The sequence below is a fragment of the Primulina tabacum genome, chromosome 12 (genome assembly GCF_025594145.1).
Source record: "Primulina tabacum isolate GXHZ01 chromosome 12, ASM2559414v2, whole genome shotgun sequence".
NCBI classification, from domain to species: domain Eukaryota; kingdom Viridiplantae; phylum Streptophyta; class Magnoliopsida; order Lamiales; family Gesneriaceae; genus Primulina; species Primulina tabacum.
The window spans coordinates 4,202,099-4,274,187 of record NC_134561.1 but is presented as its reverse complement, the minus strand read 5'-3'; the positions used below and the strand labels follow the sequence as shown (position 1 = coordinate 4,274,187).

General features: G+C 36.2%; 4 protein-coding genes across 4 annotated transcripts in view; 3 read left to right on the top strand and 1 right to left on the bottom strand.

Annotated features, from left to right (window-relative positions):
- Positions 1–33,692: 33,692 nt before the first annotated feature.
- Positions 33,693–36,166, top strand: LOC142520911 (ribonuclease 3-like protein 3). Its single transcript, XM_075624067.1, has 3 exons — positions 33,693–34,268; positions 35,363–35,509; positions 35,745–36,166. The coding sequence occupies exons 1-3, from the start codon at positions 33,873–33,875 to the stop codon at positions 36,012–36,014; spliced, it is 813 nt and encodes a 270-aa protein (XP_075480182.1). The 5' UTR covers positions 33,693–33,872; the 3' UTR covers positions 36,015–36,166.
- A 3,144-nt stretch (positions 36,167–39,310) lies between these two features.
- Positions 39,311–39,943, top strand: LOC142520158 (ribonuclease 3-like protein 3). Its single transcript, XM_075623157.1, has 2 exons — positions 39,311–39,436; positions 39,674–39,943. The coding sequence occupies exons 1-2, from the start codon at positions 39,311–39,313 to the stop codon at positions 39,941–39,943; spliced, it is 396 nt and encodes a 131-aa protein (XP_075479272.1).
- Positions 39,944–53,828: 13,885 nt separating this feature from the next.
- Positions 53,829–59,750, top strand: LOC142520630 (beta-galactosidase 3-like). The gene is made up of 19 exons (XM_075623687.1): positions 53,829–54,158; positions 55,036–55,131; positions 55,228–55,340; positions 55,450–55,516; positions 55,718–55,810; positions 56,042–56,185; positions 56,292–56,380; positions 56,465–56,570; positions 56,653–56,740; positions 56,826–56,944; positions 57,201–57,365; positions 57,450–57,628; positions 57,794–57,903; positions 58,096–58,205; positions 58,370–58,480; positions 58,576–58,689; positions 58,783–58,985; positions 59,066–59,402; positions 59,524–59,750. The coding sequence occupies exons 1-19, from the start codon at positions 53,982–53,984 to the stop codon at positions 59,644–59,646; spliced, it is 2,544 nt and encodes an 847-aa protein (XP_075479802.1). The 5' UTR covers positions 53,829–53,981; the 3' UTR covers positions 59,647–59,750.
- Positions 59,751–68,871: 9,121 nt separating this feature from the next.
- The window catches only part of LOC142520901 (protein WALLS ARE THIN 1-like), a 3,750-nt gene continuing 532 nt past the window's right edge, over positions 68,872–72,089 (bottom strand). Inside the window, exons 3-6 of the mRNA XM_075624059.1 lie at positions 71,957–72,073; positions 71,368–71,779; positions 69,600–69,751; positions 68,872–69,285 (exon numbers count right to left, since the gene is read on the bottom strand). Coding sequence (XP_075480174.1) covers positions 69,102–69,285; positions 69,600–69,751; positions 71,368–71,779; positions 71,957–72,073 — 865 coding nt within the window. The 3' untranslated portion in view covers positions 68,872–69,101. The remainder of the gene's footprint in view (positions 69,286–69,599; positions 69,752–71,367; positions 71,780–71,956; positions 72,074–72,089) is intronic.

The following is a 72,089-nucleotide window of genomic DNA, read 5'->3' as shown; positions in this document are numbered from 1 at the left end:
TTTATTGGATATGCATATAATAGTAGTGCATATAGTTTTTTGGTGCATAAGTCAACAATTCCTGATATAAGTGAAGGAACAATTATGGAATCAAGGAATGCAATATTCTTTGAAAACAACTTTCCTTGTAAGGAAAGAAAAGAAGGTTCCATTAAACGATCTTATGAATCTACTATTGATTCTAAAGAAATCAATGAAGAACCAAGACGTGGTAAGAGAGCTAGAGTTGAAAAGTCCTTTGGTCCTGACTTTATGACTTACATGTTAGATGATGAACCAAGAACTATTCAAGAAACTCTATCCAATCCAGAAGCACCTTTCTGGAAAGAAGCGATAAATGATGAAATAGATTCCATCATGCATAATCATACATGGGAGTTGACTGATCTCCCTCCAGGTTGTAAGCCTTTAGGATGCAAGTGGATTCTTAAAAGGAAATACAAAGAAGATTGATCTATAGATAAATACAAAGCCCGTTTGGTGGCTAAGGGGTTCAAACAAAAGGAAGGATATGACTTCTTTGACACATACTCTCCAGTTACTAGGATTACATCCATTCGTGTTCTCATAGCTATCGCTGTATTCCATAACCTTGAGATTCACCAAATGGATGTGAAGACAGCCTTCTTGAATGGAGAATTAAAAGAAGAAATATACATGGAACAACCCGAGGGGTTTGTCGTACCCGGACAAGAAAAGAAGGTGTGTAAACTTGTCAAGTCTCTATACGGACTCAAACAAGCACCTAAGCAATGGCATGAAAAATTTGACACTACAATGAAGTCAAATGGTTTCAAAATCAACGAATGTGATAAATGCATTTATATTAAAGGTAGTGCAAATGCTTATGTCATTGTATGCCTTTATGTAGACGACATGTTAATTATGGGAAGTAATCATGAGTTGATTATAAATACGAAGAATATGTTGAAAAGGTCTTTTGATATGAAAGACTTGGGGTTGTGTGATATTATATTAGGGATTAAAATATCTAAAATACCTGATGGAATTATGTTATCACAAACCCATTATATTGAAAAGGTACTTGAAAAATTTAGTACCTTAAACAGTCGTCCTGCTAGAACACCTATGGATTTAGGTGTTCCCTTAGCAAAGAATCGAGGAGATCCTATTTCACAACTTGAATATGCAAGGATAATTGGTAGTCTAATGTTCTTGACTAACTGTACTCGACCGGATCTTGCATATTCAGTGAACAAGTTAAGTAGGTTCACAAGTAATCCAAGTAAGGAACATTGGAAAGCCTTAACAAGAGTGCTTGGATATTTAAAATATACATTGAACTATGGTTTGATATATACAAAATATCCTACCGTCGTGGAAGGTTATTGTGATGCCAATTGGATATCTGACACAAAAGACTCCAAATCCACTAGTGGATATGTATTCACAATAGGTGGAGGAGCGGTGTCATGGAAATCTTCTAAGAAAACATGTATAGCTCGATCCACTACGGAATCCGAGTTCATTGCCTTAGACAAAGCTGGGGAAGAAGCCGAATGGCTAAGAAACTTCCTAGAAGATATTCCTTGTTGGAATAAGCCAGTGCCTTCAATTAACATTCATTGTGATAGTCAATCGGCAATAGGAAGAGCACATAGCAGTATGTACAATGGTAAGTCTCGACATATTCGTCGGAGACATAATACCATAAGACAATTGATCTCAAATGGGGTTATTTATGTTCAATATGTGAAATCAAAGGAAAACCTAGCGGATCCGTTTACTAAAGGTATAAATAGAGATCAAATGTACAAACTGTTGAGAGGAATGGGCTTAAAACCCATAAAATAAAATATTTATAGCGGTAACCCAATCTTGTGAAGTGGAGATCCCACGACCTTGGTTCAATGGGACAACTAAGTTATGAATATTAGTTTGAGTACTTGGAATAAATAAAGGCTCATTCCTACAAAATCCAAGTAGAAAAGACCTGCAACATGTGGTGAGGTTAAGTTTTCTTTTAATGATTCCTATACCTAAGGGTAGGGTATGTCAGGGTACTCTAGTTAGAAGATCACCTATATACGTGAGAAGTAATGGCCGCTTCAATGAAAAACACTTATGAATCTAAGATATGGTCCAGGGCCGAAATGGACACAACGTGAGAACAAGAATATGTTAGAATTATTATTGTGTAAATACGATTGACTTGGTTTACATAAAAGGTTGACTAGTTCAAGACATCATGTCACTACTCAATGAGTAAATTCTATAGTATATTACTAAGGAAGGTTCAAAGACAAAAACTACCTATCCTAATGCAATAATAATTCACAAGAGCTTTCAAGTAAATCTGCATACATGCATTAAGTTCATTTATGTGGGGGATTGTTGGATAAATGAATAATGAAGAGTTATTGAATAGAAAAGGGAGTGAGAGTTGTCCCACATGGAGAAAATAGCCAAATGAAGTCTTCCTTATAAACTCCAAGTTTGAATAGGGGTTTGGGCCCCAAGGGGTACCAGACGTTTTTAGAAGGGGGAAGACGCTAATAGGCTGTGTCTCGGTGAAACACACGCGCGCGCTCGTCTTGTCTCGGGTTGGGGCGGTGCGGTCTTTGACAAGTATTAATCTTTTTGGATCAAATTTATTTGGTAAATAAATTTTTTCAGTCACTAGAGCCGCAAATTGATGCACTTGGACAGAGGTACGCGCGCGGGTGCGCCACATCCCGTGCGGATGCGCGCTTGTTGCTGGCTTTCGAAGCCATCGGCCAGAACAGGGCGCGCGGCCGCGCGCGCCTTACTGTGCACGCAGTGCACTGAGACAGTGCCTTGCGCGCGGCCGCGCGTGTTGTCGCGCGCGCAGCGCTGGTTCAGAAAAACATGCGCGTCCCTTGGCAATCTTGCATCTTTCTTTGCTGCTTTTGCCCCAAACAATGTATCCATTGACTAAAGGTGTGACTCTTCAACACATCCGGTCTGGAAAGACGTGACTCTTCATCGCATCCGATGATCATTTTAAATAGTCCCCTCATCCATCATTCAAGGGTTGGAAAATTTCATGCCGTATTGCTGCATTTGTTTTCTCATTTCCAGACTTGAAAGTTCAAACATATTGTTGTTCGCTGCGTTCAAGAGTTTGTAGTGCTGCATTCTCTTGATTGAAGTCGTTGTATCTTGGAGACGATTGCTTGCAACGTATAGCACTTTGATACGGGCAATTTCGTCTTGCGGACAAAGGAAATTCCTTGCCTCGACTTGCTCTTTTTGCTGCTATTTTGTTCGTGATTCAAGACCCGAATTTCAGAACAGAAGAGGAACTTGATATAACAAAACTTGTGTGAGACGGTCTCGTGGGTCGTATTTTGTGAGATGAATATCTTATTTGGGTCATCCATGAAAAAGTATTACTTTTTATGGTAAGAATATTACTTTTTATTGTGAATATCGGTAAGATAGAGCCATCTCACGTACATATAAAGATTCGTGAGACCGTCTTACAAGAGACCTATTCATTAATGTTTACATATACCCATCTCAAATTTTTTTCCCATTGAACAGAAATAATAATAAATATTTAAATAAAATTAAAAAATATGCAAAAAAATTAATAACAAGTTCTATAAACTTGAAAACTATCCATCTACCGTGCTCGTTTATGTAAGCACCGCTGATATGATACTTACATGTTTGATTTGATGAAACATATATCTCAATATTGCATATTCAATATTTGAGTGTCACCTTAACACATGACCGTCTCCAAAAAATTTTAGGCCTTAGGCTAGTGGCGGAACCACATATATGGCCACCCGGTCTAAAATTTAATATTATATATATTAAATTAAAAAAATTTCCAGAGTTTAAAATTATGGCCAGATTGATTAATAAACATGGCTCGACATTGTCTTACATAATTTTTAGCGTAAGATCTTATGTATATTTTTTCTTGTAACTAAAAATAATGACATAAACAATTGCATTGGAAGAGAACAAATATCTAAAACTAAAAAAGAACTCAAAAAAATCCCTATGTCTAATTTCACGAGCCAGAGATGAATATAAGTATGATAAAAACATAATAAGAATCATCAAACTAAAAAAGCATAAATAATCGATTTTTGTCACAAATAAAATTATAATTTAAATATTAATATACGCAAGAAATAATTATGATGAAAATGAATAAAAATCAGTTCAAGAGCCGAACAAGAAAATTACAAAGTTCTAGAATCCCGGACAGGGGCGGAGGTACGACCTCTTGTACTCGGGCTTTAGCTCGGGTGGTCCAATTTTTTTAAAAAAATTTATATGTAAATTTTTGTATAATTTTGAATATATTTGATATTAGTTCGGGTATATCAATTTAAAATATTAAATGATGTTATAGTTTAAAATTTTAGCCTGGGTAACGCCAGATTCTTAGCTCCGCCACTAATCCCGGAGACAAAAACCGAATCAACTAAAATTAAAAACACGAACCGCGACACACAAAAATACAAGAAATATCACATTCAATTAAAAAAACAAAAAACAAAAAGAAGAAGCAAGCATGGTAGCTAACCCAATATGAAAAAGAAATTGGAAAGGGAGAAGTTGTGCCTTCCAGATAAAAATTATTTGTTTACTAATTTTTAGGCATGAAATTCGACCGATTGAATTTTTATATTCACCTTAAATTAAATTAATTATAACACACAAATGTTTAAAAAAGTCAAATGTTAGAACAAGATCAACTTTGGGGAGTTAATTTTTTTAAAAAAAGTCAAATGTTAAAAAAAATACATACGCCTATATATATATATATATATGTATATATATCAACTTTGGGAAGTTAAATTTTTTTTTATCGACCGTATAATTTCGAGTTGGAGAAAATTAAGTTTCTTGTGATACGATCTCACGGATCTTTATCTGTGAGACGGGTCAACTCTATTGATATTTACAATAAAAAGTAATATTTTTAACATAAAAGTAATATTTTTTCATGGATAACTCAAATAAGAGATCCTTCTCACAAATACGACCCGTGAGACCGTCTCACACAAGTTTTTGCCAACATTATAATCACCAACCCCCTCCTCCAATCTTTCATAAATCCATCTTCTTCACTCCCCAAAAAAACTTGAATTTTTCAAGAAAAATAAAATAAAATCTCTCCATCTATATACCCATTTTCTTCTGTTTTCAGACGACTATGGTAGAAGAGAAAGTTGAAGTATCTGTCCCTTTCCAAGAACTTGTCTTGGAAAAGAACAAAAACCCAGAAGAGGAAGAGGAAGAGGAAAAGGAAGAGGAAGATTTGATCAAAGAGATGAGAAAGATCCTCGGGGGATTTTTAAATATGAAAATATATCAAATAAATTATCTATATCTAAATCTATCTTAGTAAGTCTCTTATGAGACAGTCTCACAAATTTTTATCCATAAGACAGTCAACAAATAAGAGATATGTCTTACAAAATTGATTTGTGTGATCGTCTAAAAATCAATAAATATAACATGAAAACGAGGATGAAGTTATTAAATAAAATTACTCTAGATTTTTCTTATAATATTAACTTGATTTGTATTTAACATTCATTGTATGATATTTTGATCTAAATTTGTGTATTTTTTTTCTTGAATGCTAAAATTTTTCCTTATGAAATTAATTTAGATTGAAGAATTTAGTAACGATATGAAGGATTATCCTTTGCATTCATTTGAACTCATTGATGCCACAAAGGTTCTCGGAGATATTGTTGAATCCTTGATTGGTGCTATATATATCGACTCCAACTCCTCAATACACAAAACATGGGAGGCATATTTCTTGAAATTATATTTATATTTAATATATTGTGATTGAATAGAATTTTTCAAACCTGAAAATATATGTTGTATTGATACATGACCATGAATACTACATAGGAGTATTTATTGCTAATATAGTGTATATTAAAATATTAGAGTAGATACCCTGCAAGCCAACGGTTGGCTAGGAAATTTATTGACTCAAGTAAAATAAATAATCTTTATTTTAATTTAATTCAATTTTTTATGGTATTGTTTTACTTTGTCTGTATACCCATGCAATCAGCATAGATAAAGTCCTTGATTATAATTTAATACAAATGAATCGTAACTCGATGTTGAAACTCACTTGTAAACAATGTATAATCTAAATTCGTTCCTAGTCGATTCAGCCGCCTAAAACATGGATAAAGGTCGCTTGAGCTCGAGACTAGCATCTGTGATGTTGTGTACTGTGTTTCTTAGTAAGGGCATAGAGATGTCCAAACATGCAGATGGTTAGTCATATGATGATTATACCGAACAACCCTCCCTCGGACTTTCCAAGTGGTTATCATTCATCTAGAGGATAAGTCCGTGGTTATGATTGTACACCATTAGTCCTTACGACCCGGGACAACACTGAGGCTCTATATGCTAGGGCTGTGCTTTGACTCGTTTACCGACTCCAGGAGAGTCATCAGGTGGCGAGGTTGGGTACAGTTGTGACACATGTAGGAGCCAGTGCATTGTAGTCAGGGATTCACCGCTCACCTACGGGTGTGGATATCCTATGTGATCTGATGAAATAATAGTGCGTGGAATCTCTGGCCAGAGTATGAGATGTACATTGGAGAAGGAGTTCTCCAATGGTACATGCGATGCCGCTATTTATATGTATCACATAGTTATCGAATTATTATGCAACCCTCGATGAACCAATGGTTGCGGATTCGATCAGGATATATGAGATGAAGGGACCGTACTGTACGTTAATCATAATCGACTGGTTCTTGCAGGCACTATCAGTGATACCTAGGGGATCATGGGGCGATGCTACTAGACGCTCTTACCATGATCCGATGGGTGCAATCAAAAATGAGTTCTGACATTCTTAATCAAGGTGTTGATGAAAAGAATGGGGCTAACTAGGGTAAGCCCGAATAAGAATAAATGTTATTCTGAATCACAAAGAGTGGTGAACCCACGGCTAGCTGTATCCCTGAACCATTAAGGGTCACACAAGCACTGCATTATTTTGTTCCCATTGAGATAATAAATTCAAGGACTTGAATTTATAGAAAACATTGAGATAATAAATTCAATGAGTTGAATTTATAAGAAATAAATTTGATATGATCAATCGATAAGCTTATAAATAAAGTTTATAAAGCTTATAGAAATTTTGAGAGCATGACTGCTAAAACAGTCAAAAGGAGTACACGTGCCTTATTTAGACATTGGTGATCTCGAAATTAAAGTGTGCATCATAATAACAATAAGTTGAAATTGTCACATCGATGATGTTGGATCATCGATCGGGATTATGATGATGTTAATATAATGGGAGCATGTGACTTCCACCGGACATATGATGTGAGTTGAGTGGAACTCCCATGACTTCGGCTCATATTATTGGGGGAACTCATGGCGACTGTCTACTACAATTCAATATTGATGGGTCGGTTTGACACTCGAAAATAAACGACGTCATATTATTGGGTCCTTATTAAACGTGAGGCAAAACACGCGGAGGTTGCATAGGGATGCAATTGGATTCTACCTTTTAGAAATTATAATTGGCTGATATTATTCGAGATTATAATTGGCTAATTGGACTCTACGTGCCCACTAAGGATGTGGGGCCCTTAGCTCCTAATCGTTATTACAATGCACTTTGGTTAGGGTTAACTAATTACAGCGGAAAACGAGTTTAAAATTTCTTTACAATGAGCCCAAAACATGTCAACTATAATTATAATACTAAAAATAGTATATAATATAGTCTCGTCTCAACACGTCACAATATAAACCAAGCCCACACATAATTCAGATCAAATATATACAAACAAACTCATATCCTCGGGACATACCTCGGTATATAGATACATATACATATATAATGGGAAAGACCACGAAACCTCAAATCAACCATGACTCTCTCCAGAAGTACCCTCTCCGGCCTCCTGATATCCTGGAGTACCTGCCATTGTCCACACACAAAGACAAAAACAGCCCCCCTTGAGGGTGAGCAAAGCTCTGTATGGAACAACCATCATATATACAACAAGTATCTAAACAATGATATATGGTATGCAATGCATGTATGTCGTGGAGGTATCAGGTCAAATGTCCATCCACTGAGCACATGTCAGAATCAAACGAATCGCTATCAAATCAATGCTCGAGCTAGCACACCGGCCACAATAAGGGATACTCGTATGATAGCGTCGACGAAGCGCCATCAAATCCCAAATTTCATATCAATTGTCGGGGCCACAAATGTCTATGTTTTAAGGGTCATATAATACCAAACATAGCATTGTGTTCACAAACCCCAGAGTCCAATCAAATCATATCAGGGTATCCAAGGATCATAGCTCAACGTGCATGTCATGTATCGATGTACGCATCAAACGATGTGTGTTAACAAAACATTTATTTTATACATCGATATTCCAATAACAATGTCATGTATGCCACATAAACTCAATAAATAAGGCATATAGACATGTATTCTCATTCCAATCAATCAAACCAATCCAACATATATCATATAATACAGATACATGTCGTATGTTACCCGGTCGCAACATACCTCAATTCTTCGTTTCCAGTTGATGTAGCCTGAAGATATCGGTATAATACTTTATCTACATCAATAACATACTCATTCCAATCAATAACATAATCCAAAATCATTAATATGAGTTTTAAATATCATTTGAAACTTCAAAAATTCATATCAAATCCAAATCAGATCATAATTCAATTCCGACTTCGCATATGAGTTTCTTTTCGGTTATTCTACTACAATCAGGAATTTTAACTTCAAATACATGCTATTCCAGCACTTTGATATTTAGAGCTGCTGGAACCAGAAGAAATTTACCTCAGTCAGAAGCCCTCGACGCGATGATTCCGATTATATAATTGGTTTCGCGTTTGGACAGCGTTTCGAAGTCGATTCGAGTAAAAAAAAATCACTTTCTCTCGTATTCTCTCGAATTTGCTAAATAGGAAATGAAGAAAACGAACAAAAGAACTTATTCTTATCCTCCACCGCTTCGGCGCTCGGGCGGTAGAATTCTCGCGCCCGAGCGCGAGACATTCTGTCCCCGAGTTTCAAATGCACCGCGCTCTGGCGGTCAAAACTACCGCTCGAGCGCGGCATGTTCTGTCCGAGTATTCTCATATGCTATACTGGCGCTCGGGCGGTAATCTTCTACCGCTCGGGCGCCACATGTTCTGTCCAATTTCCCCACTTTTGGTAAACTGGCGCTCGGGCGGTCATTTTCTACCGCTCGGGCGCCAGATGTTCTGTACAAAATATTAATTTTGTACTTATTGGCGTCCGGCTTCTCCACTCGAGCTCTTACAACGTCAATTCATATCCAATACTTATTTTCTCATTTTCATTGTCATGATATACATCAAATACATAATCACATGACAATTTCATAAATTAATGATAATCACATAAGATTTACAATAATACGATACACGGTCCTTATATTTCTCCCCCACTTAAAAGATTTCGTCATCGAAATCTCAAACATCTCTATATACATAACATTGGCAAACACATATATATGTCACCAGTTTTAGTACATATCAAAACTAAAACCAGTAAATGGATCAGTATACATCGAATACAATGGAACATGTGGAATAGTATTAAATAAATGCGGATATGATTCTCGCATCTTGCTTTCCAATTCCCACGTCGATTCCTCCACCCCATGTCGTGTCCATTGTACTCGAACCAACGGAATCAATTTATTTCGCAATATCTTTTCCTTTCGATCCATAATGCGAACAGGTTGTTCAATATAGGAAAGAGAAGGATCAAGTTCAACCTCGTCAGGTGAAAGTACATGTGATGGATCTGGTTCATATTTCCTCAACATAGAAACATGAAACACATCGTGAATGGCAGATAGAGCTGGTGGCAATGCCAATCGATACGCAAGATCACCAACTCGGTCAAGAATCTCGTATGGACCAACATATCGAGGTGATAACTTCCCTCGCATGCCGAATCGATCAGTGCCTCTAAAGGGAGATATTTTAAAAAACACTCTGTCACCTTTCTGGAATTCCAAGGGTCGTCTTCGTTTGTTCGCATAACTCGTTTGACGATCCTGAGCAGCTTTCATCCGCTGCCGAATCAACTGAACTTATCATTCATTTCTTGTATCATTTCAGGTTCAGTCAATTGTCTCTCACTAATTTCATCCCAGAATAATGGTGATCTACATCATCTCCCATATAGAGCTTCAAACGGTGCCATACCAATACTCGTTTGAAAGCTATTATGTAAGGACCGTGTATCGTATTATCGTAAATCCTATATGATTATCGATAATTCATGAATTTGATAAGTGATTATACATTTGATGTATATTATAACAATGAAATTGAGAAGTGAATATTGAATATGACTTGACGTTGTAAGAGCTCGAATAGAGAAGTCGGACGCCAATATAGTACAAAAATAAATATTTGTACAGAATGTGTGGCGCCCGGGCGGTAGAAAATGACCGCCCGAGCGCCAGGATATGTAAAATGAGTATGCGGGCAGAACACTTCGCGCCCGAGCTGTAGTTTGTGACCGCCCGAGCGCGATGTAAATAATGTTCTCGGACAGAACATGTCGCGCCCGAGCGGTAATTTGTGACCGCCCGAGCGCGGTACAAGTGGAGGCCGGGCGCGAGAATCCTACCGCCCGAGCGCGAGAAGCGGTGGGATAAGAATAAATTCTTCTCTTTCCTTCCTCCGTCAGTTAATTTCAACAATTTCGAAGGAACGAGAGATTTTGATTTTCTTTCTTCCAAATCGACTTCAAAACGCTGTCTAAACGCGAAACAAATTATATATTTGTGATCTTCGCGTCGAGGGCTTCTGACTGAGGTAATTTTCTTCTAGTTCCAGCAGCTCTAAATATCAAAGTCCTGGAATAGCATGTATTTGAAGTTGAATTTCCTATATGTAGTAGAATAACCGACAAGAAACTTATATTCGAAGTCGGAATTGAATTATGATCTGATTTTAATTTGATATGAAATTTTGAAGTTTCAAATGATATTTGAAACTCATATTAATGATTTTGGAGTATGTTATTGATTGAAATGAGTATGTAATTGATGTAGATAAAATGTAATATCAATATCTTCAGGCTACATCAACTGGAAACGAAGAATTGAGGTATGTTGCGACCGGGTAACGTACAACAGGTATCTGTATTATATGATATATGTCGGATTGATTTGATTGATTGGAATGAGATTATGTGTCTATATGCCTTATTTGTCGATTGATGTGGCATACATGACATTGAGATTGAGATATCGGTGTATAAAATAAATGTTTTGTTAACACACATCATTTTATGCATACATCGATACATGACATGCACGTTGAGCTATGATCCTTGGATACCCTGATATGATTTGATTGGATTCCGGGGTTTGTGAACACAATCGCTATGCCGGTATTATATGACCCGTAAAGCATAGACAATTGTGGCCCCATATGATTGGATATGAGATTTGGGATTTGATGGCGCTTTGCCGACACTATCATACGAGTATCCCATATTGGCCGGTGTGCCAGCTCGAGCATTGATTTGATAGCGATTCGATTGATTCTGACATGTGCTCAGTAGATGGGCATTTGACCTGATACCTCCACGACATACATGCATTGCATACCATATATCATTGTTTAGATATCTGTGGTATATATGATTGGTTGTTCCATACGGAGCTTTGCTCACCCCCAAGGGGGGCTGTTGTTGTCTTTGTGTGTGGACAATGGCAGGTACTCTAGGATATCAGGAGACCGGATAGGGTACTTCTGGAGGGAGCCACAGCTTGGGCTGAGGTTTTATGTTTATGTCTTGTTCCCAGTATATATGTATATGTATCTATATACCGGGGCATGTCCCGAGGATATGAGTTGTTTGTATGTGATTGGTTTTGATTACGTGTGGGCATGTTTTAAGATTTGAGATTAAATACGATTTTCAGTATTTAAGTTATAGAAGAGATATTTTGGGCTCATTGTAAAGAAATTTTAAACTCGTTTTCCGCTGTAATTAGTTAACCCTAATCAGATTGCATTGTAATAACGATTAGGAGCTAAGGGCCCCACACAGTATGGTATCAGAGCATAGCTGGGAATGCTCGATTGAGTTTTGTGTACACTTGAATAGGCACAAATGAATTGTGCGCTTGTGTTTGAATTATTTGTATTACTTGCTCCTACTTGATTTGAATTGAGTAAGTATTTGATGAGATTGACGATATGAGATGATGGGATTATGAGATTGATATTGATTTGTGATATTCATCATTTGATTTGTAGATGGATCCCACAAATGAGACTGCGAGTAGCAGTACTGAGAGGATAGTTGGACAATTTGAAGGGTTGTCCATGGATTTTGTGATGGCTCGATTCCAGGATCTGAAACCACCGAGGTTCTTTGGCACTGAGAGTGCTGAAAGAGCTGAGGCCTGGCTGAAGGATATCGAGCACTTGTTTAATATTGTTGAGTATTCCAAGGCTCGGAGACTGAAACTTGCTCTTTATCAGTTGAAGGACCTAGCTAAATCTTGGTGGGAAGCCGCTGAGATTGGACTGAAAGAAGCCGGGATTGAAGTCACATGGGATGTCTTCAAGGCCCAGTTTTTGGAGCAGTATTCCCCTCCATCCTATTATAATGCACAGGAGAATGAATTCAATAATCTGCAGCAGGGAACGATGTCTGTTGCAGAGTATGCTTCGAAGTTTTCTACTTACTGAAGTATGCACCTCACGTAGCTGGGAATACGAGGGCAAAATATAACAGGTTTGTAAATGGTTTACATCCTACTTTGTATACATATGTTGTTTCTGGATTGCCTACCAGCTACGCAGAGGCAGTGGAACGAGCCAAGGTAGCCGAGGCTGGACTTAGGAGAGGAGGTCCACAGTATACCCCTCCACCTCCGGTGTCAGCTCAGCAGCCTACTTTGCGGCCGAGAGGTAAGAAGTTCAAGAAGACTGGTTCTGTTTCTTCGTCTTCTTCGAGTTCGAGTGGATCACAGCGAGGGAGTCCTGTGATTGCTCCCTACTGTAGTCATTGTGGAGGTAAACATACTATCGAGCAGTGTCGAGGTATGTTTGGTACTTGTTATCAATGTGGGCAGGAAGGTCATTTCTTTCGAGTATTTCTGAACAGGGGTACGACTTCTGCTCAACCCCAGCCAGGATTTAGAGGTGGCTCTGGTATGACGAGACCTGCTGTTCTCGTTCCATCTTTTCAGCAGTCGAGTGTCCCACGATATCGAGGACCGGGTGGTCAGAGTGCCCAAGTTCCTACTCAAGTGAGAGTGTATGCCATGACTGAGGATCAGGCGAGAGAAGCTCCTGGAGGCGTGATTGCAGGTATTTGCATGCTTTGCGATTATCCTGCACATGTTTTATTTGATACAGGAGCATCTCATTCATTCATATATCATGCATTTGTTGCATCTCACGATATTGAGTGTACCCCGTTGTATGATACTTTGTCGATAGCCACGCCAGCAGGGAAGATTATTTTGTCTGAAAGAGTTGTGCATAATTGTGTATTGATATATGAGGATAATGTGGTATTTCTGAATTTGATTGTCCTCCCAATGCACGACTTTGATTGTATTGTTGGCATGGATATCTTGACAACAAATCGAGCTACTGTTGATTGTTGTCATGGAGTGGTTCGATTTCGACCGATTGATGGACCCAAGTGGAATTTTTATGGCATTGGTTCCCAAGCCAAAATTCCATTGGTATCTTCCTTGGAAATGTCCCGATTGTTGATTAGCGGAGATGAGGGTTATCTTATCTACGCTATTGATATTTCGAAGAAGGAGTCTTCTTTATCTGAGATTCCTGTTGCGAAAGAATTCCCAGATGTATTTCACGATGAGATTCCTGATTTTCCTCCTCATCGAGAAGTTGAGTTTAGTATTGATCTGGTGCCGGGGGCTGCGCCTATTTCGAAAGCTCCCTATCGCATGGCACCATTGGAATTGAAAGAATTGAAAGAAAAATTGCAGGATCTTCTCAATAAGGGATATATTCGACCGAGTGTATCGCCTTGGGGAGCTCCAGTTTTATTTGTTCAAAAGAAAGATGGTACTATGCGAATGTGTATCGACTATAGGCAACTGAATCGGGCTACTGTGAAAAACAAGTACCCACTTCCTCGTATTGATGACTTATTTGATCAGCTTCAGGGTACTTCTGTATACTCGAAGATTGATCTTCGTTCTGGGTATCATCAAGTACGAGTTCGAGACGAAGATGTGCCCAAAACTGCTTTTCGTACGAGGTATGGCCACTATGAATTCTTGGTTATGCCTTTCGGTCTCACGAATGCTCCTGCTATCTTTTTGGATTTAATGAATCGGGTCTTCCGAGATTATCTTGACCGATTCGTTATCGTCTTTATCGATGATATTCTGGTGTATTCGAAATCGAAAAAGGAGCATGCTGAACATCTGAGACTGGTACTTCAAACTCTTCGTACTAGTCATTTATATGCCAAATTGTCCAAATGTGAATTTCTGATGGACAAAGTGGTATTTCTGGGCCACGTCATTTCGAAACATGGCATATCTGTTGATCCTTCGAAGGTCGAAGCTGTATTGAATTGGCCGAGACCTACGAATGTTCCTGAGATCCGTAGCTTCATGGTTTAGCGGGATATTATCGACGTTTTATCGAGGGATTTTTGAAAATAGCTAAACCTATTACTCAACTGAAACAGAAGAATCAGCGATTCATTTGGTCAGATGAATGTGAAGCTAGTTTTCTTGAATTGAAGACAAGATTGACCACAGCACCTGTGCTTACTATTCCCTCAGGTACCGGAGGATTTGTGGTGTGTACAGATGCATCTGGTAAAGGTTTGGGCTGTGTTTTGATGCAACAGAGCAAAGTGGTTGCTTATGCATCTTGTCAATTGAAATCTCATGAAACTCCTTATCATGTTCATGATCTTGAATTGGTTGCCATTGTGTTTGCCCTGAAGATTTGCCGTCATTATTTGTACGGAGAAAAATTTGTTATTTATTCGGACCATAAAAGTCTGAAATACCTCTTTTCTCAATCTGATCTGAATATGAGGCAACGCAGGTGGATGGATCTCCTGAAGGATTTTGATTGTGAGATTCAATATCACCCTGGATCGGTGAATGTTACTGCGGATGCCTTGAGCCGTAAAGTTTATGATTCTATTTTAGCTTCTGTTTCTGTCACCAAAGTACACGAGGATATATGTACTTCTGGTTGGACTTTTCACTCGAATTGGAATTGTGTCACTGTCTCGGCATTGCAAATTGAGCCAAACTTGATATCGAAAATCCGAAAGGCCCAACGAAGCGATGCTCAGATCCAAAAGTCGAAAGAACTTGTATCTGCCGGACATCAGTCTGGATTTCAGATTTCTTCTGATGGTTCTTTACGACTTAATGGTCGGCTGGTAGTTCCTGATGATTCTGATTTGAAATCTGCCCTTCTTCGAGAAGCACATTGTAGCAAATACAGTATTCACCCTGGAGGCCGAAAGATGTATTTGACATTGAGACCTCAATTCTGGTGGAAACGTATGAAGAAGGACATTGCTGAGTTTATTTCGAAATGTCTTGTCTGCCAGCAAGTGAAGGCCGAGAGAATGAAACCGGGAGGATTGCTCCATAATCTTGAAATCCCGAAATAGAATTGGGAACATATTGCTATGGATTTTGTGACTCATTTACCTCGCTCGCCCAAAGGCTGTGATGCTATTTGGGTGATTATTGATCGGCTTTCGAAATCTGCGCATTTTATTCCGTATGAACGGACTTATCCTTATAAGAGAATGACCCGTTTATACATTGAGAATGTTGTGAGACTGCATGGTGTGCCAGTCTCGATTGTATCTGATCGTGATCCCAGATTTGCTTCTAAATTCTGGGGTAGTGTTCAGGAGGCGATGGGTACGCGTTTGGCTTTGAGTACTGCTTATCATCCTCAAACTGATGGCCAGACCGAGCGTACGATTCAAACGTTAGAGGATATGTTGCGTGCTATTGTGATGGACTTCAGAATGGGATGGCAGGATGCCTTACCATTGGTTGAATTTTCTTATAATAATAGCTTTCAGACGAGTATCGGTATGGCACCGTTTGAAGCTCTATATGGGAGACGATGTAGATCACCGTTATTCTGGGATGAAATTGGTGAGAGTCAACTGACTGGACCTGAAATGATACAGGAAATGAACGATAAGGTTCAGTTAATTCGGCAGCGGATAAAAGCTGCTCCGGATCGTCAAACGAGTTATGCGAATAAACGAAGACGACCCTTGGAATTCCAGAAAGGTGACAGAGTGTTTTTGAAAATATCTCCCTTTAGAGGCACTGTTCGATTTGGCATGCGAGGGAAATTATCTCCTCGTTATGTTGGTCCATACGAGATTCTGGATCGAGTTGGTAATTTTGCGTATCGATTGGCATTACCACCAGCTTTATCTGCCATTCATGATGTATTTCATGTTTCTATGCTGAGGAAATATGAACCGTATCCATCACATGTACTTGCACTTGACGAGGTTGAACTGGATCCTTCTCTTTCCTATGTCGAACAACCTGTTCGTATTATGAATCGAAAGGAAAAGATATTGAGAAATAAATCGATTCCTTTAGTACAAGTGCAATGGACACGGCATGGTGTTGAAGAGTCGACGTGGGAATTGGAAAGCAAAATGCGAGAATCGTATCCGCATTTGTTTGATTCTATGACATCTGTTCCATTGTATTCGATGTATTCTGATCCTTTTTCTGATTTTAGTTTTGATATGTACTATAACTGGTGACATATGTATGTTTGCCAATGTTATGTATATAGAGATGTTTGAGATTTCGAGGACGAAATCTTTTAAAAGAGGGAGAAATGTAAGGACCGTGTATCGTATTATCGTAAATCCTATATGATTATCGATAATTCATGAATTTGATATGTGATTATACATTTGATGTATATTATGACAATGAAATTGAGAAGTGAATATTGAATATGACTTGACGTTGTAAGAGCTCGAGTAGAGAAGTCGGACGCCAATATAGTACAAAAATAAATATTTGTACAGAATGTGTGGCGCCCGGGCGGTAGAAAATGACCGCCCGAGCGCTAGGATATGTAAAATGAGTATGCGAGCAGAACACTTCGCGCCCGAGCTGTAGTTTGTGACCGCCCGAGCGCGATGTAAATAATGTTCTCGGACAGAACATGCCGCGCCCGAGCGGTAATTTGTGACCGCTCGAGCGCGGTACAAGTGGAGGCCGGGCGCGAGAATTCTACCGCCCGAGCGCGAGAGGCAGTGGGATAAGAATAAATTCTTCTCTTTCCTTCCTCCGTCAGTTAATTTCAACAATTTCGAAGGAACGAGAGATTTCGATTTTCTTTCTTCCAAATCGACTTCAAAACGCTGTCTAAACGCGAAACAAATTATATATTTGTGATCTTCGAGTCGAGGGCTTCTGACTGAGATAATTTTCTTCTAGTTCCAGCAGCTCTAAATATCAAAGTGCTGGAATAGCATGTATTTGAAGTTGAATTTCCTATATGTAGTAGAATAACTGACAAGAAACTTATATTCGAAGTCGGAATTGAATTATGATCTGATTTTAATTTGATATGAAATTTTGAAGTTTCAAATGATATTTGAAACTCATATTAATGATTTTGGAGTATGTTATTGATTGAAATGAGTATGTAATTGATGTAGATAAAGTGTAATATCAATATCTTCAGGCTACATCAACTGAAAATGAAGAATTGAGGTATGTTGCGACCGGGTAACATACGACATGTATCTGTATTATATGATATATGTCGGATTGATTTGATTGATTGGAATGAGATTATGTGTCTATATGCCTTATTTGTCGATTGATGTGGCATACATGACATTGAGATTGAGATATCGGTGTATAAAATAAATGTTTTGTTAACACACATCATTTTATGCATACATCGATACATGACATGCACGTTGAGCTATGATCCTTGGATACCCTAATATGATTTGATTGGATTCCGGGGTTTGTGAACACAATCACTATGCCGGTATTATATGACCCGTAAAGCATAGACAATTGTGGCCCCATATGATTGGATATGAGATTTGGGATTTGATGGCGCTTTGCCGGCGCTATCATACGAGTATCCCATATTGGCCGGTGTGCCAGCTCGAGCATTGATTTGATTGCGATTCGATTGATTCTGACATGTGCTCATTGGATGGGCATTTGACCTGATACCTCCACGACATACATGCATTGCATACCATATATCATTGTTTAGATATCTGTAGTATATATGATTGGTTGTTCCATACGGAGCTTTGCTCACCCCCAAGGGTGGCTGTTGCTGTCTTTGTGTGTGGACAATGGCAGGTACTCCAGGATATCAGGAGACCGGAGAGGGTACTTCTGGAGGGAGCCACAGCTTGGGCTGAGGTTTTATGTTTATGTCTTGTTCCCAGTATATTTGTATATGTATCTATATACCGGGGCATGTCCCGAGGTTATGAGTTGTTTGTATGTGATTGGTTTTGCTTACGTGTGGGCATGTTTTATGATTTGAGATTAAATACGATTTTCAGTATTTAAGTTATAGAAGAGATATTTTGGGCTCATTGTAAAGAAATTTTAAACTCGTTTTCCGATGTAATTAGTTAACCCTAATCAGATTGCATTGTAATAACGATTAGGAGCTAAGGGCTCCACATATTATTATAAAAAAATTCAACTAATGGTAAGGCATCTTGCCATCCCATTCTAAAATCCATCACAATCGCACGTAACATATCTTCCAACGTTTGAATTGTACGCTCAGTCTGGCCATCAATTTGAGGATGATAAGCAGTACTCATAGCCAAACGCGTACCCATCGCTTCCTGAAAACTACCCCAGAATTTAGAAGCAAACCTGGGATCACGATCTGATACATTTGAGACTGGCACACCGTGCAGTCTCACAATATTCTCGATGTATAAACGGGCCATTATCTTATAAGGATAAGTCCGCTCATACGGAATAAAATGTGCAGATTTTGAAAGCCGATCAATAATAACCCAAATAGCATCACAACCCTTGGGCGAACGAGGTAAATGAGTCACAAAATCCATAGCAATATGTTCCCAATTCCATTTCGGGATTTCAAGACTATGGAATAATCCTCCAAGTTTCATTCTCTTGTCTTTCACTTGCTGGCAGACAAGAAATTTAGAAATAAACTCAGCAATGTCCTTCTTCATACGTTTCCACCAGAATTGAGGTCTCAATGTCAAATACATATTTCGACCTCCAGGGTGAATACTGTATTTGCTACAATGTGCTTCTCGAAGAAGGGCAGATTTCAAATCAGAATCATCAGGAACTACCAGCCGACCATTAAGTCGTAAAGAACCATCAGAAGAAATTTGAAATCCAGACTGATGTCCAGCAGATACAAGTTCTTTCGACTTTTGGATCTGAGCATCGCTTCGTTGGGCCTTTCGTATTTTTGATATCAAGTTCGGCTCAATTTGCAATGCTGAGACTGTGACAGAATTCCAATTTGAGTGAAAAGTCCAACCAGAAGTACATATATCCTCATGTACCTTGGCGACACAAACAGATGTTAAAACAGAATCATGCACCTTACGACTAAGGGCATCCGCAGTAACATTCACCGATCCAGGGTGATATTGAATCTCACAATCAAAATCCTTCAGGAGATCCATCCATCTGCGATGCCTCATATTCAAATCAGATTGAGAAAAGAGATATTTCAGAATCTTATGGTCCGAATATTTAACAAACTTTTCTCCGTACAAGTTACTGTCGCCAAATCTTCAAAGAAAACACAATGGCAGCCAATTCAAGATCATGAACAGGATAACGAGTTTCATGAGATTTCAATTGACGAGACGCATAAGAAACCACTTTGCCATGTTGCATCAGAACACAGCTCAAACCTTTACCAGAAGCATCTGTACACACCACAAATCCTCCGGTACCTGAGGGAACAGTAAGCACAGGTGCTGTGGTCAATCTCGTCTTCAATTCAAGAAAACTAGCTTCACATTCATCTGACCAAATGAATCACTGATTCTTCTGTGTCAGTTGAGTAATAGGTTTAGCTATCTTCGAAAATCCTTCAATAAAGCGACGATAATATCCAGCTAAACCCATGAAGCTACGGATCTCAGGAACATTCGTAGGTCTCGGTCAATTCAATACAGCTTCGACCTTCGCAGGATCCACAGATATGCCATGTCTCGAAATGACGTGGCCTAATAATACAACTTTGTCCATCCAAAATTCACATTTGGACAATTTGGCATATAAATGACTAATACGAAGAGTTTAAAGTACCAGTCTCAAATGTTCAGTATGCTCCTTTTTCGATTTCGAATATACAAGAATATCATCGATAAAAACAATAACGAATCGGTCTAGATAATCTTGGAAGACACGATTCATTAAGTCCATAAAAACAACAGGAGCATTCGTGAGACCGAAAGGCATAACCAAGAATTCATAATGGCCATACCTCGTACGAAAAGCAGTCTTAGGCACATCTTCATCTCGAAATCGTACTTGATGATATCCAGATCGAAGATCAATCTTCGAGTATACAGAAGTACCCTGAAGCTGATCAAATAAGTCATCAATACGAGGAAGTGGGTACTTGTTTTTCACAGTAGCCCGATTCAGTTGCCTATAATCGATACACATTCGCATAGTACCATCTTTCTTCCGAACAAATAAGACCGGAGCTCCCCAAGGTGATACACTCGGTCGAATATATCCCTTATCGAGAAGATCCTGTAATTGTTCTTTCAATTCTTTCAATTCCAGAGGTGCCATGCGATAGGGAGCTTTCGAAATAGGCGCAGTCCCCGGCACAAGATCAATACTAAACTCAACTTCTCGATGAGGAGGAAAATCAGGAATCTCATCGGGAAATACATCCGGGAATTCTTTCGCAACAGGAATCTCAGATAAGGAATGCTCCTTCTTAGAGATATCAATAGCGTAGATAAGATAACCCTCATCTCCGCTAGTCAAAAGTCGAGACATTTCCAAGGAAGATACCAATGGAATTTTGGCTTGGGAACCCTTGCCATAAAAATTCCACTTGGGTCCATCAATCGGTCGAAATCGAACCACTCCATGACAACAATCAACAGTAGCTCGATTTTTCATCAAGATATCCATGCCAACAATACAATCAAAGTCGTGCATTTGGAGGACAATCAAATTCAGAAATACCACATTATCCTCATATATCAATACATAATTATGCACAACTTTCTCAGACAAAATAATCTTCCCTGCTGGCGTGGCTATCGACAAAGTATCATACAACGGGGTACACTCAATATCGTAATATGCAACAAATGCATGAGATATGAATGAATGAGATGCTCCTGTATCAAATAAAACACGTGTAGGATAATCGCAAATCGTGCAAATACCTGCAATCAGGCCACCAGGAGCTTCTCTCGCCTGATCCTCGGTCATTGCATACACTCTCACTTGAGGAGGAACTTGTGCACTCTGACCACCCGGCCCTCGATATCGTGGGACACTCGATTGCTGAAAGGATGGAACAGGAACAGCAGGTCTCATCATACTGGGGCCACCACTAAGTCCTGGCTGGGGTTGTGAAGAAGTCGTACCCCTGTTGGCTTTCCTGCCCACACTGATAACAAGTACCAAACATACCTTGACACTGCTCGATAGTATGTTTACCCCCACAATGGCCACAGTAAGGAGCAATCAAAGGGCTCCTTCTCTGGGATCCACTAGAACTCGAAGAAGACGAAGAAGCAGAACCAGTCTTCTTGAACTTCTTACCCCTCGGCCGCAAAGTAGGCTGCTTAGCTGACACTAGAAGTGGAGGAGTATACTGTGGACCTCCTCGCCTAAGTCCAGCCTCGGCTACCTTGGCTCGTTCAACTGCCTCTGCGTAGCTGGTAGGCAATCCAGAAACAACATAAGTATATATAGCAGGATGCAATCCATTCACAAACCTGTTATATTTTGCCTTCGCATTTCCAGCTACGTGAGGTGCATACTTCAACAGAGTAGAAAATTTCGAAGTATATTCTGCAGCAGTCATCGTTCCCTATTGCAAATTATTAAATTCATTCTCCTGAGCAGTATAATAAGAAGGAGGGGAATACTGCTCCAAAAACTGGGCCTTGAAGACATCCCATGTGACTTCAATCCCGGCTTCTTTCAATCCAATCTCAGCGGCTTCCCACCAAGATTTTTCTCGGTCTTTCAACTGATAGATAGCAAGTTTCAGTCTCCGAGCCTTGGAATATTCAACAATATTAAACAAATGCTCAATATCCTTCAACCAAGCCTCTGCTCTTTCTGCACTCTCAGTGCCAAAGAACCTCGGTGGTTTCAAATCTTGGAATCGAGCCATCACTACATCCATGGACAATCCTTCAAATTGTCCAACAATCCTCTCAGTACTGCTACTCGCAGTTTCATTTGTGGGATCCATCTACAATCAAAGGATGAAATATCACAAATCCATATCAATTTCACATCATTATCATCTCATATCATCAATCTCATCAATAACTTACTTAAATCAAATCAAGTAAGAGCAAGTAATACAAATAGATCAAACACAAGCGCACAATTCATTTGTGCCTATTCCAGTGTATACAAGACTCAATCGAGCATTCCCAGCTATGCTCTGATACCACTCTGTGTGGGGCCCTTAGCTCCTAATCGTTATTACAATATACTTTGATTAGGGTTAACTAATTACAGCGGAAAACGAGTTTAAAATTTCTTTACAATGAGCCCAAAACGTGTCAACTGTAATTATAATACTAAAAATACTATATAATATAATCTCGTCTCAACACGTCACAATATAAACCAAGCCCACACATAATTCAGATCAAATACATACAAACAAACTCATATCCTCGGGACATACCCCGGTATATAGATACATATACATATATACTGGGAAAGACCACGAAACCTCAAATCAACCATGACTCCCTCCAGAAGTAACCTCTCCGGCCTCCTGATATCCTGGAGTACCTGCCATTGTCCACACACAAAGAACACAACAGCCCCCCTTGGGGGTGAGCAAAGCTCCGTATGGAACAACCATCATATATACCACAAGTATCTGAACAATGATATATGGTATGCAATGCATGTATGTCGTGGAGGTATCAGGTCAAATGCCCATCCACTGAGCACATGTCAGAATCAAACGAATCGCTATCAAATCAATGCTCGAGCTGGCACACTGGCCTCAATAAGGGATACTCGTATGATAGCGTCGACGAAGCGCCATCAAATCCCAAATGTCGTATCAATCGTCGGGGCCACAAATGTCTATGTTTGAAGGGTCATATAATACCAAACATAGCATTGTGTCACAAACCCCAGAATCCAATCAAATCATATAAGGGTATCCAAGGATCATAGCTCAACGTGCATGTCATGTATCGATGTACGCATCAAACGATGTGTGTTAACAAAACATTTATTTTATACATCGATATTCCATCACAATGTCATGTATGCCACATAAACTTAATAAATAAGGCATATAGACATGTATTCTCATTCCAATTAATCAAACCAATCCAACATATATCATATAATACAGATACCTGTCGTATTGTACCCGATCGCAGCATACCTCAATTCTTCGTTTCCAGTTGATGTAGCCTGAAGATATCGGTATAATACTTTATCTACATCAATAACATACTCATTCCAATCAATAACATAATCCAAAATCATTAATATGAGTTTCAAATATCATTTGAAACTTCAAAAATTCATATCAAATCCAAATCAGATCATAATTCAATTCCGACTTCGCATATGAGTTTCTTGTCGGTTATTCTACTACATACAGGAATTTCAACTTCAAATACATGCTATTCCAGCACTTTGATATTTAGAGCTACTGGAACCAGAAGAAATTTACCTCAGTCAGAAGCCCTCGACGCGATGATTCCAAATATATAATTGGTTTCGCGTTAGCGTTTCGAAGTCGGTTCGAATAAAAGAAATCACTTTCTCTCGTATTCTCTCGAAGTTGCTAAATATAAAATGAAGAAAACGAACAAAAAAACTTATTCTTATCCTCCACCACTTCGGCGCTCGGGCGGTAGAATACTCGCGCCCGAGCGCGAGACATTCTGTCCCCGAGTTTCAAATGCACCTCGCTCGGGCGGTCAAAACTACCGCTCGGGCGCGGCATGTTCTGTCCTAGTACTCTCATATGCTATACTGGCGCTCGGGCGGTAATCTTCTACCGCTCGGGCGCCACATGTTCTGTCCAATTTCCCCACTTTTGGTACACTGGCGCTCAGGCGGTCATTTTCTACCGCTCGAGCACCAGATGTTCTGTACAAAATATTAATTTTGTACTTATTGGCGTCCGGCTTCTCCACTCGAGCTGTTACAACGTCAATTCATATCCAATACTTATTTTCTCATTTTCATTGTCATGATATACATCAAATACATAATCACATGACAATTTCATAAATTATAGATAATCACATAAGATTTCCGATAATACGATACACAGTCCTTACAAAGGAAATACGATTTTCCTTTTTCATCAGAGGGTGGTGGAAATATCAAAATAGTGGGAGGGAGATTTATAAAATAAAAATCCATATTTTATATCTTAAAATTATTTTAAAATAATCAGCAACCATTATTCTGTTTTCATATCAGTATATTTTTGATTTCGTCACGTAATTTATTTTTGTTATTAACAAGCTAACCGAATCTAATTTTCAAGACTGGTTGGAAAATTTGTTCTAAATTCGGAGAAAATGACATACACACTAATGTCAGTCTTGTTGAACTGACAATGCATGCAAGATGGTGGGACCATAGTGTGCAAGCTAAAGTGTAATGTGCTTGCTTCTATGTCAAATGAACTGTAGGGACAGTTTGAGGAAACTTTGGATGCTGCTGACATTCGAATGCACGTGCAAGAGTTGCATGGTGCATGAAACTCATACGATGATGCACACTAGTTTCAAGGAACTCATGACTAAACACATGCAAGACAGGGCTTTGGCCCATGAGCGTGGTGTAAGTATGACTGGGCTTATTGAGAATGTGGTGGGCCTGAAATATGTGATTCCTAACAAGTTACTAGATAACATCAATTTGTTGTCTTTCTCTTCCTCATTTGACGGGGTTATGGTGAACTTCAATTTGAATAAGATAGATGATAGCCTTGAAGAGCTATTCAATACATTTATAACTTATGAGATCACCATAAAACAGGAAATTATTGTTTTTCTTATGAGTCTTTCGTCAGACGAAAATGGCCCACAAGGTAAGGGAAAGAAATGTTCTGCCCCTCACAAGAAAAACAATCTCAATAAGAGGCAAACTCTGAAAGACACTTAAAAGGCCTACAAAGCCCGATAAGTTAGCACATATTTATTTCACTGCAAGAAGTCCGGACATAAGAAATTATATGTGCCAGAAATATTCTGGAAATGATAAGTGAATGTCCAAGTATACATAATTTCAACAACAAACAAAAGAAAGTTAGATGATCCAAATCCCACACAAATATGACACGCTAGACTATGTCACATTTCCCAAAGAAGGATGCACAAACTAGTGGGAGAAGGCATGTTTGACTTGTCAGACATAAATTCTCTACCTACTTGTAAATCCTGTCTAAAGGAAAAATGACAAAGACTCCATTCAATTGAAACGTGGAATGTGCGCATGGTCTATTGGATTTGATCCACACAGACATTTGTGGCCCGCTAAGTGTTAGCACAGAATATGGGCAATCCTAGTTCATTACCTTTACTGATGATCATTCGAGGTATGAGTATGTTTATGAAACACAAATCGGAAGCATTTGAAAGGTTCAAAGAATTCAGATCTGAAGTAGGAAAATAGCTAGAAAGGAGTATTAAGACACTTCGATCTGATCGAGATGGAGAATACTTGAGTTCTGAATTTTTGGGTTATCTAAAATAGAATGGGATTCTCTCACAGTGAACTCCACCAGCAACACCACAATTGAATGGTGGATCAACCTGAGGGAATCGTTCCCATAGGGTGCAAATGGATCTACAAAAGAAAGCTTTGGGCGAATGGAAAGGTAGTGACCTTCAAAGCAAGGCTGGTTGCAAAAGATTATACTCAAAGGCAAGGAGTTGACTATGAGGAAACTTTTTCACCAGTTGCTATGTTTAAGTACATTAGAATATTACTAGCCATAACATCATGGTATGACTATGAGATATGGCAAATGGATGTAAAGACTGCATTCCTCAATGGAGACATCAAAGAAGAAATTTATATGTCTCAACCTGTGGGATACACATCAGTAGGAAGTGAGCATAAGGTATGCAAACTTCAAAGATCAATATATGGTCTCAAGTAGGAGTCAAGGAGTTGGAACCTCAGATTTGATAGCATTATCAAAGAGTTTGGTTTTGCTAAGAATCCTGAGGAACCGTGTGTGTACAAGAAAGTTAGTGGGAGTGCAGTGACATTCCTAGTACTTTATGTTGATGATATCCTGCTCATTGAGAATGATGTGGATTACTACAATCAACTAAAATATGGTTAGCAAGTAAATTCTCCATGAAAGACATGGGTGAAGCATCATATGTATTGGAAATTCAAATCTATAAAGATATATCTAGAGGATGCTGGGGCTCACCCAAGCCACTTATATCGATACCATTCTAAAGCAATTCTCTATGGAAGAGTCCAAGAGAGGATACTTACCAATGTGTCATGGTGTTACTCTATCTAAAGCTTTGTGTCCCAAAACTTATGAAGAGATAGAGATGATGACACGTATTCCATATGCGTCAGCCATTGGTAGTACCATGTATGGTGTGATATAGACACGTCCTGATGTTGCTTACGCTCTGAGTGTTACAAGCAGATATCAGGCAAACCCTGGTCCAATGTATTGGAAGGCCGTGAAAGATATTCTTAAGTACTTGAGAAGGACTAAGAACTTGTTCATGGTCTATGGGGGTGGAGAATTGAAATTGGAAGGCTACACTGATTCTAGCTTCCAATGTGACGTGGATGATTCGAAATCGACCTTTGGCTTTGTATTCATGCTTAATGGTGCGGCTGTCTCTTGGAAAAGTTCCAAGTAAGACACTGTTGCGGATTCCACCACTGAAGCTGAATACATTGCTGCATCTGATGCAGTCAAAGAGGTAGTTTGGATGAGGAATTTTGTCCAAGAGTTGGGCGTTATTCCTAATGGAGTTGATCCAGTCCCGTTGTACTGGGACAACACTGGTGCCGTTGCGCAAGCAAAGGAACCAAGGTCTCATCAGCGATCCAAACATGTACTGAGGAAGTTCTACATCATACGGGAGATGGTGGGAAGAGGAGAGATATCAGTTGAAAGAGTCCCCTCTGCAGATAATGTTGTTGATCCACTTACAAAGTCCTTGCCAGGACCATTGTTTGAAAAGCATCGCGAAGCAATGTGATTAAGGGTAGTTGGCTCTAGGGCAAGTGAGAGATTGTTAGAGTAGATGCCCTGCAAGCCAACGGTTGGCTTGGGAATTTATTGACTCAAGTAAAATAAATAATCTTTATTTTAATTTAATTTAACATTTTATGGTCTTGTTTTACTTTATCTGTATACCCATGCAATCAGCATAGATAAAGTCCTTGATTATACTTTAATACAAATGAATCGTAATTCGATGTTGAAACTCATTTGTAAACACTGTATAATCTAAATTCGTTCCTAGTCGATTCAGCCGCCTAAAACATGGATAAATATCGCTTGAGCTCGAGACTAGCATCTGTGATGTTGTGTACTGCGTTTCTTGGTAAGGGCATAGAGATGTTCAAACATGCAGATGGGTAGTCATATGATGATTATACCGAATAACCCTCCCTCCGACTTTCCAAGTGGTTATCATTCATCGAGAGGATAAGTCCGTGGTTATGATTGTACACCATTAGTCCTTACGACCAGGGACAACACTGAGGCTCTATATGCTAGGGCTGTGCTTTGACTCATTTACCGACTCCAGGAGAGTCATCAGGTGGCGAGGTTGGGTACAGTTGCGACACATGTAGGAGCCAGTGCATTGTAGTCGGGGATTCACCTCTCACCTACGGGTGTGGATATCCTATGTGATCTGATGAAATAATAGTGCATGGAATCTCTGGCCAGAGTATGAGATGTACATTGGAGAAGGAGTTCTCCAATGGTACATGCGATGCCACTATTTATATGTATCACATAGTTATCGAATTATTATGCAAACCTCGATGAACCAATGGTTGCGGATTCGATCAGGATATATGAGATGAAGGGATCGTACTGTACGTTAATCATAATCGACTGGTTCTTGCAGGCACTATCAGTGATACCTAGGGGATCATGGAGCGATGCTACTAGACGCTCTTACCATGATCCGATGGGTGCAATCAGAAATGAGTTCTGACATTCTTAATCAAGGTGTTGATGAAAAGAATGGGGCTAATTAGGGTAAGCCCGAATAAGAATAAATGTTATTCTGAATCACAAAGAGTTGTGAACCCACGGCTAGCTATATCCCTGAACCATTGAGGGTCACACAAGCACTGGATTATTTTGTTCCCGTTGAGATAATAAATTCAAGGAGTTGAATTTATAGAAAACATTGAGATAATAAATTCAATGAGTTGAATTTATAAGAAATAAATTTGATATGATCAATCGATAAGCTTATAAATAAAGTTTATAAAGCTTATAGAAATTTTGAGAGCATGACTGCTAAAACAGTCAAAAGGAGTACACGTGCCTTATTTAGACATTGGTGATCTCGAAATTAAAGTGTGCATCATAATAACAATAAGTTGAAATTGTCACATCGATGATGTTGGATCATCGATCGGGATTATGATGATGTTAATATAATGGGAGCGTGAATCATGGGTTTGTAGGAGTATAAGCCCATCATGCTAATTTATTAAAGTTAAAATAAGCTTTAATAATTTAATTATATTTTAATTGAGTTAAAATATAACCCATTAAGTTTTTATAAAATATGGTATTGATTTATGTAATATGGAAATATTCATGATACCATAGTTTTTAAAAACTTGCACACAAAGCTAAGTAATATATATATATGCATATATTCGTAATATGCATTAGTGTGGTGTGCAACTTTCGAGAATCAAAGATATATGTTGAAATCATTAACTTAATTATATGATTAATTAAGGAAAGCAATTATTTGTTACCATAATAAAATATATTACTTTGGTTAGTTAATGAAGAGGTGACCGTAGCTTTCAGTAGATTGGAGAAAGTCTCTAATTTACATCGGCCATCCTTTGCTCTCAAAAGGCTTTGAGCAATTTTGTTTTGTTAAATCTCTACGAAAATATCTTCTACACTTTCTAGTGCAAGTTAGAAGAAGAACAAATAATCTGGTCGTGGACCTGATTCGAAGATTGAAGAAGAAGATCGAAAGAACGTTCGTAGGGATTTACAACAAGAGCTACGTCCGCTAATACCGGAGTAGTTGGTGCCAAGTGATTTAATTCGCAAAAGATATAAAATTTTAACGCTCTATGAATGTTTATTCTTAAAACCATACGAGCGCCCAAAGCAAAACTTATCTTGAATGTCAAGATCTAAAATTTTTAAAACTTCCGCTGCGTTTGGGCGTCTAGAAAACACAGATCCAACATAAAATTGACATACACAGTTGACATAAATGAATTATTTTTTACTCGATCAAATTACTATATAATAATATCGATTTACTTTTATGTTGATGATGATTACAGATAATGAAGACTTTATTGGCTCCAATAGTCACACCTTCGTCTCTAAAGATGCATCCAGTTACAAGATTGTACAAAATATGCTAGAAAAATGGATTTAAAGTCGAGATTAGGGACTACTGGAACAAAACTGGAGAATTCAAATTTTTTGTGGACGATGAATTCGTCGGACGAGGAAAATACACAGACAAGAAGAGAATTTCTTGTAACAGAGCAGCACACGACGCATTCTGCAATCTTATACGAAAGATCGATAAGACAAGCTCATCATAGTTAAAATTATTCTGACAAAGACGAATCACGTCATTATTTTTGTACGCATTTTGTGTAATGTCCATTATAGTTATCAATCTTGATTGAGCTTTTGTATATATCACTCATGTAATAGATATGCTTACAATAAATAAAAAATATTAAACATTAAAATGTGTGTGTGTGTGTGTGTGTGTGTGTATACACATATATATTATAAAAACTTCTGCCCAATCTAGAAAAGAGAAAATCAAAATATATGGACAAACTTTGAATAAGCTAGAATTCAAGTTCTAAGCTTATTTATACTATTTAACCAAAGAATAAATGGTTATGATCAATTTAACACAATGGTATAAATTAAGTTACTAAAATAAACTAGATGATATATACAATATTCTACACTATAATATTAATCTAGATTCTAGAATATTCAACATGGTAAAAGATAAACCTTAACATTCTCAAGGAGACTATAACTTTCTAGATAAATTGTTATTTTGTGTTATATTTGGTCATTTTGTACATGGATTTTTAAATACATGTTTCAAATTTTTTTAGAACTTAGAATTTATATGATCACATCAAATAATATTGAAAACAACAACACTTCCAAGTGATATATTTCTCTGAGGTTAGGAATAAATACTCTTTAAATCATATATTTTCAGGTTTGAATCAATCAGTTTTGATGTATACACACACACACACATATATGCATCAACCAGAATCAATGGGTAATAATCCTAATTACATATTATAAGGCATGATCTATGGCTAAGAATACATAGTCTAAGACATAATTTATGTACATTAATATTACACTAACCCCCTTTTTTTAGAGCTCAACAGTTAAATTCGAACCACATGAATCGAATACGAATTCACACTCTTAAGACTAGCTAAACTCAAATTAGAATAAACCCGAATATAAACACAACAATTATTCGTTTTTAACAATAAATTTGAAGGAAGACTAGCTTCTCGCATTTCTCATATTGCTCATATTGCCGATATCTCGGAATGCTTACTCGCAAGATCTCCATCCCGGGAAGAAAAGCGCTTCGATCTTCAGTCTGAGATTGATACTTTGAGACGAAATATTGAAAAAGTTTCAGAGATCATCAAACGTTTGTCTTACGATCATGCTGGTGAAGTCAGTGCCACCAAATTTTTCCGTGATCGCATTTCAAAACAAGTTTTTAACACAGCTGAATCTTTGACAAAATTTGAAGTTGACTCAAGCCTGTTCAGGAAAAACTTCTTGTCCAGTCATGCTAACATCATGCTCAGTCCATCAGATGTTATTCGCACTGTCGCTGATCATGAGTCGTCTCTACGCTCCATTTCCACTAAAGTGGAGGCTACTGATTTGAAGCTGGAATCCATGCCAAGATTGAGTCCCAATCTCAATCTCTTCAGGTCCTAAATGATCGTGTTTTGAATCAAGTCTCATTCTTGGAGATGATGAATGATAGCATTATCAGTCTATCTGGACGCATGGATGAACTGCTTACTCGCTTTGATGCCAAAAAGGGGGAAGCAGTAGAACGGGAAGAACGGAGGACAAATGAAAGGACAGAGGAAGGTAGATCAGGAGGAAATCATCAAGAAGAATCATCCTTCAGAAGCCAAGATCCTCAGGATGATGATGATGATGCACCATTCAAAGATATCTGGACTGATGATTAATCTTCTGATTAATAATCTCTTAAACTATGCTTTACTGATTATTGACTTTTCAAATATTTGGTTATTATTACAATCTGTCTTTGATCCATATGCTCTCTTTTTCATACTAACTTTTAAGTTTTGGCATCACCGCAAAGGGAGAAATTGATAGACTTAATTTAATTGTGGTGATGATAGTCAAAACCAGTAGATTGCGTTAGTAAAACTAGAAGATAGTATAAAAGTAGAAGTTCTCGTATCGTCTTAACAAAACAGTACTCTTCGAGTACTTATCAGTTTAGAAAAATAGAAGCAGAACTTGACTTCTACTGAATCATAACCTAATGATCTTATATTAAATTTAACCGTTACTTTACCAAGTCCAAAGTATTAAATGCATCATTAATGCTGAACAAAGTCATTTAATACGTTTTACCAAATGTGGTATGAAACAAGACTGATTGTTCTGAAGCTTTTTGCAGGAACTTTTTTAGGTAATAAAGCTGATTTTATCAGAAGTCAAAGAAGGCGTTTTGTTTATAGACGTTGGATTCAAGACTTCTATAAATACACAAGATCAACGACGTTTATAGGTTACCGATATCGAAACAACGTTTACATTCTTTGATATACGAACGTCGATTTGAGCACTCGGATTTACATATCATCTTCAAGCTCAATATATAGAAAAGCAGCACACGCTTCACTTTAGTTATCTGATCTTTTGAGATCATATTGCGCTGACTGTTTCTTACTCTCTCTACAATCATATTCAATTTATTATATCTTTGAGAAGAGTTTGTAATCTGGAAAAGAGTCTTTTCTAGAACTTTGCTGTATTCGTATTATCGTGTTGAGAAACTAAGAGTTTCAGTAGGCAAAGGATAAGTCCTGCTGAAGTGGGTGTGTACAAGCGTTGTACTGTAAAAACCAAAGTCTTTTAATGATACCTTCTGGAAACAGAAGAAGGGGAGACGTAGAAGATTTTATCTTCGAACTTCCATAAACAACTATTTTCTACTGCCTACTGTTTATTGTATTTCACCGTACTCCATTGGATCGTTTCTGCACTATTTATTGTGGTCTGCTGGATTTACTTTCAAACAAGAATAGTTATAATCTCTAACAGGATTCTAGCACCCTTCGCAAAAACGACCGTCAAAGGAAAGAGTTTATTCACCCCATCTCTAAACTCTATTTCGATACCCAACACATAAATAATCGATTTTTGTCACAAATTAAAATTATAATTTAAATATTAATATATGGAAGAAATAATTATGATGAAAATGAATAAAAATCAGTCCAAGAGCCGAACAAGAGAATTAGAAAGTTCTAGAATCCTGGACAGGGGTGGAGGTACAGCCTCTTGTACCCGGGCTTTAACTCGGGTGGTCCAATTTTTTTTAAAAAAATTTATATGTAAATTTTTGTATAATTTTGAATAAATTTGATATTAGCCTGGGTAGATCAATTTAAAATATTAAAGGATGTTAGAGTTTAAAATTCTAGCCCGGGTAAAGCCAGATTCCTGGCTCAGCCACTAATCCCGGAGACCAAAAACCGAATCAACTAAAATTAAAAACACGAACCGCGACACACAAAAATACAAGAAATATCACATTCAATAAAAAAAAAAAAAAAAAAAAAAAAGAAGCATGGTAGCTAACCCAATATGAAAAAGAAATTGGAAAGGGAGAAGTTGTGCCTTCCTGATAAAAATTATTTGTTTATGAATTTTCAGGCATGACATTCGACAGATTGTATTTTCATATTCACCTTAAATTAAATTAATTATAACACACAAATGTTTACAAAAGTCAAATGTTGGAAGAATTCCTTTTGGAAAAAAAAAATACACATACGCCTATATATATATATATGTATGTATGTATATCGACTTTGGGGAGTTAATTTTTTTTTTTTTTTCCGAGCTATCGTATAATTTCGAGTTGGAGAAAATTACGTAAACATTATAATCACCAACCCCCTCCAATCTTTCATAAATCCATCTTCTTCACTCCCCAAAAAAACTTGAATTTTTCAAGAAAAATAAAATAAAATCTTTCCATCTATATATCCATTTTCTTCTGTTTTCAGACGACAATGGTAGAAGAGAAAGTTGAAGTATCTGTCCCTTTCCAAGAACTCGTCTTGGAAAAGAACAAAAACCCGGAAGAGGAAGAAGAAGATTTGGTCAAAGAGATGAGAAAGATCCTCGGGGGATATGAATTCAAGGACAAGATCTTGTTGTTACAAGCATTCACACATCATTCATATAAAGAGGATTGTTCCTCGTACGAGAGGCTCGAATTCATCGGCGATTCGGTTCTAGGCATTATGATCACTAGAGAACTATATTTTATGCACCAGGACTTGAATCCCGGTCAGTTAACGAAGCTTCGAGCCGCAAACGTCGATAACGAGAAGCTTGCACGGGTTGCGGTCAAGTATAACTTGCACAAGTTTCTGCGGCATAACAAGCCTCTACTTGCAGCAAAGGTATTCGAGTTTTTTTAGTTAATTATTATTATAATAATTATTTAATATTTTTATTTTTATTATATCATTCTATAATTTTATTATTCAAACTGCAAATAAAATCTGAACATTATCTAAAAATCGATATTGAGACCCTTTTTTGGTTCAGATAGGAACGAAAACCGATTACCTATGATTTCGTTGTGATTATATAAGCAATCGGAAGCTTGCTTGGCCTTATCTTAAGTTTGATGGGAGTCAAAAACTCATGTGAGGCGGTCTCACGGGTCGTATTTTGTGACACAGATATCTTATTTTGGGTCATCCATGAAAAAAATATTATTTTTTTTATGCTAATAGTATTACTTTTTATTGTGAATATCGATAGGATTGACACGTCTCACAAATAAAGATTGGTGAGACCGTCTCACAAGAGACTGGCTTTTGATGCTATTGAAATATTCATAGCCGATCTAATTTATTTAAAGAAAACAAACGAGAAAATAGTTATTTAGTCATTTTAGTTGTTATGTTTCGAGTTTTACTCATCTGATTTGTCAAAGTTAAGTTTTAATACAATAAATTTGTAAATTTTTTTCTATTTTTCAGTCATAATTCGTCATATCATATATGATATTATTAAATTTATAGTCGGTAGAAGTAGTCAAATTTGTAATGTATATTGGTAGATTTGTGCACTCCTCCTCGAAAAATTGACTTTCCAAAATAGCAAGCCTATTGGTTTCTTGGTCTCCACGTTCTCTTTTACTTTTTCAAATAAAACCCTAATATATAGTTTGAAATATTCAAGGGAATTGATATATATATATATATATATATAATGTTTTAAATTTTAAAATGTTTAAATATGAAAATATATCAAATAAATTATCTATATCTAAGATATATGTCTTACAAAATTGACTTGTGTGATCGTCTCAAAATCAATAAATATAAAACATGAAAACGAGGACAAAGTTATTAAGTAAAATTACTCTAGAGTTTTCTTATAATATTAACTTGATTTTATTTAACATTCATTTTATGATATTTTGATCTAAATTTATGTATTTTTTTCTTGAATGCTAAAAGTTTTTCGTATGAAATTAATTTAGATTGAAGAATTTAGTAATGATATGAAGGAGTATCCTTTGCATTCATTTGGACTCATTGATGCCCCAAAGGTTCTCGGAGATATTGTTGAATCCTTGATTGGTGCTATATATATCGACTCCAACTCCTCAATAGACAAAACATGGGAGGTATATTTCTCGAAATTTTATTTCTATTTAATATATTGTGATTGAATAGAATTTTTCAAACCTGAAAACATATGTTGTATTGATACATGACCATGAATACTACATAGGAGTATTTATTTCTAATATAGTGTATATTAAAATTGACATACACATTTGACATAAATGAATTATTTTTTACTCGATCAAATTACTATATAATAATATCGATTTACTTTTATGTTGATGATGATTCCAGATACTGAAGGCTTTATTGGCTCCAATAGTCACACCTTCGTCTCTAAAGATGCATCCAGTTACACGATTGTACGAATTATGCCAGAAAAATGGATTTAAAGTCGAGATTAGAGACTACTGGAATAAAACTGGAGAATTCGAATTTTTTGTGGACGATGAATTCGTTGGAAGAGGAAAATACACAGACAAGAAGAGCATTGCTTGTAACAGAGCGGCACACGACGCATTCTGCAATCTTATACGAAAGATCAATAAGACAAGCTCATCATAGTTAAACTTATTCTGACAGAGATGAATCACGTCATTATTTTTATACGCATTTTGTGTAATGTCCATTATAGTTATCAATCTTGATTGAGCTTTTGTATATATCACTCATGTAATAGATGTGCTTACAATAAATAAAAAATATTAAACATTAAATTGTTTCTTTCAAGGTTTACACAAGATTGTAGTGTATAATATATATGTGTGTGTGTGTGTATATATACACACACACACATATATATTATAAAAACTTCTGCCCAATCTAGAAAAGAGAAAATCAAAATATATGGCCAAACTTTGAATAAGTTAGAATTCAAGTTCTAAGCTTATTTATACTATTAAACCAAAGAATAAATGGTTATGATCAATTTAACACAATGGTATAGATTAAGTTACTCAAATATTCTAGATGATATATACAATATTCTACACTATAATATTAATCTAGATTCTAGAACATTCAACATGGTAAAAGATAAACCTGAACATTCTCAAGGAGACTATAACTTTCTAGATAAATAGTTATTTTGTGTTATATTTGGTCATTTTGTGCATGGAATTTTAAATACATGTTTCAAAATTTTTTTAGAACTTAGAATTTATATGATCACATCAAATAATATTGAAAACAACAACACTTCCAAGTCAGAGAAGTGGTCAGATTGCACGGAGTGCTGAAGTCGATTGTATCAGACCGTGATCCTCGGTTTACTTCGGACTTTTGGCAGAGTTTGCAGCAGGCTCTAGGTACGAAGTTACATCTGAGTACCGCATATCATCCACAGACCGACGGACAGTCAGAGCGGACTATCCAGACATTGGAAGATATGCTGAGAGCTGTAGTGCTTGATTTTAGCACTAGTTGGCAAGATGCATTGCCACTTTGTGAGTTTTCGTACAATAACAGCTATCAGACGAGTATTGAGATGGCTCCGTTTGAAGCATTATACGGTAAGAAGTGCAGATCCCCTCTGTATTGGGATGATATCTCTGAGGTACCTGAGTTTGGACCAGATATGATTAGAGATATGGCAGAAAAAGTGAAGCTGATTCAGAAGAGAATGAAGACAGCTCAAGACAGACAAGCCAAATATGCCAATGTTCGAAGTAGACCGTTGGTATTTGAGGCAGGAGACCGAGTATTTTTAAAGATTTCACCTTTCAGAGGAGTTGTCAGATTTGGCAAGAAAGGGAAGCTGTCCCCACGATATATTGGGTCGTACGAGATTCTCGAGAAGATAGGAGATCGTGCCTATCGACTTGCATTACCGACTTCTTTATCTGGAATACATGATGTCTTTCATGTGTCTATGCTGCGGAAGTATCTCCCTGATGATTCTCACATTATCCGGCCAGATGAGGCTGAGCTTGATGAAAGTCTGAGTTATATCGAGAAACCGATTCAAATTATGATCGTAAAGAAAAACAGCTCAGAACGAAGACTATTCCGCTTGTGAAAGTTCAGTGGAGTCGTCATGGCATTGAGGAAGCTACTTGGGAGACTGAATCAGATATGAGACAAGAATTTCCAAAGTTATTTCACTGATGTGAGTCTTTTATTTTAGCTTCTGTTATATCTTCTTATCTTATGTGATTTGATTGCCTGCGATTTCGAGGACGAAATCATGTCTCAGAGGGGGAGAATTGTAAGGCCTGAGATTTTATCATTTTAATCCGAGATTATTTAATTTATGAATTTTGGAATGTTGAGTCATATTCCATGGTTTTTATGATTCCTTAGGATTGAAATTAAATTAAAAAGAGTTTCGAGGGCCGAATTGCAAATAGTGAAAAGTTTAGGGGCTAAAGTGCAATTATGGAATTGAGTGGGACATTTGTCCTCACAATGCAATATATGTTATGAAGCTTCCATTTCAGAGAATTCCTCAAGTTCCTTAAATTCTAGAAAAATTCATTATATTGTATCCGGTTATCTGATTCTGAATCCGAACACAGTACCGTACTCCTCTCGTCGACATCTACAACAGGACGTAAGTTTTATTGAGTTCTCTTATCATTTGAAATTATGATATTGGAGAAATTATTATTTGATCATTATATAGTGTTCTGGATATGTTAGACATCGTAGAATCGAAGTCAGATCGAAGAACATATTGATTATGGAATTGTTATGATTTTCTGATTATATTAATTGGAAATTGAACAGATTTGGATTATTGACTGATTCTGGATTGTATCGGATATTGGTTATGATTTGTAATTGATATCTGTTGATATTGTATTGACGGGGATATCGGGATTGTGCCGTTATGCTGTTAATTTTGAATTCAGATTGATCGGATTTAGTATGAAATTGGGAATGGAATGTTGATATCACTATTCTCGATATGTCATTTCAGATTGACAGAGACAGTCTTGAATTCAGAATTTTCAATTCTTCAGACCGAGACTACGAACGAAAGGTATAAGTCGATGATAACCGGGAAATTAACTTGAGTCAGATTGAACTCTAGTTTCCCTAAAACCACATACTTTATTTTATTGCAATTGTCTGACATTGATATATTAATCTATTGATTTATAGAAAGTAGAGAATAGCCGATAGCTATTGAGCGAGAGTCATTGACAGAAGGGCCAGACAGTGATAGAGTGGTCATTGGCTCATTGCACATTGTCATAGGATAGCTTTGGCGGATATGCCAAGTCTGTGGCGGATATGCCAAGACACTGGATTATTAACTTATATCGATATTGCTTAGGGGCGGATCGACTCCTATTGCTGAGATTCGATATATGTGTTAATGTCCAGGAACCGGGATCCCTAGATTTGAGATGAGTCGAGTCGGAGATGACGAGTTAGAGAGTTTTATCTATATTCACTAATGTGTCATAAATTATGATTCATGTTCTTAATACATGGTTTATGCTTTTGTATATGATTTTATGCATCGCATGTATACATTGCTTATACTGGGATTTTATTCTCACCGGAGTTATCCGGCTGTTGTCGTGTTTGTATGTGTGCATGGCAACAGGTGGGACATGATCAAGGTCGAGGAGATGATGAGAGATCGTGATTAGAGTGGAGACTACGGACTTTGACGTTGCTGTAGATAGGATTCAGCACTTGACATTTAGTTGTTGAACCTTTGTTTGAGTTTGATGTTTGTTGTACAAGACTTGTACTTTTATACTGATATGTATATTAGATTGAATTACAGTACGTTCCGCAATTTTAAAAAAAAAATTTAAATTAGACCCAGATTAATTAATTGATCCATTTATCCCAATGACGATCAAGAAGATGATTATCGTCAGGGGTCTCACATTAGTAACGATATGAATGAGTATCCTTTGCATTCATTTGGACTCATTGATGCCCCAAAGGTTCTCGGAGATATTGTTGAATCCTTGATTGGTGCTATATATATCGACTCCAACTCCTCAATAGACAAAACATGGGAGGTATATTTCTCGAAATTTTATTTCTATTTAATATATTGTGATTGAATAGAATTTTTCAAACATGAAAATATATTTTGTATTGATACATGATCATGAATACTAAATAGGAGTATTTATTTCTAATATAATGTATATTTTAAAATTGACATACACATTTGACATAAATGAATTATTTTTTACTCGATCAAATTACTATACAATAATATCGATTTACTTTTATGTTGATGATGATTACAGATAATGAAGACTTTATTGGCTCCAATAGTCACACCTTCGTCTCTAAAGATGCATCCAGTTACAAGATTGTACGAACTATGCCAGAAAAATGGATTTAAAGTCGAGATTAGGGACTACTGGAAGAAAACTGGAGAATTCGAATTTTTTGTGGACAATGAATTCGTCGGAAAAGGAAAATATACAGACAAGAAGAGCATTGCTTGTAACAGAGCGGCACACGACGCATTCTGCTATCTTGTACAAAAGATCGATAAGACAAGCTCATCATAGTATTATTCTGACAAAGACGAATCACATCATTATTTTTATATGCATTTTGTGTAACGTCCATTATAGTTATCAATCTTGATTGAGCTTCTGTATATGTAACTCATGTAATAGATGTTCTTACAATAAATAAAAAAATATTAAACATCAAAATGTTTCTTTCAAGGTTTACACAACATTGTAGTTTGTGTAAAAATTATAAAAGCTTCTGCCCAATCTAGAAAAGAGAAAATAAAAATATATTGCGATTTAAAATAGGCCAAACTTTGAATAAGTTAAAATTCAAGTTCTGAGCTTATTTATACTATTTAACCAAAGAATAAATGGTTATGATCAATTTAACACAATGGTAGAGATTAAGCTACTAAAATATTCTAGATGATATATACAATATTCTACATTATAATATTAATCTAGATTTTAGAACATTCAACATGGTAAAAGATAAGCCTAAACATTCTCAAGGAGACTATAACTTTCTAGATAAATAGTTATTTTGTGTTACATTTGGTCATTTTGTACATGGATTTTTAAATACATGCTTCAAAATTTATTTTTTTGAGAATTTAGAATTTATAGGATTACATCAAATAATATTGAAAACAACAACACTTCCAAGTGATGTATTTCTCTGATGTTGGAAAAAATACTCTTTAAATCAATTATTATAGTAACAAATTCATTACATTAGTATATTTATATTTTCCACTAATAACTTCATTGCTAGTGTGTCAAAACTAGTGTTGGATGTTGGAGATTTAATGTTGGAGATTTAATAAAATAAAATAAATATCTAAATCATGTGATTAAATCCATATATCACAACACGCCAAGAATTCATGTCGAATTATCAGAAAATATGAATAACAGTAAACACGTACCAGAATCCATTGATTGATCCAGCGTCAGAGTTATGGATCTTCCAAGGCAACAAAGAATTGACAACCTTATTCTTGCATTTGATGGGAGAAGGAGAGAGATCTAGAATACGTGTGCCGCATGTATTCTGTGTTATATTCGTTGTGGCTTGGGGACGATAACCTTATATAACCTTAGCAGTCCTCAACCCATCATAGAAGACCTAATTGGGATGGGTTTCTACACATAAGGTGGACCATACCAATTTATTTAATACTTTGAAAACCCATAATTAATTAGATCACTTTATTGGGCCCTTTATTAGTAACTTGTCCATGTACAATTAATTAAATTATGTGAGCCCACAAAATAATTCCAACAATCTCCCACTTGGGCCACATAAGTTATCCGGATATTGTACATCCAAAAACTGGATTGAGCTCTTGTTATCTAAACCAAAATATTCCTGAACAATCTGGTCTATCAATTACACCAATATTGAACCAAAGCAGTCATCGCTACATTTAAAATCACTAGACCCATCAATGATCACAAGATTAGCATAATCAATAACATAGATCAAGTATGGATGTGTAACATGAAAATACATATATGTGATCCCAGAATAAAACTTGCATTTCCAACTAGTCCTCCTAATGACTCAAAGAGTCCAATAACAGACTTTCAACCAAATGCTAAACCGCTATGAAAGGCATCACTTTATTTCAGAGTAATTCGAAAAAACCTTAGTCTGTACAGAAACTTAAATCATGTCAAATGAGTCAATGCTCAAACCGAATACAAACTCCCACTGTACAGGCATATCAACTATATGGACAACACCAATGTGTGTCACATGCCCATAAACATCTTGGGTGGCCAACCCATGACAAAGACGAACGCATCTGTAATTACAGAGTTTGCAATAACATGCTCAATTGACACATAACCACTCTGAATTATTTCCTTCCAACTGGAAACTTCATGTCAATATATTTTGACTTTGACAAGTTTCAGTTGTTCTTTAAGTATAATATAGCGGCTTTATTATCACAATTGATCCTCAATGGTTTCTTAGACCAATGATCATTACCGGTGATAAAATTCCGCAACTTTATTCGGATTCCAAATATCCAATTATTTCCAAATGTCAGATTTCCGATGTGTGAGCAGAAAATCCTTAATTCACTTTATGTGCCGCATAACCCGATTAATAATCCAATGTCGGGTTTCTTAAATATCTGCCTTACATTCTAATGATGTTCACAATATCTAAACAATGTTCTCTATAAATCCAAATGAGATTACGACCTGATAAAATTTATACCACCACATATGTGGACATAAGCATCAATATATTATTCTCAATGTTGACTTTCCAATTTACTCACTCCCACTAAAGTCAACATACGAAATTAATTTGCATTTAATTTCAAAATTTCATGCATGCATAATGTCAATGTCATTTTAAATATTGATGTTCAATTTATCAAGCTTATCAATCAAAGAAATCGTGCCAAACATATTTGAATTTCGAAAAACTGAAAATACCACATAGATAAAGGAAAAAATTGATTTGTCTAAACATGAAACTAAAATCAAATTTCGTTTTTAAAATTCAAATACCAGAAAATAAAAACACTCAGTTCCTAAATAAAGCTTAAAAAAACACCAACAGTTTATTTTCATTTTCCATAAGATGTATCTTTCACCCTCAGTTGGCAACCGGCTCCTTAGGCAACTCTTACTTTGCACGCCAATTGGCGTATTTGGGACAATCCTTCTTCACATGCCCATCAGTCCTTTTGCAAAAGAAACAAGTGATCACTTTATCTTGTTTCTGTTGCTCTATATGATGTGAAGTTTCATAGTTTCCTTCCTTATTGCTCCATTTCATTTTCTTATTGATGTAATTACCTTGATAGTTAGATGCCAAGTGAGCACTTTCAATCATATCTCGTTTCAATCTCTCCTCCTCCTGAACGCACTGCGCAATAAGCTCATTCAAAGTCCACTTTTCCTTCTGGGTATTATAACTTATTTTTAATTGATTAAATTGCGCAGGCAAAGAGATCAAGACTAAATGCACGACTATGTCTTCCAACAATTCCAACTTGAATGCTTTTAGTCGAGTCACAAGATTTGACATTTCCATTATGTACTCCCTTATGTTCCCTTTCTCTTTGTACCACATTGAGACAAGTTTATTCAGAATAGTACTTGTCTCGACCTTTTCGTTTGCAGCAAAACGATCTGCTATTTGAGTAAGGAACTTTTTGGCATCATTTTTTTCAGGAATTGCACCCCTTATAGTATCTGTAATGGAATGTTTCATAATCATCAGACTCATGCGATTTGATCGCTCCCACTTTTCCAAAGAACCCTTTTTATCAACAGTTCCTGAACTGGTCAAAAGTGCGGGAAGATCTTCCCTTAGCGCATAGTTCAAATCCATGCAGCCGAGCACTAACATAACATGCTCTTTTTATTTCTTGAAGTTAGAGCCATTAAATACTGGAATGTTGTTCAGATTGGCGGATATAGAAGATGCTATAACAAAATAGAACAAAAAAAACTCACAATAAAATATAGTCCATGCATATATTTAAATTAAATAAATCATAAAATATAAACATGCTGGTGGTGGGCCCATAAAAAAATACCTAGCACAACATTGATATTTAGTCTTTGGACAAAAATAACAATTTGTAAGTGGTACACTCAAACATCATGGTTATTAAATATTGATAATAAATCCGGCCAACATTATGCCTTTCTTTGGACCGACAATTGCATGCATGGATAAATCCGAAATTATCACATATTTCTTGCCACATATTGTGCAAAAATTTGGCCAGAAAATGACCTTCCTTTGGGCCGATCATTTTCCGCATAAATTTAACACAATTTAATATCATATAATGTGTCTACAATCTGACAACAAAATAATCTTCCTTTGGGCCGATTAATTTCTGCATAGTTTTGACACGCTTTGTAATGCCTGAGCTTTGATGTGTTGTTAATCTAAAATGATTCGTTGATTAATTGATGTGATTATAGACAGAACGGATCAAACCGGGGAAGCCGGAAAGAAGTTGGAATTTTGTGCGAGGAATGAGCCTCGCGCATATGCGCGACCAGACCAGGCGCATATGCGCGAAATAAGCAGAACACCTCGCGCATATGCGCGACAGAAATCGGCGCACATGCGCGAGGGTACCCGAGAGTTGTGAAGAATGAAAAAGGCCTCGCGCATATGCGCCGAATGAGGGCGCGCATATGCGCGAGCTGCCGTGAGAATGACGCGCTGAGACATATTGTCTCGCGCATATGCGCCGAGGATGGTCGCGCATATGCGCGAGACGTGTTATACAAATGATGAGCCATTTGTCCTTAGGCATGCAACGTGTATATATATATATATAAACAAGCCTTCATTCAGTTGGCACGAAAGAAGTTCAGAGAAAAGGGCCGAGGAAAGTTGTGAAAAATCCTTAAGCCTTTATATTTCGATCCGTCCGTTTGATTTTCAATCCGACTTCAGTACTGTGTTCCTATCGACGCAGGCTACCACTGGACGTAAGTTTTGTTATGTTTTGATATATCTTGAAATTATGATACTGCCAGAATCGGATATGATTCATATATGATGTTCTTGACATGTTAGACATCGTAGAATCGAAGTCAGATTGAGAAACAGATTGATTATGAAATTGTTATGATTTTTCAGAGTGTATCGATTGATATCAGACAGAGTTGGATTATTGATTAATTACAGATTGTGTTTGATATTGGTTATGGATTGTAATTAATATCTGTTGAGATTGTATTGACCGGGATATCGGGATTGTGCGGTTATGCCGTTGATTTTGAATTAAATCCAGATTAATCAGATTGGTATTGATTTGAGCAGTATATTGATATGGAACTATTGATATTGTCATTTTCAGATTGAGGGTTGACAGACTTTGAATCCTAGACAGGAACGACATCAGAATTGCAATAGAAAGAAAGGTATAAATAAATGTTGATTCGGGATTGCACAACTCGAGTTAGATTTGACTTGAGTTTCACAAAATCACATACTGAATGATTATTGCATTTGATATTTGCAATGCTTGATATTGATATGCTTACTCTATTGATTTATAGCAAAGCATAAGTTAGAGTTGGGCAGATCCGCCTAGTCTTTGGTATAACCTCCATGGCAGAACCACCAAGTCACTGGACTTTTGGATATATATTGATAGACTGAGGAGAAGACCGACTCCTATTGCAGATCTTCAATATAGACAGCCAAAGTCTGGGACTAAGAACGTACCACCATCTAGCTGGGGTAAAGTAGATGGGATAATGTTGCGTTCTTATTCAGATCGGGATCCCTAGATTAGAGATGAGTCGAGTCTAAAATGATGAGTCTAGAGTTTGATTTACAGTTTTATATCGATTAATGTCTTTCAGATTGGATACATTTTATTGATATGTGATTCATGCTTTTAAATATATGTTTTTATATGACTGCATGTTTACATTATTTATACTGGGATATATATCTCACCGGAGTTATCCGGCTGTTGTCGTGTTTGTATGTGTGCATGACAACAGGTGAGACAGGTTCAGGGTCGAGGAGATGAAGAGAGATCGTGATTAGAGTGGAGACTATGGACTTTGATTAGAGATAGGGTTTAAACACTTGATTTGTAGTCCTTAAACCTTAGTTTGATTGATTGTATATAGTACAAGACTTGTACTTTAATACTGACTTGTATATTAGAATGTATTCCATTAAGTTCCGCATTTCATACTGTACTTTTAAAAAAAAAAGTTAGACCTTGTTTATTATAATTGATTAAATTGTCCCAAATGATGATTAAGAGCATGATTAGCGTCCGGGTCCCCACACGGTTTAAGATCACATAATTATGTGCTTATAATCTGGCCAAAAAAATAATCTTCCTTTAGGCCGATTATTTTCTGCATAGATATAAACACAATTTTTTTTAAGTCTGCAATCTGGCCAAAAAATAGTCTTCCTTTGGGTCGGCTATTTTTCGCATAGATATAAATGCACTTGAAAAAGATATATTGAATCTAAAATCTGGCCAGAAAATAATCTTCCTTTGGGCCGATTAATTTCCGCATAAATCTAGATGCACTTTAAAATCATCTATTGTGTTTGAAATTTGGCCAAAAAATAGTCTTCCTTTGGGAATACTATTTTTCGCATAAATTGAAACACAATTTATTTTGAACTTGAACAATATCTACATATCTCAAAAAATCACTTTATTAACATGAAATTTAAATTTAACCAAATTTGAGATACAAGATATTAATTTAACTTTGATTGGGCCAAATAAAACATAGAGATCAAATATGCAAGAAATAAAATATTTGCACGTTATAATTATTCATCCACAAATATTTTATCGAAATAAACAAAGACGATAAAATAAGAATGATTTCATATTAATTTTATTTCATGCAATTAAATTTTGAAATGGTTGAATTTAATTTCACAAATCAGAATTGCGGAAGTCAAAATTTAATAAATGGTCAAAATTCTGGATTTCAAAATCTGGTTCAAAATTAAAAACCAAACGAGACCTTAAATCACCAAAAAATCCCCAAATTCGAAAAACCCTAACCCTAATCGCGAATCAGCCGCTAGCCGCCGCGGCCGCCGCCCGAACTCCGACATAACGCCGGAAAAAGATAGCCCATAAGTCGGCGACCACCAAAGAATATAATCCGGTCAACATCAGGCCGAAAATCGGCCGGAATATGGCAAAAAAAAATCGCATTAACTCGCGCTTCATGAAGAATCTCAACCAAATTCGATCGGTACAGAAGCTTTTATGGCCAATTGATGGAGGTTTATTGAGCTTCTATACGAGGTGAACAAAACGCCTAGATATTTGACGACGGAAAGTTGCTGAAGAACGGCCGATTTGACAAAATCCGGCGACCCAAACCCAAAATCGAAAATCGGATTTCGATTTTTTTTTGAAAATAAATATGAATTTTGGGTGTAAAATTCGAAAATACTAGATCCAAAGAACAAGAATTTATTCAGATCCAAATTCAGAAAATTTAAAAAGTAGATCTGAATCCAAAAAAATTAAAGACAAGAAAATCGTCTCAGATCTGAGAATAAAACATACTTTTCTGTTTCAATCCATCAATAAACAAAATTCTCATAATTCAACATGAACGTGGCTCTGATACCACTTGTTGGAGATTTAATAAAATAAATCTCTAAATCATGTGATTAAATCCATATATCACAACACGCCAGGAATTCATGTCGAATTATCAGAAAATATGAATAACAATAAACACGTACCAGAATCCATTGATTGATCCAGCGTCAGAGTTATGGATCTTCCAAGGCAACAGAGAATCGAACACCTTATTCTTGCCTTTGATGGGAGAAGGAGAGAGATCTAGAATACGTGTGCCGCATGTATTCAGTGTTATATTCGCTGTGCCTTGGGGACCATAACCTTATATAACCTTAGCAGTCTTCAACCCATCATAGAAGACCTAATTGGGCTGGGTTTCTACACATAAGGTGGACCATACCAATTTATTTAATACTTTGGCAACCCATAATTAATTAGATCACTTTATTGAGCCCTTTATTAGATAACTTGTCCATGTACAATTAATTAAATTATGTGAGCCCACAAAATAATTCCAACATTGGATCCTCAAAATATAAGTGGCTCACATAATTCTCAATGGTATAGTATGGAAAAAGCAGATTAATTTCATCAATGGGTAATAATCCTAATTACATATTATAAGGCATAATCTATGGCTAATTAGAATAATACATAGTCTGAGACATAATCTATGTACATTAATATTACACTGTCTAGTATACATCCAAAGATAGCAATCACGGTTCCACATCATGAAAAAAATAACGTTGCAAATTGTCGCGCTACAATTAGACCTAGACAGGGTGGGGTCCGGGTCAGATTTGACAGGTTAAGGTCGGGTAAAATCCCAAACCTTAACTGTAACTGTCTAAGACGATTATGGTCCGGATTAGGGTCCAGATTCGGTTTAACACTTATATTTTTTAAAAAAAGATATTAATTATTAAATTTAAAGAATAACAAAATTTATATATATATATATATATATATAAAATGACTTGCACTTATAGATTAATAATTATTTAGCATAACTGAAACGTCCACTACTATTTAACTTTAAAATCATACTAAATTTTTTTTAAAAAAAAATTGAAACCTTCATACTAAAATAACTCAACATTTCCAAAATCATAAATGCATAAAAATCCATAAAACGTCATCCACTATAATCGTACGTCAACGTTCAAAAATATCCAAAATTAACTTCAAAATAAAGCTTAAATCTCTAAATAGAAAATTCTCAAAATCTTTTCTTAAAAACTTTAGATACTAATAAGTAAATGCAGAAAATCAATGTCCATCGGGAGTGTACTGCCGGATTCGATCTATTCAAGCGTCGGTGCCTCCCTCAATCTCATCCTCACCTGCAACCATCCAAATCTAGTGAGTCTAATGACTCGACACGTTCTAACCATGCGTAACAAATAATACATATACATGTACATGCATGAAAATCATAATTTTATTTAAAATAGCTAGCGTAAATTTATAAATATAAATAAATCATAAATCATTAAATCGTAAATCTTTCAATCATCACATATCATTTTTGGGTGAAGTTTGATCTTTGAAAGTGACTAGCTATAATCGTGTCATCATGTGGTCGACTGATCAGTCTTAACTCACCATTGCGCATGGGGACGGACACTAGGCCTCGTCGTAAGTTGAAATACGATTGTCGGACTCCTTTTGGGGCCTTCTCCCATAAATGATATTCCCAATCATATCATATCATATTTCTCACAGTCAATTCACATCCTTCAAATTATTTTTTCTTTTTTATTCATAAAATATCGTGTTCTTCAAAATTCGTAAAATAAAATTTTTTCAGGAAAAATCGTACAGCTTTAGCATATATAGTAAAATATCATATTTTCATCATAAACATTTAAAATATCATTTAGCATGTATTATGATTCTTCGGGACACTGCCAAGCCTTCGTACTACCCGGGACGCAAAATAACCATTTTATCCATGGACTCCAAAATTCTCGATTTTGACTTTATCTTACTTTTATTGACTTGAGCCTATCCCATAGTATCATATAAGATTAAATTTGACTTCTAATATTTTTCTTAGATGTAAACCCGAGCATTTAATTTAATAACTTAATGACTAAATCATGAAGTATTTTTAACCCTAATAAATTCAAAACTTAATATTTTCTTCTCAAATTTTAAATATAAACTTTTCATCCTTAAACTTAACATGAAATCTTAAAAAACACTCATAAACATTTCTTAGACGTAAAATAAAGCTCCTCAGCTAATTTCCCAATTCGTTTTAAAACTTAACCATACGTCCTGGTTTTAATCCGTATCGACTCCAAACTTAACTAAACTTGAACCATATCTTATTAACACCTTACTAACCATTTTGCATCCCAAATCAAGCCAATTAAAACCCTTGAACAAGCCTAGAACCATGCTGGAAAATTCTACTCATTTTCGAAAATCCTAGCTTGCACAAACCCTCAATCCCTTCGACCCTAACCCATGGCAGACCCAACCATCCCCTAGCTGACCATCCTAGGACCATGACTGAACCCTAGAGACCCTGATGGACCAAGCTTAAAGAGCCTAGAACCCCAGTCCTAAGTCGTGCCCCTACATGTCTTAAACAACCCAAAACGACGTGCAACATTTATCCTCTCTTTCCAACCCTTGCACAGCCCATCTGAGACCATGACTAGACTCCCTTAGGACCCTTGAACACATCCCAAATTGCAGCTAGCAGTCTCCCTTGCCTAGGAACAAAAACGCAAATCGTAGCCCCATTTGATCCAAATTTTCGTTCAATATCTTGCCTGACATGTACAGCCCTTAACTGTGGCCCTTAACCACCATTAAACATACTGAAATTCATCCCATCCCATAGCTCTATGATGGCAGCCCTTTTATGCATCATAAACATGAGTTCGAAAGCATGAAAATACAAATTTTAACTTGTACAAGTCATAAAAACGAAAATAAAAGGAGTGTCATATTATTCATGCAAACATGATTGAACACACATAATATAGTTTGAATGGTGCAAAAAGAAAGTTATAAACGTGCATTTGCGTTAAAAACGCTCGAATATTCGACCGTTGACGTGGGTTGCGAAAAGAGACGAACGGACGACGAGAATCCTTGAATTTTCCTCTCCTAGTTTTTGAAAATTTGTGGGTGTAGTGTGTGCAAGTGGACGGCTGAAGGATCCTTAGGACCCTAGTGTTTCTTCTTTATTATTTTCGAAAATCTTATGTTAATGGGCTGGTGTTTTGGGCTCTTAGTTTAAGAGTAATTAGGCCTTCTAATCTTAGTTAAATTAGGCTCATTAAGACCTATTTAATTGAAAAATAAAATTTTACAAAATTTGTTTTCAAAAAAAATAATTTTTGCACCTTTAAAAGTCTTTCGTTTGACCAAAACCGGCTTCCGGGATAAAATCGAGCTCGTTTCGTAAAATAATTTGGGCTCCAGCATTTTTAGAAAATTTTAATCATATTTAATCATTTTATCAAGCCTCGAAAACATTTTAAAAAAATATTTTTATCTTGGTCGTTCCCAATCTCTTTTCCTCAGCCTATTATCGAATGTTCGGATAAAATCTTTAATTTTCATTAAATCATGCAATTTGACCTTCAATCATATACTATGTATCAGTTAAACATTTAAAATCAATTAAACAAAGTATTTAAGTAATTTAATTAATTTTCATGCATGTTGTTTACGTAGGCTGATTTTTGGACGTTACAATAACAATATAAGTTGCTTACATATCTTCTTTTCATGTAGAGGAATCAAAACTCACGTAGTTCTTACCTTTACATACTTACCTCTAGAAGTGACGTTGCTCAATCATTCACATTTCCTCTTGTCGTTGTTCTGGATGTTCTCTCAGTTTCGTCTTGTTCTTCTTCATAACTTTTAACATCTTGTGTTCGGATAGCGACTTTTGAACAATCATTGAGCAAACATTGGACTTTCAATTTTTTCGACATTAAGCTAGAACATCTCTCATCTAATTTATTTCCTATGATACTAAAACCTTGCTCCAGTGCAATCGTTGAAAAAGGGTAAGCTAGAATTTATTTTTCCATTGTAAACAAAATTGGATATACTTTTTTTTTGCGGCAGTGAGCTAGAATTTATTTTACCATTATAGACAAAATTGGATATACTCGTTTTTTTTTGTCAAAAGTGTCCTCATGATCAATAAAATAAAAAATAGCGATAAAATAATTCTTAAATTCCTAACTAGAACTTGAGGATCATCGCGACTGTTTTGTCTGTTCTCTTAATAAAACTTGTGACTTAGTAAATTTAGAAGTTATATTAGTAGTGATAATGGATTGTGGTTCACGTAGAACGATTTTTCTATTATATTTTGTGTTAATAATTATAAATATCATATAAATGAGTTCTAATATTGAACAAAATCAATGAGGTAGATGGAAGTGTTTCCGTTGTAGGATCTAAATTGAAACCGTTTTGGTTGAAAGCTTTGTCGGTTTTTTTACTTCACAATATCGATACACAACTTGGATGAGCTGACAGAAGAGAACTCCGGGCGGATATGAAGGACATGGATACAAGTTATGCCTAGCAGCATGACGCTTGTATTGCTCTCTCACAACCCTGCTCTTCGGGATGTCCGTAGAGTCGAGGAAACACGTAAGAACTCTTGAATGGGCGATCTCGAATCATAATATAACATTTACATTTCTTATAAACCATATAATTTAAATCTAGGATATAAAACAAAATGACATAAAAAAATTTCAGGAATTTCTAAAATTTTTTTTTCTCATTTTGGTTTCATGATATAAATACATTGAACTAAAGTATCTTCAATAGATTTAATATGTTCACTAAAAATACATCCAATGTTGTAACAATGTGTTAAAACTAAATTAGCAGCAGTATAATAACAGGAAAATTGTTCACTAGTACCATTAAACACTTTCAAAATTTCACAAATACTAATGCATGTGTTTCATTGATTTGCAAACAAATATATATCACGAACTTGAACATGTTGATGAAAAATTAAATATAATGAATCTTTATATTGAATAGACGAAACGTCTATATATGAACAACTTTGCCAATTATCACTCTAAATATCATAACACAAATGAACTTTATTATTTAGATTAGAAAATTCTTTGATTGATTCTTTATTTGGTTCAACAACTAATTTTTTAAGTGTGTGCTTTAATGTATTTCGCGTGATACGTTTAATAGAAACATTTGCATTTGTTGAAAGCCAAATTTCAAAATATAATTATTAACAAAAACTAAAAGAAATCTTTTCAATCACAATATCTAGTAGTTTCTTCTCTAAATTTAGATTTATAATATTTAAATAGTTTGGAGTCGTTATCCGTTTGAGATGAGAATGTCAGCCATTTGAGAACGATCAATATCAATTTCTATCGGATGATCTTTCTCGATGTGTCGCGTTAAAGTTCTATAACCACCTCCTTGTTTTCATTTGTAAACTTTCGAACAACATTTGCATTGGGCTCGCAAATCACTGGAGAGAAGCGTCGTCATTTCAAAATGTTTAGGGAAGATATTATATGTATGACGAGGCATCGCTCAAATTTAAGGCATCGTCGGATTGCTCATACTTTCTGGAATTAGATGATGACGTGTTTGTTGAGACGTCTCTTGTTCTTGATGTTGTTCCTCATCGAAACAATCAAAGATCATAGCCGTCAACATTGAACGAAATAAAATCATGATCCTCAAACTCGGGCATGATTCTCTTTCTTTTGCCCTTACCACTATGACTTGAACCGACCATTTGTATAAAATAAAATTGAGATAATTAGGAAAATAAATAAACAATTAACAATAATCAACAATTAATATTTTGAGAATAGAGAAATTAAGCTTGAATTGGTCGATCGTGGAATGACGTGACCGTTGATCATCAACTACGACAAAATCGTGGTTGTTCTTTTTTAAGAAAAAAATTCAAACGGCCGGTCTGGTGGTTCAAACCTATCGGGTTGATTAACTGTCACTTGTTCGTGATTGTTGATTTCCAACGGCCACTTGATCCGTTAACCGTGGTTTTCCATTTTTTTTTAAAAAAATTAATTAATTAAATATTATCAACTTGTCGGGTTCGATCCGTCTCACCCAACGGATCAAAAGATTTTATAACCTAAAACCGTAGCAGGACAACTTTTGGTTGGTTAAAGTCACGATTCAGGTCCAAATCTTTTGACCCAGTTAACCGTCTAAGTTGATCACAGACCGGGTCCAACCCGGCCCGTCGCCAGATCTAGCTCCAATTCTTTGTCATTTTCCGTAGGCAGCATCTATATATATATAGTAGCGGCTGAGGCACACACATTGTGTGTAACATAATATTAGATATTTGAAATATTGTTTAATCAATTTATAAAATGAATATTTAACATTTGTAATTTGATATGAATATTATAATTAGTGTGTTTGTACACATTTTTGTGTATGACAAAAAAATATATTTCTCTATAAAACTTAATTTCAATAAAAAAATTATAATAATATTATGGTAGAAAAAATAAGGGTTTTTTGCATTAAAAATACTAACGGTAAGGTTTTTTTAAATTGATAAGTTTTCAAATGTGATGATATGGTTAAGGCTTCTATTTTTTGGGAAGATTTCAAACGTAGGATTGACGTGGTTGAAATTATTATAATTTATACGTGGTGTTGAAGATGAAGGTAAAAATGGAAGAAATTTTGGTGTCCTCTTCAAGTAATTTTTTTAACCCACTCACACTTAATAATATAGTATAGAAATATAGATAGTATATATATATATATATATATATATATATATATGTGTGTGTGTGTATATTATATGCATGCATTAGTAATACACGCACAGAGTTGGCAGCTGTTCCTCCACCGCTTACCACCATCGATCATTTCAAAACTCACCGCTTCTTGTTATTTTATTTTATGTTCTAAATATTTCATCGAGTCCCATTATACTCGCAAGAAAAGAGGGTGAAGATTTCTTCAATATGGGAACTAAATCAGTTCCCAGTTTCATTTTCTGCTGCTGCGTTTTGGTCTTGTTGGTTTTGGATTCTCAGCTTGTGAGTTGCAGTGTAACTTATGACAGGAAGGCCATTATCATCAATGGGCAGAGGAAAATCCTTCTCTCTGGTTCTATACATTACACCAGAAGCACCCCGGATGTATTTTCTTTCTTCCTTGGAATTTATCTTCTTTTTTTTAACAAATTTAATGTTCTTGTTGGTGAAAAGTAATGAGTTTACAGCCTTTTTTCGAACCGATCTTCGTGTTCGATTTAAATTCATCGTTAAAAACTAATAGGAATGGTGTTGGAAAAGAAAAATCACGAATCAAAATTGTTTTAGTTCCGAAGAAGCCTGTAGTAGTACCCAAGAATTAGGTAGTGCAGCACTTTCCATTAATTTTCAACTATAAATCAAAACATTAGAGACCTTTTGGCATATAAAAGATGCCGGATAGCGACTGCGGTTATCATGTCATTTAAAAAAATGCTCATATTGAGAATTATCTAATCTATGTGTTTCTGGGAAGTGTTTATGTCCCAACACAAACAATCATTGCTTCAAAGTGTTTGAAAATAAAATGTATATAAAACTCTCGCGAGACCATTCAAATTTGTGAAATGGATATCCGATCTGGCTCAACTTAATTAAAAATATTAATTTTATGTCAAAATTATTACTTTTCATTGTTGGTATGGATCGACGATTCATCTCATATGTATAGTGTCGTGAGACCGTCTCACAAGAATCCTACTAAAAAAAGCTAAAACTTCAAGGATGATATTGAATTTTTCGAGATTCAAACGAGTGATGTTAGTTGCAGCCTATTTTATGTTATGTGCTGGCCAATTTATGAACAAAAGCATTATCACATGGGAGTGTGAATGATATTGATGATCACAGGAATATATTTTTGTCATATTTTTTTTGTTGAAAAGATAAATTTGATTGCTGATCATGTACACACACAAAACACGAAGTGAATCGGGCTGAAATTTGCGACTGTTTTGAGAAAAGAAAAGTGGGATTTGTGCAGATGTGGGAGGATCTGATATTGAAGGCTAAGAAAGCAGGATTGAATGTTATTGACACATATGTGTTTTGGAATGTGCACGAGCCTTCCCCTGGCAATGTTAGTTTCCAGTTTAAGATGCCTATTTTAGTTTTAGTGAATATGTTTGCGAATGCGTAAGGCTTACATTTCTCGTGATTATTGGCCGCGTTTTAGTACAATTTCGAAGGTCGGTACGATGTTGTAAGATTCTTCAAGACGGTTCAAAAAGTTGGGCTCTATGTTAATCTCCGCATTGGACCTTATGTATGTGCAGAGTGGAATTTCGGGTACTTTTTTTTAAAAAAAAATTATGTAGATACATTTCTCATATGTTTCAGTTGTACTTTCTGATATATAGTTTTGTTTTATCCATCAATTTTGCTTCTATTTTTGCAGAGGATTTCCTGTATGGTTGAAGTATGTTCCTGGCATCAGCTTCAGAACAGATAATGAGCCTTTTAAGGTTACTTCTTTTACTGGTTTGATAATCCGTTACACCATATGAAATATATGAATTCTATACATGTTTGACGATTCGTCGATCATTAGCCCACGAGTTGTATCTTACCTGGTTCAACGGAGTGACCCTTTTTGAAATTTTTGTGGTTTATTTATTGATTTATGCATTTTTATAATTTAATGTGTTTGGTTTTGTGGAGTGTAGGCTGCAATGCAAAAGTTCACGCAAAAAATCATTGATATGATGAGTAGTGAGAATTTATTTGAAATGCAGGGAGGTCCGATTATATTATCTCAGGTATGAAAACAATTTATTTATAGATAATAGTTATGAATTAATGGAAGTTGAGGCCGTAAACCGACCACTCGCTCCACCATGTTTATGCTGCAAAGTTCTTGCTGTACTGTGAAGCTTAGACCATGATATGGATCAAATCTTGAAGAGAATAATTATATTTTGATATCATGTTTTAAATGTGTTAACGTTTTATTAAGAAAAGAACTAAAGAATTTAATCCTATTTTGATAGATTGAAAACGAATATGGAACACAAAGGCAGGCTCTGGGATCATCTGGTGAGGCGTACATGAATTGGGCTGCGAAAATGGCTATTAGTTCGAATACCGGGGTTCCGTGGATCATGTGCAAAGACAGAAATGCACCTGATCCTGTGGTTTGTTCTCCATTTACCTCTACTTCCAGCCGCCTTCATTGTTTAAACAACTTTTTAAACCTCGCTATGAAACCTCGTCTCGCTTTTCTTCTTGATATCGGAACAGATAAATGCATGCAACGGATTTTACTGCAACACCTTTACTCCCAACAAACCTTATAAACCTAGTATGTGGACTGAAGCTTGGAGTGGATGGTAATGAATCTTGAGCTGTATGATTCGGTTATTTGCTTAATTATCTGGAATAAAACTCCGATACTTTTTCACGAAAACGTGCAGGTTCACCAAGTTTGGAGGCCCGATTCATCAACGTCCTGTCCAGGATCTTGCATTTGCGGTTGCTCGTTTCGTACAAAAGGGTGGCTCATATGTCAACTATTACATGGTTAGTAGTTTAGTGACTCAGATAAGGTGAAAGTAAAAAAGGGCATGAGAATCAAGCTCTGAACCTTGCAAATTTTGGACAGTTTCACGGAGGCACAAATTTTGGGCGCTCAGCAGGAGGTCCTTTTGTTACTACAAGTTATGACTACGACGCCCCAATTGATGAATATGGTGAGATATTAACCAGTGAACCTGATTCGATGTTGATGTTTTCTGATAAAATTAATATCCGGTCGGTCGTCACCATTTTTTACAGGTATGATCAGGGAACCTAAGTATGGACATTTGAAGGAGCTTCACAAGGCAATAAGACTTTGTGAACATTCTTTGGTTTCATCAGATCCCGTGATTACATCATTAGGCACCCGACAGCAGGTTAGCCACGACATGGACCCAAAAGAAGACGAATAGGGCAACCAACCCCCTTGATCCCCAAGCAAAAACTTCAAATTTTATGTGAGATTCAAATATAAAATTTACCATTTACAATATTTGAAAATTCTTAATCACCGTATGAGTATCTCTGATCCGCCTGCGAAGTTAGTAGATATTTGATTTATCATACTAGAAAAAATCTCCATTTTCTTGTTGACATATTATAGTTTAACATACTAAAAGTACGTTATTTCAGGCTGATGTATTCTCTCCAGGGGGCGGAAAATGTGCAGCTTTTCTGTCAAACTTCGATACTAAATCTACCGTAAAAGTGACGTTCAACAACATACATTACAATTTACCTCCTTGGTCGATTAGCATACTTCCCGACTGCAGAAATGTAGTTTTCAACACTGCAAAGGTGAGTGCAATCTTACTCAACACAACCAATGAATCATGTTTCTTCATTTTCTATGATTTAACTGATTGTCTGGTGATCAATAAGGTTGGGGCACAAACTTCACGGGTTCAGATGTTGCCAACCAATACTCGCTTTCACTCGTGGGAGATGTTCGGTGAAGACGTATCTTCAATAGACGATGACTCAAAAATAACAGCTACTGGTCTTTTAGAGCAAATAAACATCACAAGGGATAGCAGTGATTATTTGTGGTACAGTACTAGGTAATCCATTGTAATTTGTACTTTGAAAGTTAATACAAGGCTTTTAGCAGCTATTTTTTTACGAAAATAAATTCAGTATAATCAATCAGCAATCAATTATCGACATGGGATTATGAAATCAAACGTGTGACTCCTAATATTTTTTCTCCATATTCTTATCCGTAGCTTTAATATTGATCCATCAGAATCATTTCTTCTGGGAGGCAAAATGGTTGTTTTAACAGTAAATTCAAGAGGCCATGCCATGCATGTTTTCGTTAATGGTCAGTTCTCAGGTATGAGGTTCTTTTATATTAACCGGAAACTTCTGATGATTGAATGGAATGAAATTAACTCCTCTTGAAATTGTAATGAAGAAACGTTCTCATGAATTGCAAGTTGTATCTGTATATTGCATGTCTTTTTACTAATTATATCGACAGGTTATGTTTATCAATGCCGAATATAATTCTAGGCCATATCTACAGGATCGGTTTATGGGTCGATGGAGAATACAAGAGTCACATTCACTGGACCTGTGAATCTACAAGCTGGAACCAACAAGATTTCTCTGCTTAGCATAGCTATGGGACTACCAGTAAGTTTATTTAAAAGTCCCAAGGGCTGTTCTGAAATCGAATTAGTTTGAATCCTTTTGGATCATATACATGTGTGTGTCTATATATATATATATATATATATATATAGAATAGTTCACTCGGAAGATAAGAACTGATACTGATGAGAAACAAATGTTTAAAGAACAATGGGATGCATTTCGAAAATTGGAATGTGGGAGTTCTGGGGCCAGTAATGTTAGACGGGCTTGATCGAGGAAAATTGGACTTATCCAGGCAAACATGGTCTCACAAGGTAACGAAAGGATGAAACAGGCAACTATATACTCATACCATGAATATATACCTCAAGTCTTTCTATGTAATAATCATTACACTTTGCATGATTAGATTGGATTAAAGGGGGAGGAAATGAATCTGGTCTCTCCAGACAATGATTCCTTGATCGAATGGACAGAAGGATCTGTCATCTCCGAAAATCAGCAGCCTTTGATATGGTACAAGGTAAATTCAAAAACATCAACTCCAAAGGGAGTTGTTTTCTTGACAAGTTATTGTACAAGAAATCGTGAATGTGTCGTTTTCGAAACTTCACAGGCTTATTTCGATGCACCAAGCGGACACGAGCCTTTGGCCCTGGACATGGGAAGCATGGGGAAGGGTCAAATATGGATCAATGGCCAAAGTATCGGAAGGTATTGGTTGGAAAATGCGACTGGCAACTGCACATTTTGCTCCTATGCTGGTACATTCCGTGCCCGAAAATGTCAAGTTGCCTGTGGCCAACCAACTCAACGATGGTAATTATCACGAAACAAACAAAAACTTACTAGTTACTAAGAAAAAACTGTGTTCTGATTCTTATGTTTTGGGACTTTAGGTATCATGTTCCCAGATCTTGGTTGAAGGCGGAACGAAATCTAATCGTTCTTTTTGAAGAGCTTGGTAGGGATGCATCGAATATACATCTAGTCAAAAGAACAATATCAAGTGTGTGCGCGGATGCATTCGAAGACAATCCTGAGGTAGCAAATTACCAAACAGAGAGCACCACTGCTCCTAAAATGCTACATGAGGCCAAAGTTCACCTCCAATGTGCACCTTCTCAGTCCATATCGATAATCAAGTTCGCAAGTTTCGGAAATCCTACAGGAACTTGTGGAAATTTTCGACTGGGAACTTGCCATGCGAATAACTCACTAGCCCTCGTCGAGAAGGCAAGCTCTTTTTGCTTAATAAATCTTCTATTTCCATTCTAGCGTTCATAGCTCAAGCCAGGTAGATTCAATTTTGTGAAACGAATATCTATGTGTTCTTCATTGATCTACCTTGCCGCAGATGTGCATAGGGAAGCAAAGTTGCCAGCTTTCGGTTTCGAATAGCTTCTTTGGAATGGATCCATGCCCCGGCCAGTTGAAGAAGTTATCGGTCGAAGCTGCTTGCTCTACCACATCCAACTAAACATAATTGTCCCGTTTCCAGTGCAGATTCGAAGTTGAAATTGAGGTAGTAGTGATGTGATACGAGTTTTCTCAAGAATGTAAGTTGTCCTTTTGAAACAGTGTACAATATGTTAGCCAAGATCGAGAAGATCAGATCACAAAAATTAATTTCTTGTGATTTCAATCAACTCTTCTTCACAGGATCGATTGTTCTACGTATTTAACACGAATTGATTAATTACAACACATAGAGATTAGAGATTACCTTTGAAGCGTGTTTACGATCTTTCTCTGCACTGGATCTACGCTCCAAACCTCCAAGCCTTCTCTGGTGTTCTCTCAAACTCTTAACGTAGGATTGTGTGTGGTCACAAGTTACAATATCACATATATATATATATATATATATATATATATATATATATATATATATATATATATATATAATATTTGTGATATCTTGTAACAAAAAGATAATAACAATATCTTTTAAAATATAAATTTAAATGGACAGAATATATTATACCATATTTAGAAGATTTGATATCTCAATCTTCCATGAAATATAATAGTCCAGATAAATTTATTCCACATATACCATAAATTATAACTCATATAATTTATCCGAGTTTATATTAGAGCCACCAAAGGGACCTGGTCGGATTCAATTAAATTAAGCTCCAATAAATTAATTTGATCCAATCAACTCATGATTAATCAAAATAATTTATTAATCTTATTCTACTCCACTAAAAGAATAAGATTGCACTCTCAAATTAATTGATATTACTGAAGCACAAAATCAATAATTATATCCTCTGATTTATCGACCCAACATATCACTCCTGTCGATCAATTAGAACATCTAAAACAGGGTATCCAGACCATATAACCCACATTAGATATTCATAACTTCTCAACCCTCATCTTCTCTTTGACAGTACCATGTGATCACATCACATAATTAATTCAACAAGAATGTTGAACTACTGAGCTCAGATTTTACTGTCTTCTAGAAGAACTTGTGAGTTTATGATCATACCTATTATACCTATTGACTAGGTGACAGATTCCATATTACGAATATATGTTCTTTGTTATTTCACTTTGATTCCCAAAACATCGAGATATTGACCAATAGTTTGGTCTCACTCATTGATGCATCAAAGAACTTCAAGTTAGTAATCAAAGTTCATTATCCGCTCAGGATTAAGGTGTTATGTACGACAATCAAGTGATTTTGAATTAGTATGGTCAAATCAAATTCAAATCTCACGTGGTCCAGTCCAATACAACAAAATGTATCCTTAATTTTATTACCAAACCAAAGATAGGCTTAATAAAATTGAGACGATCTTATCAAAATAATTTGTCCTTATTTATTTACCGATCGTGGACAATAATACTTTGGATTGAATTACAAATTGAATCTTTCTGTGTTTAACGACTTAAACACTCAATTTATAATTATACAACAATCCAATGGACATATGCATTGCTCAAAAATAAATTTATTTAAAGAAATAAATGAACATTATTTTAATTTCAAAATGTCATCAACATATAACAAAAGTACTCAATGGGCATCATACTATCGAACATTTTCCTCCCACTTGCCCTAGAGTAAATGAGTCATGTCTAGTACACCCATATTTTGAATATGTTCCTCAAAAGCTCTAGCAGGTAAGCTTTTGGTCAAAGGATCAGCAAGATTTTCAGCAGATGTTATCTTGCACACTGTCACGTCTCCTCGTTGAACAATATCCCTCACAAGGTGATATTTTCGTTCAATGTGTTTTCCACGCTGATGGTTTCTTGGTTCTTTTGCATTTGCCACTGCACCACTGTTATCACAATATAAAGTAATGGCATTTGATGCATCAGGAACAACTTCAAGGCTTAGCAAAAACTTTTTCAGCCAAACAACTTCTTTTGCTGCTTCACAAGCCGCTACATACTCCGCTTCCATGGTGAAATCAGCAATACATGATTGCTTGATGCTCCTCCAAACAACGGCACCACCACCCAATATGAACACAGATCCTGATGTGGATTTACGAGAATCTCTATCAGCTTGAAAATCAGAATCAGTATAACCCACAGGTGCCAACTCTGAAGCCGAGTAAACCAACATATACCCTCTAGTTCTGCGAAGATACTTGAGAATATGCTTTACAGCAATCCAGTGCTCTAGTCCTGGGTTTGACTGATATCTAATAACAATCCCAACAGCATAACAAATATCTGGTCGAGTGCATAGCATAGCATACATAAGACTTCCTACAGCCGAAGCATAGGGAACTCTTTTCATGTATTCCACTTCACTTGGATTCTTGGGATTGTGGTCCTTTGACAAGTGAATTCCATGTCTAAAAGGTGTTTGACCTTTCTTGGAATTTTGCATTGCATACCTCACCAATATTTTATCAATATATGAAGATTGAGATAAAGCAATCCGTTTGTTCTTCCTATCCCGAAGGATTTGGATACCTAGAACATAACTTGCTTCTCCCAAGTCTTTCATGTCAAACTGTTGAGACAACCAATTTTTAGCAGATGTCATCACCCCTACATTATTCCCAATAAGTAGGATGTCATCCACATATAGCACAAGAAAAATCACCTTGTCATCCAAAATTTTCTTATAGACACAAGGCTCATCAAGATTTTGATCGAAACCATAATCTTTCACAGATTGATCAAAAACGATGTTCCAAGACCTTGACGCCTGCTTAAGTCCATAAATAGACTTTTTCAGTTTGCATACTTTATGCTCTTGACCGTTGTGAATAAAACCGTCTGGTTGTACCATATAAATGGTTTCGTCAAGATTTCCATTAAGAAATGATGTCTTGACATCCATTTGCCACACCTCATAATCAAAATGAGCTGCAATGGATAAGAAGATCCGAATAGACTTTATCATAGTCACAGGTGAAAAGGTTTCATCGTAATCGATTCCTTCTCGTTGGCTAAAACCTTTGGCTACCAATCTAGCCTTAAAGGTCTCTATTTTTCCGTCTATTCCTCTCTTTCTCTTGTAGACCCACTTACACCCTATAGGTCTCACACCTTCAGGAATGTCTACAAGAACCCAGACGGAGTTAGTGTACATGGATCTCATTTCTGATTCCATGGCACTCCTCCATTGTTCAGCGTCAACATCCTCCATAGCTTCTTTGTACGTGATGGGATCCTCCTCTTGTTCAATGGAAACCGCATCAAACGATTCTCCATAGAGCAAGTATCTAGAAGGTGGTCGAATGACCCTCCCACTACGTCTAAGTTGTGGAGGTTCTTGGTTGATTGGAATTGATTGTCGTTGTCTTAAATTCTCTTCTTGATCATTTCCTTCATTTTCCATTTGGATATGATGGGGTGACCGATCATTAGAACCAATGTTTTCTACCACTTCATTTGTTAGGAAACCAGTGGTTAATGGTGGTAGAAATGTGAATTCAAACTGAGTAGGTTCAGTGCGGATCTCTGGAGTAGATGATTCAGTAATCTCTTCCAAAAGAACCTTACTCTTTGATTCACTCTCTTCTATGTGCTTGTCCTCTAAGAAGGTTGCATTTGTACTCACAAATACCTTCTTGTCTTGAGGACTATAGAAGTAATATCCTCTTGTTCCCTTAAGATATCCAACAAACATGCATAATTCTGATCTAGGTTCCATTTTATCCATCTTTCTCTTTAGCACATAAGCATGACATCCCCATATCCGAATATGTCTTAGATTAGGCACGCGCCCATTCCACAATTCAAGAGGTGTTTTAGAGACAGATTTAGAAGGAACCATGTTCAATAAGTATATTGCAGTTTGGATAGCATATCCCCAAAAGGATGTACTGAGGTTAGAGAAACTTAGCATAGACCTGACCATGTCTAACAAAGTCCTATTTTTGTGGGACATTAGGTAAACATAACCGTATCTAGAGTAATCATCAGTGAAAGTGATGAAATACTCAAATCCTCCTCTAGCTTGTACACTAATTGGTCCACATACATCAGTGTGCACTAATTCCAAAACTTCATTGGCTCTATGTCCTTTAGATTTAAAAGACCTCTTAGTCATCTTACCTTCCAAACAGGATTCACATACAGGCAAGGATTCCATCTTTAAATTACTTAAAGGACCATCCTTGACCAACCGTTGAATTCTATTAAGGTTGATATGACCAAGTCTCAAGTGCCACAAATAAGTTTCATTAGTGGGAGACAATTTAATTCGTTTGTTGGATTCAATGTGATGCAAAGAGCTGTCATCTTGTTTTAAGACATACAAATCGTTATTCAAATGTCCCTTACAAATAAGGGCTTTATTCAAGGTAATATCAACCACCATTTGTGAAAAATGGACATAATATCCTTGTCTAAACAATAAAGCAACAGAAATCAAATTTCTAGTAATCTCCGGAACATAATAACAATGTCTTAAAACCAAATGTTTATTATTCGAAAAATAAAGATAAACAATTCCAACAGCTTTTGCAGACACCACAGCCCCTGTGCCAACTCTTAGAGTATATTCCCCTTCATTGAGGTTTCTGGTTACTTGGAACCCCTGCAAAGTATTGCATATATGATTAGTGGCTCCAGAATCTACAATCCAAGTATCAGTAGAATCAACCACTAAACAAGACTCAATAAAAGATAACTCACCACTACCCTGCTTCTTGGAAGCTAGATATCCTTGGCAGTTTCTCTTCCAATGACCCTTCTCTCCACAATGGAAACATTTTCCCTTAGGCTTGCCATCTACCTTGACTTTCTTCTCATTTTTTGTGGACCCTTCTTGTTGGGCTTCTTCCTTTTATTCCCATTTTTACCTTTCGGCTTGGAATAAGACGGCCCAGCAGAAGCAACAACAAATGCATCACCAGTTTTAGTCTTAAGAACACTTTCAGCATTTTGGAGTTCCTTCATCACCTCAGTCAGGGATATGTTTAGCTTATTCATGTTATAGCTAACCTTAAACTGTGAGAACATCTCAGGGAGAGTCTCAAGTGCCATGTCAACCTGAGTCTCTGATTTGATTTCAGCCCCTAACACCTTCGCCACGTTAAACTGAGCGATCAATGCAAGCATATGATCTCTCACGGGCGTCCCAGGTTTCATGCGCATGTTCATAATGGTTCTAATGGCTGCTTGTCGTGCCTGGCGTCCTTGATGCTCAAACATTTCTTGGAGGCTTTCCATGATTTTTGTAGCAGTGTCCATATTCTGATGTTTCTGTTGCAGCACATTTGAGATGGATCCCAAAATGTAGCAACGGGCCATCTCATCAGAACTGATCCACTTATCATAAGCCTGCTTTTGAGCTACTGTGGACTCCGCCGTAGGCACCGATGGACAGGGTTCATTGAGCACAAACTTGTGTTTCTCCGCAGTTAAGACAATCAATAAATTACGTTTCCAATCAATGTAATTTTCTCCGACTAGTTGGTTGTTGGTTAATATCATAGACAGTGAATTTTCAGTCATTTTTCTGAAATTAAAATAAATTTAAATGAGCAATGCAATAAATAAAATTATGTGTTATGCATGAATGCATTTGTAGATCCAAAAAACTACTACAACACAGCAATTTACCTAAAACTTCAAAATACATAATTTTTTCTTTAGGAAAAAACATGTTATTTACAGCTAGGCTGAGACCCTCCCACTAAATTCAATATATCTAGCAACTCATGCAATATCAATTTAGTATTGCTTGATTTTGGCCATCAAAAGATATTGTAACAACATTCTACAGGAAATTCTCACAATATCATTGACTTAAGTGTATACCCTTAAATTAATTATTTATCAAGTACCAAATTAATTATGTCACCTATAGGGTGGTCACAATTAATTTTACTATAAAATAATTATAATGAGTCCAATCAAGTAACCGAAACAATGTAGCCCTCCTATAGGGAGACCAATAAAATTGGCACGAGGCATACATAATTCTTACTAATGGACTAATAAGGGAGACCGTGGGTTTATTTAAAATATACCCTCTCACACTTAATATTTAAATTTAATTTTGGGTTTTATCCGATTAATAAAATCATGACTATTTTAACTCTTAAAATAGTTCAATTATTAATCAAAATATTTATTCTCTAAAAATAGAATAAATAAAATTTTATGCATGACAATATGGTTACCTAAAGCGGTGTTTATGCAATCTACATGGCATGATACATGAATGATAAAATATAAACAATAATTAAGCAAGAACAAATTTATGGCCCAACCTAGACACAAAAATTAAAGATCTAATTGAACCCAAAAAATTGGCCCAATACTTTAATTTAAAAAATTTTCAGCCCAAGTAGTAAACAATCTGGTTTGGCCCATGGATAATTTTCCGGATCCGACCCGAAAACCATGACCCGAACCCGTGATCCAGAACCGTGACCCATCTTCCACCCTAAAAAAAAACGCCGCCGCCGGATTCGCCGGAAGCTTGCGAACGTGAAGATTTCCACCGCGCCGGTCACTGGAAAACCACCGAGACACCATATCCATTTCGAAATCGAAAATAGGTGCCCGATTTTTACAGATCCAGCGCATAAAAATCGAATATTTTCGCATCTCCTCCGCGCCGCTCCACCGCGAAGAACAACGCATGAGAAGGACCGAGAATCACCTTCGCATACGTCCCTCATCCTCGCGGCCGCGTGCTTCCGATCGTGCGACCCAGATTTGCTATTTTCATGGAGGTTTTCGAAATTGCAGAACAGGTCCCTGACGAATTGAAGAAGATGCACTTCGGTCCCTGGAACTCTTTGGGCGAAATTGCATTCTGGTCCTTGTAGTTTTAATTGAATTGCATCCGGCCCTCCAGATCTTTGAAGCGAAGCAGAAAAGCCCAAATCCGAAAAATACAATAAAAATTGCACGAAAATAACAAGGGGAAACATGGAGTCGTAATCCACCCCCTTGGTTACAGACTCGAAAACACGAAATACAATTTCACCAAAAACTAAGGCCATAAACTGTTCAAAAATTAAATAAATCAATCCATTCAAACCATAATCACATAAATCTAACACCGCTTTAAACTAAAACATGCATAAATAATTAATTAATTCGAAATACGCAAAACAATATCAAAACCCGTGGCTCTGATACCGTATGTTAGCCAAGATCGAGAAGATCAGATCACAAAATTAATTTCTTGTGATTTCAATCAACTCTTCTTCACAGGATCGATTGTTCTACGTATTTAACACGGATTGATTAATTACAACACACAGAGATTAGAGATTACCTTTGAAGCGTGTTTACGATCTTTCTCTGCACTGAATCTACGCTCCAAACCTCCAAGCCTTCTCTGGTGTTCTCTCAAACTCTTAACGTAGGATTGTGTGTGGTCACAAGTTACAATATCACATATATATATATATATATATAATATTTGTGATATCTTGTAACAAAAAGATAATAACAATATCTTTTAAAATATAAATTTAAATGGACAGAATATATTATACCATATCTAGAAGATTTGATATCTCAATCTTCCATGAAATATAATAGTCCAGATAAATTTATCCCACATATACCATAAATTATAACTCATATAATTTATCCGAGTTTATATTAAAGCCACCAAAGGGACCTGGTCAGATTCAATTAAATTAAGCTCCAATAAATTAATTTGATCCAATCAACTCATGATTAATCAAAATAATTTATTAATCTTATTCTACTCCACTAAAAGAATAAGATTGCACTCTCAAATTAATTGATATTACTGAAGCACAAAATCAATAATTATATCCTCTGATTTATCGACCCAACACAATACACTCCTGAATTCCAGTTTCGATGTATAATCTTAGTATCCAGACAGAAAGTTCTGATCCCTTTACCCTTTACAAGGTTGTGTATTATATGGTGGCTAGTTTTCTTGTTATTCGTCTCGGAAATCGAAGAAAATGAGAAAACGATGGCTGCACGCGCGATCAAGATGATCGTTGCACGCGCGAGCTGCTTGATCCAGCTATCGAAGCTGGTCTTGATCGTTGCTGGTGGAAGCTTCTTGATCGAAGCTAGGCTTGACTCGAGTCGACTCGAGCTCCAATAAATATGGTAGTGTAGGTTAGGATATTGGTATTGGAGTATATTTGAGTGTAAAATGATAGAGTAAAGTCCATTTATGTTCTATTAATTGAAGGGTGATATTAATCAATAAATTAATAATTTTATTATATTATAAAGTGAATTAAAGATTATATAAAATTTGTATATATTTAATCAATTAAAAACTTTTTTTTTACTAATTAAAATATAAACTGACCCATTTGATTGGAGACAACAATGATTAGTTTCTTATTAAAGTAAGACAAATGGTCAATATTCTATTTGATTCAACTTATCATGCAAAATCCCACTTGTGTTTGCCAATCTTTACAAATCATAATTATATAAACAAGCTATTGTGTGGTGTGGGTGCATTTAAAAAAATCTGTATGAGCTATTTTTATATCATTATAAAAACTATAAATGAAATATGTATATGTAATATTTTTAAAATTCTTATTGCCGTGTATATATATATTTTTTTAAAATAACGGTTCTGAACTTGATGGTTGTGATTCTAATAACATAAAAACTGATATTGACATGGATCGTCCCATAAGCTAAATGTTTGAGACATATCTCTTATCCGACTTGACAAATGAAAAATATTAATTTTTATGTCAACAATATTAATTTTTAATCTAAATATGGATCAGTCGACTCGGAACAACTTGTATACAATCTCAACTTAAGTTTCTAATGGTTTTGGTAATTGTTAATTATGTTATGATTTGAGTGGAATATATTTATATTAAAAATTTTAACAATCCAAAAAAAAAAAAAAACAGGTCCAAATCGTTAGATAATCAAGTTAATTAAAGCTGATAATTTAATAATTATATTACAAAGAGATCGTTTAATCTTTTATTCAAAAAAAATGAAGTACATGTAAGGATTAAATTTAATTCATATAACTTAATTATTTTAATAATATAAATCAAACTCTCTATTTATCACTTGAAATTAATATATTGATCAGGTTATGTTTTTACATGGTTCTTGCTAGCTGCCTCGTTATTATTCTTAGGAAGTATCCGTTCCGGTTTAAAATTTTGGGATCGAAGTCGTAAAATCGCCTTTTGGTTCAAGTTTCTGAAAGACGGTTTTGGTTTCAATTCGCGACTTGAAGATAATCGTGGTCATATCAAATTAGTACTAATAATTTAAATTTTAAGTGAAATTGTTGTCTAATCGGACGACGAAACTGCCTGGTTAAAAACATAATACATGATAATCATTTCCTTAGAAGGCAAAACCGAAATTAAAACCCACTAAATTAAGAAGAAAAAAAAAACACATTTAAAACAGAAAAGCAAACCCTAATTTATAACATTACACACTCAAATCTGGAATTTATTTTTCATTTTTAAGTCGATGTTAGGGTTCCAAAGGTCAAACATTTCCTGTCGACTTCGGTAGGAGTAGTGGCTCGGTGATCTGCGCTGTGGATCCATCGCCATCATTGTCCGTGGAGTGCTGGATCCCTGCCTTCTCCGCTGCAGCATATTTCCTTTCTTCAGATTTGCCCCATAGCACGAAGTATAATCCGGTGATAATCAACGCTGCGCCAATTATCCTGTACATCACAATTATATATTTCATCAATTTTACACCCATATATACATATATGTGTATATATTTTCATGTCGTGCCGATGATGGTTTCATGTGTATTTTTATCATAATATATATATAGTTTTGATATGATGCACACACCGTACACACTTTGTAAGCACCGATGAGGTGACACTCACTTATTAGATATACAAATTTTCTATATTTAATCACATATAAGTGTCACATCATCGATGTTTACATAAGTGTGTACGATTGGTGTGCATCATATCAGAACTGTATACACATATAATTTATGTAGTGTAGTGTAGCGTACCCGCCCAAGTAGAACTGCTCTCCGAGCATGACGGAGGCCATGATAGCGACAACGAGAGTCTGCACGGGCTGATACACGGCCACGAACACTGGCCCGCCGCGATCTATGCACCATATCTGTACAGCAAATGCGATCCCTGAGGCCACCACTCCCTACGCCAACAACCAACATCAATCCATGTGAGCAATCAACTCTATTAAACAAACAACATTTAATTTCGCAATTCTAAAAAATTAATGGGTTTTCATAAAATATTGTTTTTAATCTATGATTTTGGTATTTAGATTCGTAGGATCCGTCATTCACTCTTTACCAAAAGACACCTCCTCCTAATAATCGCATCATCTTGGCTCCGACACAAGTTGTAAGGTCAAATACTTGTCATTTAAAAAATAAAAAAATATATAACTTGCGATAACGAGCAGGTCAGATGTTTATAACGTCATATCGCTATCTGAATGAAAGCGATTAGTGAAACAAGATTGGCCCGAATTCTTTAAATAATTCAAAGAGTTCAATTTTTTTTTTTTTTTGGGTATATAAATCACAAATTTGACATTTATTTCAAGATTTCAAAGAGTTTGAATTGTAAAGAATGGGAAGGGGGCAGAAAACAATGACTCATCAATTGGCACATCACATGCTTGAAACTCAACCACCCAACCATGTGTTAAAGTCCCACCACTGTTTTGCATTGTTTGGACAAACATATATATTACAATTATTACAGATATTTTTCACCAAAACCTCATTTTCGATGCTCATCATAATCTTACCATGGTTGCTTAATTTGTATAAAAATATACTGCTCAGTCTATGCTACACCGCGAGTATTACTCGTCCGCATATTTTTATACAAAAATGTTCATATGGGTCATCCTGTTTTGAATTCAGATGGTCACATGAATATCTTGTACAAATTTTTTTTTTACAAAAATATTAATAAATCCCTTCAATTTGGTCCACTATTGTCATGACATAATGCTTAATCATAATTGAGTCCAAGCATTAATTAATATTTAAAATATGACAAAGACGAGACCTTTTACATTGCAAGTGGTAAGTTGACATTTAATTAATAAAATCTTGGTTCTAGTTTTGTGTGTGGAGAACATGGGTTATGAAAGAGTAATGAGACTCTCTTCTAAGTACATCCATGGAGAAAATTAAATTCGATTCGACTCATGAAAAAATGTATTAAAGATTGATCTGATGGCCTAATTTTTTCCGAAATTAGGGACTCGCATGTTTAGTGTAACACCATAATCCCACTGATGTTGAATTTGGACAGTCCAATAACTAATAAAGTAACATCGAACTATCGCATAGAATCTGGTTGTTTAATTTGTGTGACGAAAAATTTTAAAGATGTATAATTTGTTTATTTTGTCTTAAAATATAATTTAAAAAAATTGTATATTTTTTCCCACCAAATTTTTTTTAAAAAAAAAAATTATGTTAAATTTGGATTTGAATCCTCCGCTTGCGTTAAAAATACAGCATCAAGTGATGTGCATTTTTTATACGAGATGATCACATAATCATCTCGTTTAATCCGACAACTTTTTAAATTTATCTCATATGATTTGATGTCCACGAGACGATCATGTGATCATCTCGTGTAAAAAGTGTAAATCACCAAGTGCTGTATTTTGAATACAGCAAAGATCCAAATCCAAATCCGTTAAATTTGTGTGCACCTATTGGATAATTCTGAAATCAAAGTTTCTAATTCAAAGCAAAAAGATACGTGGATGATGGATCTTACAGCATAGAAAACACTGAAAAGCTCAGCGCCGGAATGCACGAGCCAAGCCTGCGGATCCCTCTCCACGAAAGCGGCGATGACAAGAAACTGGATGACCCCGAAGAAGCACTGGTACGAAGTGAACGACAGCCGCGCCGGATACTTCTTCAGCACCGGCGCCTGCAGCACCAACCACCCCGACCACGACAGGCAGTGGCCGATCAAGAAGAGGCACCCCAAAGTCCAGTTCTTGCCCTTGGCGTCGCCCAGAGCCAGCAGCACCGTCTCCGCCGCAGTTGCTTGCAACGGGGGAGTGGGGCTGTAGATGGTGGGACCTTTGTACAGCGTGATCACTGATGCCCCCGCCACGCAGAAAAGCGTCCCCGCCACCTTCGAGATCCCATCTTTACGGTCTAATCTAACCTTTTCTATTCTGCCAAAAAAAGGTATAAAATCAAGAAAAGCAAACATCAGATTCGAAATTTGAACCCCCATCACAGAAATCTCACCAACCGTTTCTTGAAATGACAATGGAAATGGAAAAGTAGTCTCCAATATTTAAGCATATCACATAAATATATAAATAGTATAAACTACGTAGCCAACTTACCTGAGAATGGTAGCCATGAGAAAGGTAATGGCCGGGACTGAGTTTTGTATCGCAGAAGCAAAAGTCGGGGATGTGTTGTCCAATCCCAGTAAGTAGAATCCTTGATTCGCCGTGATCCTGTACATCGAATCAA

Coding starts and splice junctions, on each gene's coding strand:
- LOC142520911 (XM_075624067.1), top strand. CDS start 33,873: ATGGTAGAAGAGAAAGTTGAAGTATCTGTCCCTTTCCAAGAACTCGTC. Junction 34,269..35,362: donor AGCCTCTACTTGCAGCAAAG/GTATTCGAGTTT, acceptor AAATTAATTTAG/ATTGAAGAATTTAGTAATGA. Junction 35,510..35,744: donor CAATAGACAAAACATGGGAG/GTATATTTCTCG, acceptor TGATGATTCCAG/ATACTGAAGGCTTTATTGGC.
- LOC142520158 (XM_075623157.1), top strand. CDS start 39,311: ATGAATGAGTATCCTTTGCATTCATTTGGACTCATTGATGCCCCAAAG. Junction 39,437..39,673: donor CAATAGACAAAACATGGGAG/GTATATTTCTCG, acceptor TGATGATTACAG/ATAATGAAGACTTTATTGGC.
- LOC142520630 (XM_075623687.1), top strand. CDS start 53,982: ATGGGAACTAAATCAGTTCCCAGTTTCATTTTCTGCTGCTGCGTTTTG. Junction 56,381..56,464: donor ACTGAAGCTTGGAGTGGATG/GTAATGAATCTT, acceptor GAAAACGTGCAG/GTTCACCAAGTTTGGAGGCC. Junction 58,986..59,065: donor GGCCAACCAACTCAACGATG/GTAATTATCACG, acceptor TTGGGACTTTAG/GTATCATGTTCCCAGATCTT.